The sequence below is a fragment of the Cryptomeria japonica genome, chromosome 11 (assembly GCF_030272615.1).
Source record: "Cryptomeria japonica chromosome 11, Sugi_1.0, whole genome shotgun sequence".
NCBI lineage: Eukaryota > Viridiplantae > Streptophyta > Pinopsida > Cupressales > Cupressaceae > Cryptomeria > Cryptomeria japonica.
The window spans coordinates 516269726-516341814 of record NC_081415.1 but is presented as its reverse complement, the minus strand read 5'-3'; positions in this window follow the sequence as shown (position 1 = coordinate 516341814).

Sequence of the window (72089 nt, the reverse complement as noted above, 5' to 3'; positions counted from 1 at the left end):
AGCATAGAACACCCATTCCTTTCCATTGTCGGATCCACTAGTAGAGTCTGATGCTGGTTCATCCTCAGAGTCATCACTTACTCCTTCCTCATCCACTGTGTAGCATTGTTTTGTTTTCTTGAATCTATATCTATTCTGATTAGGCTTAAATGATTTCTTAACTCTTTCTTCAAATTTTGCATTCCTTTCATGACATCTAGATGCAAAATGACCAATCTTATTACATGCAAAACATTTAAAAGGTGCTTTTCCTTCATACTTACTTCATGTTGGTCCTTTAGGCACTCTTCTAGAAAATAAGGCTTCAAGTTGCTCAAATTCTTCATCCTCTTTCCTCATATCTTCCAATTCTTTTGCATATAAGGCTTTCCAATCACTTTTGTCAGTAGATGATGATGCATGAAAAGAAGGTTTAAACTTTGCAACTCCAGAGGGTCCAAATTCTTCATGCTCAAAAGCTGTTAATTTCCCAATCAAAATGTCTTTGTTAACCGAAGTGTTTGCCATTGTTCTTAATTCATTAATTGTAGTAGCCTTAATCTTATAAGCCGGTGGAAGGGCTCTCAAGACTATGGAAACTATTTCATCTTCACTCAGAGATCCTCCACAACATTGAATTCCCATAACAATCTCATTTACTCTTTCCATAAATGTAGCAATTATTTCATTATCTTCCATCTTCAAGTTCTCATATCTTACCTGATAACCATCAAGTTTAGCAATTTTGATAGTAGGATCACCTTCATTCAAAGTTTGCAATTTATCCCACATAACCTTTGTTGATGATTTATCACTCAATCCCATGATTTGTTGATCAGTAAGTGCACACAAGAGGGCTTCTCTAGTTGTGCAATCATTTTCAATATTCTTGTCTAGGTCTGCAGGAGCAGGATTGCTAGATGAGTCTCCAATCGGATTTTCCATATCCCATAATTTGTTCCATCAAGCTTAGGGATTTCTCTTCTGAAAATAGTTGCCGGTGGATTTGAAGTATTAGTTGCCATAGGATCTACCTCAAGCGGTTAAGCTTCTGCAAAAGAGGACCAAAGCTTTGATACCAATTGTTAGGATGACCGGTGGACAACTGAGAGTGGGGGGGTGAATCAGTTGTCAACAAATTATATTAATCAAACCACTTTATAACCTTTAACCGGAGCACATAAATATTGAATACCAAAATAACATAAACAAATACCGGTAAGCAATAAAACTTAAGAATGAAATAGAGAATTAACACAATGCAACCATACCACATAACACCACGATTTGTACGTGGAAAGCCTGGTAAAGGGAAAAACCACGGTGGAAAGCCTACCCACAGTCAAATGATACTTCTGCAGAAAGTATGTGATACAATAAGGGTCCTGCACATGCATGAAGGCATACTACCTGGAGCGTACTGATCATTACAAAGGAGTCTCACTGACTACAAAGAGGTTATAACCACCTCAAGATAATTGGACAACAATCCAGAAGAATGAACTACCAGAGATAGCATCTACCATGCCTAATTACAATCCCAGTTAAGCTCAATACGGAAGGCCTTTGACCTCTTACTTAAACCCAATTCAATCACCTATGATCGACCAAATATCCTTCGCATATGATATTTCATTCCATGACCACGACACACGATCTACAATGAGATCTTACATCAATTTAGACAAACCCTAAGGCCTAAACCAATTAGGTCAGCCACCTAAAAGATATTACAATAAGATCATTACATACATCCATATTATAATGATATGCCATGTCATCTTTAGACCAAAATAACATTAACCAATCCATAAATCATCCTGGTAACGTGTAGAGAACACGTTAACATGATATCGGTCCATAACCTAGATAGGTACCAGACCTAATCTACTTCCACCATGCCAAAGCGATGTCTCCAATCAGTTGAGGCACGATCAAGGATCACCTTCTACATCCTGAATTCCATCTAGAAGCTGCACCAACACCACTTGTGAATTCTGTGAAAGTTTCTCAGTAAAAGCTCTACCATTAAAACCTTAAACCCTTACCGATAACACAAGATCTTCTACCGGTAACCAAAACCTATCTGCCGGTAACCAACCATAACAACTATTATTGTCATCAATGGCAAAACATCAATGCAACACATAATCAATTCCTCCATATTGCCAACAGTAAATGGATATGTCATTTACACCCACATTTCACGGCGTTTCAGAGTCTCTAAAAGTCCCCAAAATTAATTTTAAACCTTTCATCGCACCCTCCAAAAACAAAAAACTTCAATATCTTCAAAACTAGCTATGATCTTGCTACGAAAATTTACCTGCATGCTCATCTAGCCAACCAAAAGCTTCGCGGAGAATTTCACACCATTTCGTGCTCAAATGAAAACTTACTATAAATAGTAACCTCATGTAAATGCAAGGTTGAGACACCATTTTCCCAACAATTCCTCTATGGACCCTCCAAAAACAAAAACTTAAATATCTTTAAAACTAGCTATGATCTTGCGATGAAAATTTACCGGCATGCTCATCTAGCCAACCAGAAGCTTCGAGGAGAATTTTGCACCATTTTGTGGTTAAATGAAAACTTACTATAAATAGTAACCTCATGTAAATGCAAGGTTGAGACACCATTTTCCCAACAAGCCCTACTTGGGCACCTAAAATATCTATTCAAATACGATTCATGACACTTTTCATATGTGTCATAACATGTCACAAAATTCTTTTCCAATGTTGGCTCTTACATGTAATAAAATATGTCATTTGTCACAAGTCACCATAACCTCTTACACATTGCACAAGATGTTGACACATGGTTGTAATAATGTGACCTCAATTGGGATGCCTACTTCCTCATGTGTAGACAAAAGTATCCATGACCTCTTCTCAATAAGATGAAAACTCATTAATACAACTCCCACAAGATTACAAATTAGTATGTACATACAAAATTGCATTATAGGCTAATAAATTAATAGAATTAATTCAAAACAATGCTAGGAAATTGCAAAGTTTGAGACACCTTAACTTCACAACATGCCTTCATGCCTTCAAACGAGCCTCAAAGAGAATTTTTTCCTCCTCATCAAACCATTCTCTTGTTGATGTTATAGCTAGGTCGGATCCCTTCTAGGGTCGGCCTAGCACTTGTGAGTGACTAATTGGCCTATCAGCCTTAGTCACATTATTGTTACAATAATTAAATGTAACTTGTAATTGCAAATAGGGTCGACCCTATAATGGGCGCCAACTTGAGAGCATTATATTATAATTAATTGTTCTTATTGTCAGCTGACTTAAGATGAATAAGGTGGCTAAGTCACATATATATACAAGGTCTCAATCATGCATCATACACATACAATCACTCAACAAATTCCTTCAACAGAGGACACCAAACTATATTCCTAAGAGCAACAAATTATTATCTTAGAGCAGTGAACTATTTCCAAAGGACAACGAACTATTTCCAAAGGACAGGGAACTATTTTGGGGCATCAAAATCTCCTCCATGATCAGCGAATGGTCTTCATGATCAACGAATTGTCTTCCTTGATCAACAAATCCTCTCCATTCAAGTATATTGTAGGTAAGTTCATTATATTGTTGTGTGTGTTCTATTTTGGATTCATAACACTACTATGCATATACTATTTTTCTTAGTGCTTCAAGTGTTAAAGAAGATTTGTAAAGACTCATACTGATTATTGTCTAGTAAAAGCTAAGATTAATTGCTAGGTTTCTCACCTCCAAAAGGGAGGTTTTTCTAGGGTATTCTTGTGTTCTTTGTGTTTATTGTCTTATTTTTGTTAAATGCTATCAATATGATCCTAAAACTAACATGGTATCAGAGTGAGTTTGAATCGATTGTGATCAGACTGTGTGATAGCAGCGAAGCACTCTTTCCTACTTCGCCTTCTTCACGCCATTTCCAACTTTCAAGATGTTGTACAGTCTGAAGGTTGAAGACAGACTTGAAGGAGCCTCGAATTTCACCTCTTGGAAATTCAGAATCCTTGTCACCCTGGAAGAAAATGATATTCTGGAGTTTGTACAAGGAAAGGAACAACCTGTGCCTGAAGATAAAGATGGATTACTTCAGTTCAAGAAGAATGTTATCAAAGCCAAGAAGATTCTGATTGACTCCATGAAAGATCATCTTGTTCCTATCATCTCCAAGATCTCTTCAGCTAGAGATATGTCAAAGGCATTGGAAGGGATGTATGAGATCAACAACACAAGTAGAGCACTTGCGTTAAGAAAGTAACTTTATCATGTCAAGATGACGAAACGAGAATCCGTTATCACCTACTTCATGAAAATTTCAGATTTGAGAGATCAACTCAATGCCATTGGAGATGAAGTTGTGGACAAGGATCTTGTCATGCTAGCATTGAATGGTATTCCTTACTCCTGGGAGCCATTTATCCAAGGTATAAGTGGGAGATCCAAATTTCCCAAGTTTGACCGCCTTCATGCTAATTGCATTCAAGAGGAATAAAGACTTGCTGCAAGAGGTATCATCAAGATCTCCCATGGTGAAGACACTCATGTTCTTGCGTCTCAGTCCGTCAAGAAGAAAGGAGGGAATTGGAAGAAAGGCAACTTAAAGAGGCATAGAGATCAAAGATCAGAATCTGCTCCTGATGCAAAGAAGAAGAAGAAGAAAGATCTCTCCTAAATTTAGTGCTTTAGATGTGACAAGTTTGGTCACTTCACAAGAGATTGTTTGTCAAGGCCAAAGCAACAAGGGGCTAACATTAATGAAGTTTCAAATCAGAAAGAAGCAAAAGACAATTCCAATGATTTCCTCTTCATTCCAGCATTGTCAAGCAATGTTCCCACAAATAGTGATGCCTGGCTGATTGATAGTGGTTCCTCTAAACACATCACTGGCTATCGAGGGCATCTTTCAGATTTGGTAGAGAGGGAGACTAATCTCCAAGTGATTATTGGAGATGATGCATGCTATTCAGTGAAGGATTTTGGTGCCACTTCCTTCAACCTTGATTATGGAATCTCTCTTCATCTCAATGATATTTTGTTTGTACTAGGGATTAGGAGGAACCTTATCTCCATTTCAGCCTTGGAGGATAAAGGTTATCAAGTGGCATTCTCTGAAGGAAGATTTCTTGCATGGCCAAAGAAATACAACATCAAATCTTCTCATATGATTAGGAATCGGTATGACAACCTGTACAAGCTTTCCATTTGTCCGGTTCAAGCTCTTCTACATAACATTTCCATCTCAAGCGAACTGTGGCATAGAAGAATTGGTCACCGACACTTCTGGTCTCTTCCAACCTTGGAAAAGATGGTTAAAGGTATGCCTAAACTTAGTCATGTTCATGATGATACATGTAAGGGTTGTGTTATGGGTAAAAATACTAAGAGTCCATTTCATAAAAGTGAAAGTAGGTCAAAGGAAAAATGAGCTCTTGTACATTCTGATTTATGTGGACCTATGTCTATTGCATCTCCAAGTGGTTTCTTGTGTTATGTAATCTTCATAGATGACTAATCTAGGAAGACTTGGATTTATTTCTTAAAATCTAAAGAATCCGATGAAGTCATAGGTAGATTCAAAGAATTTAAGGCTTTAGCTGAAAACTTATATGGGAATAGAATTAAAGTTTTAAGGTCTGGCAATGGAGGTGAATACATCTGGGGCAACTTTCATGATTTCTATGTTGAGACAAGGATCAAGAGGGAGTTTTGTGTTCTCTAAAACCCACAACAAAATGGGGTTGTAGAAAGAAATAATAGATTATTGTTGAAGCTGCAAAAGCCATGATTCATGATCAAGACCTTTAGATTTTTCTATGGTAGAAGCCTCTAGAACAACCGTGTACATTCATAATATATGCCTTCATTGGATTTTGCATGACATGACCCTAGAAGAAGCTTTTTCAGGGATCAAGCCTAATATCAATCACTTGAGGATCTTTGGGTGTCCAATATATGTACATGTGCCCAAAGATAAGAGAACCAAGTTGGAACCTTATGGCAAAAAAGGAATATTTGTGGGCTATAACGAAACCTCCAAAGCCTATAGAATCTACATTCCAAGATAGAAGTCTATAGAGGTTAGAAGAGATGTTACATTTGAGGAAGATGTTGCATTCAACAAATCCAAAGGTTCACACATGGAGATAGATGATGAAGTTCCTCAAGACATGGACACTGATCATGCCCTTGAGATTTAGATGGAGTCTACTGAACCTTTAGTAGAAGATGATCCAATTGAACCTTTGGATCCTACTGATGGGCCTAGAGATATTATTGTGAATCAGAAGAGACCTCTTTGGGGAAAGGAATACTCTACAGGAGGCAAAATAGTTTACAGCTCCTAGAGGTACATTCAAAGAAAGTAAAAAACCTCATAAATTCTCTAGCTATGTTGCATTTATGTGTAATCTTATTGAGACTGAACCCTCCAGTGTTGAGGAAGCCTCAAATTAGAAAGTATGGAAAGATGCTATGGATGAAGAATATCAATCCATCCTTAAGAATGATGTTTGGGACATTGTGCCAAGACCTAAGGGAAAGTCAGTTGTATCTTCCAAGTGGCTTTTCAAGATTAAGCATGCAGCTGATGGAAGCATTGACAAATACAAGGCTAGATTTGTGGCTCATGGTTTCTCTCAGAAAGAAGGGATAGATTATGAAGAAACATTTTCTCCATTCAATCGATATACTTCCATCAGGACCATCATTGCCATTGCAATAGCTAAGGGATGGAAGCTACATTAGATGGATACGAAGACAACTTTTCTCAATGGTGTGATTGAGGAAGAGGGATTGAGCAACTTGAGGGTTTCATGATTCATGGGAAGGAGTCTCATGTATGCAAATTGATGAAAGCCTTATATGGCCTCAAGCAGGCTCCTCATGCATGGTATGAAGGAATTGACAGATACTTAACAGGTTTGGGGTTCTACAAGAATGATGTTGATCTGAATCTCTACTTCAAGGTATTCAATGGTGAAATGTTAATTTCAAATGGTACCATATGTTGATGACTTATTTGTTACCTGGAAAGATCATCTCATCCCGAGATGCAAGAAGGAGTTGACTTTTGAATTTGAGATGAAGGACCTAGGAATCATAGATATCTTTCTAGGCTTGGAAGTATGGAAAAGACCAAAGGAAATTATTTTGAGTCAAGGGAAATGCACCATTGATATATTGAACAGGTTTGGAATGTTAGATTGCAAGTCTATGTCTACACCTATGGAAACTAACTTGAAGAAGTTAAGTGAAGTTGCAGCTAGTTCTGATCTTGTGGATCCTTCTATGTACATATAGTTGATTGGATCCTTAATGTATCTTGTTAACACTAGATCATGTTAGAATTCGTGAAATGTGAATCCTACAAGCTCAGTTATCTTCTACAAGAATACCTGCCACACATAAAGAGAAAATTGAAGATCAAAAAATAATTGAAGACAATTAACAATAATTGAATGTATTGCTTTGAAATTGCTTATTGCTTATTGCTTGAGTTACAATGAAGGATATGACATCCTTACAAATAAATATAACTCTAAAGATAGAAACCCTAAATGGTGGAGTCTACAAGATAGATTGAGAGTTAAAACACAATGCATGAATCGGTCATATATGCACAAAAAGCATAATATACTAATTAATGCATGAGAATCTCCAAATCTAAACATAGCTTGCTTTTCCTAGTTTGCATTATGCATGGAGATAAATATTAATTAATTGTTCATAATTAATTAATAAATTAACTAATAAATGCCAATAATTAATTACTAAATAAGGCATCGATTATTGAGTGAATTAATGCAATTAAGTGAATAATTAATATATAAATTATTTATTCCAATGCCCCCCCTAAATGCACAACTGGGAGAGAGGCGAAGATATAAGAAAAAGCATGCAAAGATGAATGCAAGATGAAACCCGGCCTAAAGCCTGATGAGGTACCCATGAACAAACATGCAAGTTTCTCGGAAACAGAGCAAAGGAGAAAACCCATAATGGGAACAAAACTCTCCAAAAGAGAAACAAAAGACAAGAATGAAGAAGTTGCAAACGTTGTCCTAGAATGACTGCTATGATGCTGAAAATCTAACCTCCGGAAATAGGAATGAAAGAGTGTCAACATGGTAAGTATTTTATCTCACTGATAATGCATGGGTAAATGGTCACCGCATCTCATAGTACATAGGAACAAATACATAAGTGCTCCATCTCACGGACAATGCATGGGTAAATGGCCTTCTAGCTCCTAGTACATAGGAACAACTACTGAATACATATAACACTCCAACACGAAACCAAGGAAGCATTAGCACCAACATTAGATGCCCTCCCCCCCCATAATGTTGACAAGGGAGAGGTATGACAGGTACTCAGAATCTGAATGCTATTCTCCATGATGCTAAAAAAAATAGAGATTTGTGCCAAAAGGATGGAGTTCGGATCACAGGAAGGCAAAATAGGGCCAGGAAGTCACTGATTACTTTAGAAGGAAGAGCTAGTGGGTTGGAAAGCTATTTGCAAAAATGGACCTGAGATCTGGATAGAGCTCTGAATCACCTTTTCGGTCCAATATCTCGTTTGTGAAAACTGGAGTCCAAATACACAAGATATGCCCCTGGGAGTGCAAACTGCAATTGGTAAAAAAACTTGCAAAATGAAAAAATCAGAAAAAAAAAAATCTCCATATCTAGATAGGGCTTGGAAAGAGCTTTCCAATGATATATGGTCTACGTGATTTTGATTTCGTATGCTCAAGTTATGAGCAAAATATCAACCCCCTCTTTTAGGACATAAAGAGGGTCCAAAGAGGCCATGCATGGTGGTCCGTATAGTTGACATCAACATGATGTCATGTTGATTTCAGTGACTAGAAAAACTGTTGAAGGTACTTTGACTTCTTTTAATTGATTTAAAAATTAATCTTTTTGAAATAGCATGCACCCACTTGATTTTTCTTCTTTTTAAAAAAAATTAAAAACCCAACAATGATTTTTTTATTTTTTTTACCAGCCAGTTGATTTTTTTTTGGAAAATATTTCTGACGCAGGTGCATGTACGACCATAATATTTTTCGTGTCTCATAAAGCATGTCAATAAAAAATCGTGCCCCAGATGCCCCTTTCACTGAAAATGGGCAAATTATATATCAAAATTCATGGAATCAACCTTTTGAATCCAACCATGAGGTCCTTTTGGACCCAAAACGCTTCAAATTTTTAGGTACCCTCTGGAATAGAGAAAAAATCTCGAACTTCAAATGCTTGCAAAATGGGCTTTGTATATCGGATTTCAACGAAACAAAAGGCGATCATGACTTTCTCGAGCCTTCTGGAACTAATTGTGCAATCCAAAGTAACCCAAGATGAACAATTTTCTATGCATGCAAATAATCTCCAAAAAAATGAACAAGAATATTTAGATTTGGAGCTCTGATACCATGTTAGAATTATCATGTCTGTGAAGTGTGATACCTGCATCTACAACAAAAATACGCAATAGATCATTACAATCATGGTTTGAAAATAAGAAGAAAATGAAAGATGAACCATGACAAAGTGACCTATCACCTCCTAAGAGATGCGAGTATGGATTTGCTCTCATATCTGGATAAGCAATCCCAGTGAGTTGAGTACACCTAGATGGAAGATTTGAAATGATAATGATATGCAAAGATGACATTCTCACCTGCTACTAGTAGTCATGATGTGTTTTGATGAAATGAAGCTTTGACAAACGTAGTCTTCAACAATCATCCTGCAAAAACCAGTTAGGCTGCCGAAAAACTCACAAACAGACCAGGGTTAGCATTAGTAATAATCAAATTGAAGCATGAAAACCCTAAAATGCAATCTGTTTTGAAAATACACAAGCATAATTTTGTATGACAATTCTCACTTGATCATACGATGATTCTGACATGCTCGTACGAGGGCACAAAGTATCTCGTATGAGATAGAAAGGGAACTCGTACAAAATTATGAATCAGATTTGGCCAGAAACCTGCTAGATTGAAAATTTGATGATGTTAAGAGGCCAAAAATGAGATTTCTAGCCCCATGATGGGCGCCAAAATGTCATGCCTGTGAAGTGTGATACCTACAGCTGCAACACAAACACTCAATAGATCATTACAATCATGGTTAGCAAATAAGAAGCAAATGAAAGATGAACCATGACAAAGCGACCTATCACCTCCTAAGAGATGCGAGTATGGATTTTCTCTCAGATCTGGACAAGGAATCCCAGTGACTTGACTACACCTAGATGGAGGATTTGAAATGATAATGATATGCAAAGATGAGATTGATTAAGCTAGATTGATCCAAGAGATTAATTAAGCTAAAGATATGCATGATTAAACTATGATGATGATGCAATTAAGTTAGAAAAGAGATTGATTAAGCTACATGATTCAACAATTATGCTAGAAAATGATCAAATTAAGCTAAATATAAGATGCAATTGCCTATAGTAACAATGCCTAAATTGATAATGAGATGGGATCCTTTGTGCTCCAAAATGGGGGATATTTATAGGATTTCCAAGGCCAGGGATGAGCTAGCAGGAATCAACAATCAAGATTGAGTTTGAAGATATCAAGGGTGAAATTGGAGGATGGAGAAGAGGTTAGAGGAAGGGACACTTTTCATCTCTGTGGTGACAAGTGTCAAGGAGCCTTGCTCATGAGAGGGCAGCTGTCCAAGGGAGGAGACATGTGGCCAAAGTGCCTTGTGTCTCAAGGGAAGAATATCCACACCATAAGAGGTTAGGATAAGGAGGTTAGCATGTGCAAGATAGGATAGGGTTAGGCAAACCCAAGGTTAGGTGGAATAGGTTAGGTTAGAGGGATGGTTAAGTTAGGTGGTTAGAAGTTAGGAGGCATGTGGGTAATTTGAATTTAAAAATTCAAATAATAGGAAAAGACTCATTAATTTTCAACAACTCATAAATTGATTTGTTTTAATTAATTAGAGGATTAGAAGAATTGATTGAAATGGGGGTAGGATTAATTAATTTGAATTAATTAATCAAAGGAGACCATGGAATGAACTTAATGAATAAATCCTTAGATTTATTAATAAGTAGATGAAAGGGATAATTTAATCAAATTGTTAAGGAATTCAATTAAATTTGGGAGGGAGATTAATTAAATAATTGTCTATTTAATTAATTATCTTTAGACCATTTTTAGGTGTATACATTTTGCCCCTCTTTGAAGCAAGATGTGATGACACGTTGATTCAAAGAATAATCTCATTTTGATGATAATTTGGTTCGATAGGATGCCCCAGACATTGATTGATAAATTGCGGTACGATGATGCCCCCTCAGGAGATCAATTGAGATAATTAATTTTTGGAGTGTATGAATTTTTGCGAAATTGATATCCCGATTATAAATGATTTGATTTCTGCAACTATGGTTGATGAAAATGCGAGTTCTACGATCACGGTGATGTGGTTCTTGATTATTGATAAAGCTTGATTGATTAGATTGATAAGATCGAGATTCAGTCTGGTTTCAGGAATGACACCTCCTATATAAGACAAAGGTGATCAAAGTGTCTGGTTTCAGGAACGATATATCCTATATAAGACATGATCAAAACGTCTGGTTCCAGGAAAGATACATCCTGTATAAGACATGATAGAATCAATTTAGATGCGATCAATTGATAAAATTGATAAGGTTGATTGAGCAAAGAACTGACAAATTTGTTGATATCAAGTTGCAAGAAGATTCAGATATGCTGATGTTAGTTCAGATGAGGGAGTAACATTAAATTTGTGCTGGGTCGATAATATCTAGAGAGAGATGAGTCATCAGTCTGATTGTGTACACACTTATGATGATACCTTGATGATTCCTATGATAGATTTAACCTTGGATAAAATGAGCATGCAAGATCCCATGCAAAAATGAGATGCAAGCTAAATGCAAATGAAAATACAAATGAAATGCAAAGCTACGACCGGACCAGTCAATGGGTTATTGCGTTTTGTCATCATTGAGATTTTTTAAAATGTGGGAAGTGAGTGCAAACATTGATGGTATAATTAAACCATGATGACCTGAGCACAACTTTCTTGGATTTTGATATGGCAAGTTAGCACAAGCATCGAGGTATAATTGAACCAAGATGACCTAAGTGTTGCTTGATGGTATGATGAAAGAATAAGTATCTGGTAGAATACTGAGAGGGGGGTGAATTAGTATATTGAAAAACTAATACAAAGTACCCAAACACAAACTCAGTCAAACAAAGTAAACATATCTCAGTCAAGATCAATATTCATAAGAATGCTTGACATCAACCGGTTTAACTGTTATAACAAATTTAACAATAAACAACTTCAATCTTGTGAATTGAATATCAACAATGCTTAATCATAACTCAACATATTCATCTCTCAATGCTTCTACATAATATGCCTTATCAGAAATTAACCACATCAACAAATAAGATCACAACCATAAAAGCATTCACCAGTTGACACAAATGTTTATATGAGGAAAACCCAAATAGGTAAAAACCACGGTGAGATGAGACTCACAAGGATAGCTATCTGAACTCTTTCGAAGTTCACCCTATTAGGAGCCAAGCCTATTAAATCTTTACAATAAGTCTTGTTAAGAACTAATTCCGGTTAGGAATCACCCGATTAAGGGATTTACAAATATGCCTTGATTAAAAGCACAATACCCTGTTAGGAGTAACCTCGTGGGAGGATTTAAGAATCCAAGCTAATGGACCACCTTGTTAGAGGATTTAATGAGTAACCAAGCTTGTTAGAGCTTACCCGGTTAAGGGATTTTACTTCTACTGTAATTGTTAGAAAACAACAGGTTTTCTTGATCTGTTTGAGTAGCACTATATTTGCTTGATCAGATCCTTCTAAGTTTCAATCTGCCTTCACTCAAAGTGCAGATCCATTCACTGGTTGGGCAACTGCACACGCAACAGGTTTTCTACCAATCTTGCCAACAACACTTACAAACAACTTCATCGACCTTAAATAGAAATCAATTAGGTCGGTAACACAGCAAAAACCTAATTCTCATCATCGAGATTACAAACAAGTTGGTTCAATCTTGACCGTTAGAAATCATGACAATCTCTTCACATTCTTCAAGAAAATTTTAACCGCTCCATGATCACCGCTCCATTGGGCTTTGTAACTTATCACACGTTGTGTATTAAATGCAATCCACTTTGCTCCTTCCCTAGACAAGAACAAACATGCCAAAACAATTTGAACATATCCTCATTCAATGATCACACGTGTCTTCATCATTACCGCTCATCAGATAATAAACCAACAAACTTGATCGGTTAGGGTTTAACAGCTGATAGGGTTTACCATTTACAATGCATAGAAAGGTTTAACCCTTTACACCGGTTCACCGGTTTATCTCATAAACTTAACATACAGGTTTACAACATCTTCTTACCGGTTACTAGCCAATATAAAAAACAACAATATCAACAATAACATGCAATAACATGAATACCATTACTGGTTCAATTGACATCAATGACAACATATCATTAATGCAATCTCTATGCAAAATACCAACAAAATCAAAATACCAACAATCTCCCCCTTTGGCATTGATGGCAATATAAATATCAACGCCTCTGATTATTGCTGAGATTGGTGATTAGGATTCCTGGTTTACATTACCAAGTATTCACCTCGCTCTGTTTGTCTTCAGCCTACCACTCGTTCACCTAATCAGACACATAATTCTTCTCCTCAATCACATAATTCTTCTCCCCCTTTGACAATAATGCCAAAGTGAAGGTAAAACATTTAATTCTTCTCTCACTGTGATGTTGATGCTCCCCCTGTGGAATACATCCACTTCTTCATCAATCCATGTAAAATTCTGCAAGTGGTTCAGGGGCTGATGCAATCATCATCATTCTCAACTAACTTCATGAAGAGGGACAACCCCCAATTGACTTCTAAGATACTCGAAAGTGGTTCTTAGGAAGAGGTTTGGTAAAGATATCTGCAAGCTGCTCCTTGGTAGAAATATACTCCAAGATAACATCTTTACTTTGAACTTTTTCCCTCAAGAATTTATATTTCAATTCAATGTGCTTAGTCCTTGCGTGCAAAACAAGATTTATTGAAATGTTTATTGCACTTGTATTATCACACAAAATATTTATTGGTTCTAATATTTCCATCTTCAAACCTTCGAAAATGTGCCTCATCCACATAGCTTGTGTTCAATTCATATAAGCTACTACATACTCAGCTTCAACAGTAGATTGTTAAGTGCAACTCTACTTTTTACTACTCCAAGAGACTAGCCTTCCTCCTAGAAAGAATGCTCCACTGGTAGTACTCTTCCAGTCATCAATATTTCCTTCCCAATCAGCATTTGTGTATGCTTTCAAGTCAAAATTTCTACCATATGGATACCATAACCTATAGTCAACAGTGGCTTTCAGATATCTAAAAATTCTCTTGGTTGCCATCAGATGTGCCTCCTTTGGATTCTTCTGATATCTAGCAACAATACCAACTGCATGGGCAATATCCGGTCAACTGTGAACAACATAGTGTAATTTGCCAATCATTGACCTATATTCCTTTTCATCTATAAACTTAGATGTATCTTCCTTGGATAATTTACAACCTGTAACCATTGGGGTTCCAACCGGTTTACAGTCACTCATACCGAAAGTCTTCAGAACCTCTTTCACATACTTGGATTGAGTAATGAAAATACCATTCTTCATCTATTGTATCTATAAGCCTATGAAATTTTTTATTTCCCCTACTAATGACATCTCAAATTCACTCTTCATTTCTTCAACAAAACAATTACTCATGTCATCATTACCTCCAAATATAATGTCATCTACAAATACTTCATTGACTAGTATTTCATCTCCTTCAAATTTGAGATAAATGTTGTTGTCATCACTGGTTCTAGTAAATCCTATCTTCATCAGATGAGTATTAAGTCATGCATACCATGCTCTAGGTGCCTTCTTTAATCCATACAAAGCTTTATGCAATTTGCATACCATGTCTTCCTTATCTGTCAATGCATAACCACCAGGCTGCTCTATATAAACCTCTTCTTCCATTATCCCATTCAAGAATGCAAACTTAACATCCATCTAGTATACCTTGAACTTCTTATGAGCTACAAATGCAAGTAGTGTTTTGACACCTTCCAGTCTTGCTACTGGTGCAAAATTTTCTCCATAATCCTCTCCTTCTTCTTGCGCATATCCTTTTCATACTAATCTTGCCTTATTGCGAACTACAACACCATCTTCATTTAACTTGCATTTAGTACCTATAACATTCTTTTTTACCGGTCGAGGTACCAAGGTCCAAGTGTTATTCTTCTCAATTTGATCTAACTCCTCCTCCATAGCTTTCACCCAATGATCATCACCAAATGCCTCCTTAGCACTTCTAGATTCAAAGGTGGATATCATGCAAGAGTTTTCTCTTATTCTCCTTCTAGTTAGTACTCCATCATCCTTATCCTCAATTTCTAGTTCAGGACTGTGATTCAGTATCACATACCTAGGAATAACATGACCATTCTCTTTAGGTTCAGCTTCTTCATTATCATCTTCCTTTAAATTTATTTGTTCCAGTTGAACAAGTACATTAGGATTTTCTTTACCGGATTCTAATTTAACAGTTTTAGGTTCCAAAAGTAAAATGCAAGTATCTTCATCCTTTTTCTCAGAACTGGTTTCTTCTGAAATTTCAAGACATTCATCTACACGAACATCAATACTCCAAACAATTTTATGTATCTGGTTGTTCAAGCATTTATAGGCCTTACTCTTGGTGGAATAGCCCATAAATATGCCTTCATCACTCTTAGCTTCAAACTTTCTTATGTAATCACCTCTTTTAATAAAACATTTGCTTCCAAATATCTTAAAATAGCTAACATCAGGTGATCTCCCGTACCAGTACTCATATGGGGTCTTGTCCTTACCTCTTTTCACCAGAACTCGGTTCATTGTGTACACAGTTGTACTTACAGCTTCTTTCCAAAAATTTTTTGATACACCTCCTTGTATCAACATAGTTCTAGTTGCTTCAACCACTGACCGGTTGTTTCTCTCTGCTATACCATTCTATTGTGGTGTCCTTGGTGTAGAAAGTTGCCACTTGATACCATTATCATCACAATATTTAGTGAAATTTGAAGAAGTGAATTCACTGCCTTGATCTGTTCTTAGACATTTTATCTTTTTGCCACTCTCTTTATCAGCTAAGGCTTTGAATGCCTTGAATTTACCAAAAGCTTCATTCTTATCCTTCAAGAATGTGACCCACATCATCCTTGAACAATCATCAGTGAAGATCATGAAGTATCTGTCACCTTGAATTCTTCTTGTCCTTATTGGTCCACATAGATCTATATGAACCAAATCTAACAAGTGCTATGCTAAGAAGGACTTGCTCTTAAAAGTTGAAGAATTCATCTTTCCTAGTTGACATTCTTTACAAAGGGCATTAATCGGTTTGTCTAGCTGAGGCAGACCTCTTATTGTCTTAGACTTGCTTACTTTAATAATTTTGTCAAAATTTATATGACAAAATCTCCTATGCCAAAGCCAGCTATCATCTATTTTTCCAATCAAACAGTTTCTAACTTTAGGATTGAGATGAAATAAATTACCTCTGGTCTGTTTCTCGGTTGCAATCAATTCACCTTTGTTGTCAAATATTTTTCACATTCCATTTCTAAACTCCAGTGGGTATCCTCTGTCATTAAGTTGTGCCACACTTAATAGATTGTGCTTTAGGCATTCAACCCAATAAACATCATCAGCACTGCTCTTCCCATTAAGAGAAATAACTCCCTTACCTTTAACCATACAGGGTGAGTCGTTGCCAAATCTGACAACACTGCCATCAAATTTCTTCAAGGAAAGAAATTTTCTCTGATCACTGGTCATATGATGTGAACAACCACTATCAATGATCTAATCATCAGAGTTATCCATTTTGGATACTAGTGCCTTCTGACCTGATATTTCTTCCTTAATAGCTACAAACACAATATCTTCACTAGCATCATCATCAGATTCTTCATCAGTAATACCATTCTCAATAGCTACAAGACAATCTCTCTTGCCTTTAACCTTATATTTCTTAAATTTTCCTCTCTTGTATTCATTTTCACCATTAGGGAAGTTTCCTTCTATATGACCAATCTTGTTGCATGCAAAACATTTTAAAGGTAGCTTACCTCTATATTTACCAGTGCCTCTAGGCAGTCGTCTTGCCAACAATGCTTTAAGTTTCACTAAGGTGTCTTCATCTTCAACATCTTTGTTTTATCTAGATTCATGGTTATGGCCGGTATGTCTACTTATTCTCATAGATGGGTTAGAGACAGAAGCTCTAAATGCATATTCTGATTTCTGTACACTACCATCATAGTCATTTAGTTCAAAAGCAGTAAGTTTGCCATTAATAGAGTCAAGAGTTACCTTTGTCTTGTCAATGGAATTCAGCTTCTGAATAGCTACAACTCAGATAGCATAGGCCAGTAGCAGGGTTCTCAGTACCTTACTGATTACTGTGGCATATTCCACTTTCCCTCCTGCACTCTTTATCTCACCATCTCTTTAATCCTTTGACCATACTGCTAGATATTCTCACCTTCAGACATCCTCATGTCAAACTTTCCTCTTAAACTCTCCTCTTTGGAAATCTTAACATGTTCATCACCACTATAAATTTCTTCTAATTTCTTCCATACTTCATATGCAGTTTCAAGACCATGAACATCTACATATTCAGCATCAGACAAGGAACTGATAATAGCTTCTAATGCCTGGTGATTTTCTTGCTCTTCTTTCTTCTGATCATCAGTCAGGGGTAGGTGTAGTATACTTATTTTCTATATGATCCCAATACTGACTACCAAGACTCTTAATGTAAATCTTCATTCTGTCACTCCATATTCTATAGTTATCTTTGTTGAACTTTGGATTTTCTTTCTTCATCATGATCTACAAGATCTTTTCCTCAAGTTGTTAGTATTTTAGATTAAGAGGACCTGAGACGCTTTGATACCAATTGATGGTATGATGAAAGAATAAGTATCTAGTAGAATACTAAGAGGGGGGGTGAATCAGTATATTGAAAAACTAATACAAAGTTTGTGTAAAGCAGAAAATCGAACCCTAGGTGTTCCCCCACTCCAAGGAGAGAGAAAGGAGGTCACTAGGATTGACGGTTTTCACTTAGGAGAGACTTTACATTCAAAAGAGGGGTTGAAACTCACAAGATCCAATCCCACACAATGCAAGATTGAATTCTAAATGAGTTTCAAGGGTTGAGACAGCAAGGATACCCTCTTTTGTAAAGAATGTAGATAGAAGGATTGAACTAGGAGTGTATGTAAAAGTAAGAAAGATTCGCTTGTAGACAGAGATAGGGACACGGGATGAAGCTACAGACCTGAAATTAGCAGTAAAATGTCGAGACAATGTTGTCCTGCAAGTTTGAGCAAAAGTTGACGGGACGATGGCACTCGGAGTGCACACGGTCCTCTGAAAAATCCGTGAAACGAAGGGGGATCTGTTCGTCTCTGCACAAGGATTCCAAATCTTCAATTACAGCTGCGTACCTGCAACCTACACACAGAAAAGAGAGGACGATTGGGGGGTTAGGGATTAGGGGTTTGCCTTCAGGTCAAACCTTGGTTTTTGGAATTAACCAAGAAATGAGAATGTTGTAAATGTAAGTGTTTGTAATGTAATCAAGTATTGATACCTTGTTGTAAGAATGTTTGTATTCTTACATGCGAAGGTGTAATGATGTTGTATGTTGTAGGTGATCTCCTCTTCAATGGTTGAATCCTTGTCTTGAATGCAACACCTAGCCTTGAATGGAGACTTAGAATGCTCAATTACTTGAAGGAATGCTTGAATGCTTGAATGTTTGAATGTTTGCCTATCGCTTCCGCCTCTTGCATACATATGTTTTTTCGCCCTTTTTCTGGGAGGGGAAATGTAGTTTATATACTTGTCAATTAGGGTTAGGAGACTGATTTTTCTGACCTTAGGCCGACCTAGGAGCATTATTTTCCAAATCGCAAACTTGAAGACCTGATGCCCAACAAGAGACCAGGCCCAAAATAGGGCCAGAGACCAGGGCGTTGGGCGCCATGGTCCTAAGGGACCAGGGCATTGGGCGCCATGGTCCCACCTCCCGGGATAGCAGGGTGCAAGGAGGATCAGGCCAAGGTGCAAAAAGATGCAGTTTTTGATGTCATAAACAGGTTTCGGGGTCTCCATTCAGGTTCAATGTTGCGCCGCCATCGTGAAGACCCAAATGCAGTTGAAATTGCAAGTGTCACAATTTTACGACGCTACATTTAGCCCCCACTTTAGCGGGAGTATAATCATAAGCCCATACTTCCGGTAAAGTACAAGGAAACAACATTGAAATACTTTCACCACATCAAGGAGGCAAGATACACCAAGCCCCCAGTGGACTAAGGATCTTACGACTTCGATTGACAAAGTAAAAGGGAAGATCACGAGGGAGAACCATGACTATCAGTAGTAAGGTTCCCTCGCTATGAGTCATGCAGGAATAATACCAAAAAATTTCAAGGCAAAGCTAAGTTCACCAAGAAATTTTTAAGAATCTTGAAGAGATATGAACAGAGTGTATGCCCCCTACGTTAAAGCAATCGCACACGCCTCATCGGGGGTGATTGCTTTAAGGTAGTGATACACATAAGAAATGAGAAGGGAAAGGAGCATGTTATCACAAAGATTTAGCCCCCAAGTGTGAGATAAACCCAAGGATAATAGACACAAAACACAAAGCACGAGGTGACTTCGCTTTCCTTGGGGTCAGTATGTTGTATGATAATTCATGTATATCATATGTATGTATGCATAATTGTTCTTCATTCCCTAATCAAGGAAGGTCACCTAGAAGGAGGGAACACATGTGTCTTTTGAGTCAACATGACAGAGATCAAAAGAGATCTCAATGCTTTGCATCATCCTCAAGTAGACAACACTAAGGACAACAAATAGAAGAATGAGAATAACACATAGAAGAAGTAACAAAAGAGATCAAGAGAGGAGGAGAGAGTCTACTATGCTAGTGAACTAGTCTAGCACGTCATCCACCCCCCGATCTTGCTGATCAATATTTCGGGAAGGCAGGAAACACGCTAGAGGAGGAACATCCAACACAGCAGATGGAGCTATCACAAGATCCAAACAAGGGCTATGTTCATGTTCCAAGCCACGTTGTTCTTGTCTAGGAGCTAGGATAAGTGCTTTAGAAAATTCGTTAGATAAATGGTTATCAATATCAACATATTCATATTCACTATCAGAAGAAAGAGGAGTAACATTTTCATCATGAATAACATTTTCATCTATATCATCATCAAGATTTATAAAAATAGGATCTTTAACTCACACAGGATCAAAACCATCATGCATCTTATGTTTAGGAGATTTTGGCTCAATTTTTGGCTGAGGAGAAAATGGAATAATACTAGCTGAAGGTGTTTTTGGGGATTTCAAAGTTTGGGAAATAGCTGCACGAGCTCTAAGACGACGCTTTCGTCGGTGTTCACGCGCAGAACGATTTCGTCTAGTCTTAGTAGGAAGTTGAGAAGATTGAGGAGGAGGAATGTTCTCATCCTTATCACTTGGTTGTTTAGGTTGTGGTCTCTCAGGTTGGACAATAGGAGAAGAGGAAGGTCTCTTCTCTTTGTAAGAGGAAGGAGGAGGAACTGCTCCATATAAAGGAGGAATATCTGGTTTAGGAAGGAGACCAAGTCCATCATGATGAGGAGGTATAGGTCTACCTTTAGAAAGTTTATTAGTCATAGACATAGTCACATCCATAGGGATGGGTTGGGAATCTTCTTGAGGAAAGACATTAGTTTTATCTTTCAAAGGAAGAACTTCCTTCTCAAGAATGATAGGAATATCAAGTTTGGGTGTTCTAGGTTCACTTAGAGATAGTATCATATCTTTTTTCCACTTTTGATAAGATTTGAAAAGATGATCACTTCGCGGTGGAAGAGATTGAAATTGTTTAGGCCAAAAATAATCAATAGGAACGCTAGAAGTTCTTTCAGCTGGTTTAAAGAGACTATGATTGACAGTAACAACTTCACCATTATGGGGAAATTTCAAACACTTGTGAATAGGAGAAGCAATAGCTTTCATGGAAGATAGCCAAGGATAGCCTAGCTTCACACAAAATTGTTCGGATGATGGAATAATAGCAAATCTCACATCAAGGGATTTGTTATGGACCTCAATAGGTAATGTAATAGAACCAATTGCAGGAGAAGAAAATGCATCAAATAATTTCACAACCACATTTGCTTTGTCATAGATCACTTGATTCAATTGCAAAGTAAAAAGAAATTCTTCAGTAATGACATTAACCATACAAGAAGGATCAATAAGCACTCCACGGCAAGGTGTATTCTTGACTTTTGCAACTATATATAAAGGACCATCAGGTGCCCTGATAGTTTCACTGGAATCAAATGTGATGGAAGGTTCTTTAGGGATTTTTTGCTGCTCTACAAAGTTAATCACATTCGGAGTCATAGACACAAGACCATCAGGTGAGAAAGAGGAATCATTAGTCTCAATCACATTAGAGGTATGAGAAGGTAATGGATCAGTAAAAATCTTAAGATTTTGGTTAGGAAGAGCTACAGATGTGTTGCCTTTATCATTCACACCTGAAACAAAGATAGTATTATTATCAATCAAATCTTGAATTTTACCCTTTAAAGCAAAACATTTTTCAGTATCATGCCCAGGTTGACAATGAAATTGACAAAAAGATTTGTTATCAAAATAGGGTGAATTAATCTTTGCAGGATCTATATTGCTTTATAGGAGGGAGGGTAAGCACATTTCATTCCAATAACTTATTCATAATACTATGCAATGATTCATTCAAAGGAGTAAACTCTCTTTCTTTCTTGAAAAACTTAGAAATAGGAGGCACACCTGATGCTGCATTCACATTGTTGTTGGTGATGTTTTCATTGAACTTAATGAACCCTCTGTTTGGTTTAAACTTCCCAAATGGTTGTTGACTACTATCACCCTTATCACTCGGAGCCATAGGATTTGCTTGTTCCATTTGACTCACAGTCAGTTGATAATTGTGAAGAGTTGCACACAACTGTTGGAAAGAAGTAAACTCAGAAAACAAAAGTTTTTCTCTAATATCTTTTTGTAAATTAGAAATAAATATTCTTTGAATATCATTGTCAGGTACTGGAAAAGAAATTTGAGCACATAAATGCTTATATCTACCAATGAAATCAGTCACTTTTTCTTTAATACCTTGTTTACAATGCATTAAATCAATCAAAGTAACTTTAGGACTTATATTGTTTTGAAATTGTTGAATAAAAGCATTTGCAAGTTGTTGGAAAGAAGTAATAGAATAGGAAGGCAAAGAGCAATACCATTGTAGAGCCTTATCTCTTAATGTTCTAGTAAACAGTTTTGCAAGCAACCTTTGGTCATGAGCAAAATCGGTACATATTGTTTGAAAGGTCTTAACATGTGTTAGAGGATCACCTTTACCATTATAAAGCTAGCTCCAACTGCGGGATTTCAACATGCTTAGGGGGGATAGCTCGAACAATGTCAAGAGAAAGTGGGCTCGCAACATCAAATGTGGGCACACTAAACTTAGATTGATTCATAGAGGCAATTTGTTGCTGTAAAGAAGAGACAGTTTGTGCAAGATTGTTAATGGTCACTTCAGTCGAAGAGTTCATATTAGATATGTTAGATTGTGATGGAGGTATTATGTTATTGAAAGGTATTGATTGAGAGTAAGGTGGCGGGACACTATGATGGTTAGTCATAGGAGATGATTGGAAAGAAGGAACACTACAAGGAGGAATGGAATGGTTAAATGAATTACCCCCTTGCATCATGTTCATTTGTGGAGATGTAATAGGGACACTCATTGAAGGAATGAATGAGGAAGTCAGATTGAATGAAGGGAGAGGGTTGATTGAAGAAGAAGGATTGCCCCCATGACTGGTGATCATAGGTGGAATGTTTTGTATTGAAGTAGTCATTATGTTTGATGTAAAAGTAGGTATACTAGCAATAGAAGTTGTCAAAGGGGTAGAATGATTGACTTGAGTAGGAGGTTGTGTATAACCTAAAGTTTCGGCACAACTCTTCATAGGCATCACATTCGAATCCACAATGTGTGCAATACTACGCAAAATATCAATTCCATTCTTATCACTTTGAACCATATGTTTTAGACCCTCAATTAATGAAAGAGCTTGACTATCGGGGTATTCTTGAGACATCCATTGCTGAAAATCATCAAATTGGTTATCCAATTTCGAAAGTTGTTCCACAGAAACCTCATGGAGAGCTTCTTCATCATTAAGAGGATTAGAGGAATTACCCATGTCCTCGTTAAAAAGGCCATTCAAATTAGGTTCCATCTCCTCAGTAATTAAACCTTGGAAAGACTTAATTCTAAGGCTTCGTCTAACGGGAATAGTGTAAGTAGGGCTTATTGTTGTAAAACTCATGCACTAGAGAGAGAGAGAAGATTTTGAATTTTGAAAATAAAGCTGACAAAATTGAACAATGAGATAATGATTATCCAATTTGAACTTTGTGAAAGAAGAGGGAAACACAACTTCCAAGAAAGGTAGGCACAATTGAAAATTAGGGCCAAGGGGGTAGCACTTAATTTTAATTGTTATCTTGAAAATTGAGATCTTGAATTTTGAATTTATTTTCGAATTTAGAGGTAGCAAATTTCAATAAAATCAGCCAATCTCCTAGATTTAAGCTGTTAAATGCAATCATGACAATCTCCCGAAGTTTCAGAAAAAATGTCGGGGACCGTGGCGAACGGAGTGCACACGGTCCTCGCAACTTTTTTCGAAATTTTCAGGGATGAAAGTTATGATGATTTTAAAGCTAATCTGAAAAAATTGAGTGATTTTATGATCTGTAGATAGGCCAAATTAAAGTTGCAATCTCAAAATTGAACCCTACCAAGATTGTTGAAAAATGTAAAATTTGAATCTTGAAAAAGAGAGGGAAACTAAAATTTTGAATTTTAAGATTTTAGAGGGAATACTAAAAGCAATGCAAGCTTTGAAATTTAAAAGTTGACTCAATTTCACGCAAAATTCAATTTTGAAAGCAGAAATCAAAGTTGTTGCAATTAAACACTTAATTTCAAAAGTCACAAATTGCAAAAAATTTGAATAAAGCACTGAAACTTCAAATGAATGCCAACACACTTTTTAGATTTAGGACTGTGAGAAACAAAATTTTAACACAAAATTTCAATTTCAACAATTTTTGAATGATTAAAAGCCTTAATCCAAGCAATCACTAGACCAACTTTGACTTTAATTTTGAAAGTGTTAGAATTGATGAAATCAGCCAAGATTCTGGATTCTAGCAGAAAAATACAGTAAGATCTAGCTCCCGACATTTCAGAAAAAATGTCGGGGATGATGGCGCTTGGGGTGCACACGGTCCTCGCAACTTTTTTCAAAATTTTCAGGATGAGAGATATTATGATTTTGTTGCGGAATCCAAAGTTACAGCCGATTTGGAGGTGTTTTGATCAGTGAAATCATCGGTCAAAGGTTGAATCAAGAGGGTTTTAAAAATTAGGGTTTTGACACTTAACCACTTAATTTTTAGAATTAAAGCACAAATATGATTTGACAATTTGCAATAGAAGGGTAGATCTGAAACAAGCATTAACAATTAAACATTTCACAAGCTCAATTACTAAAAAGAAAATTTAGGGTTTTTATGCAATTAACCTCTAAAATTTGCAAAAGATCAAACATGGAAATGTAATTAAGGAAGCAAAATTTTTTCAGATCTAACCATGAATAATCAGAATTAGGATGTTCACGTCGGGTTCACCAAAATGTAAAGCGGAAAATCGAACCCTAGGTGTTCCCCCACTCCAAGGAGAGAGAAAGGAGGTCACTAGGATTGACGGTTTTCACTTAGGAGAGACTTTACATTCAAAAGAGGGGTTGAAACTCACAAGATCCAATCCCACACAATGCAAGATTGAATTCTAAATGAGTTTCAAGGGTTGAGACAACAAGGATACCCTCTTTTGTAAAGAATGTAGATAGAAGGATTGAACTAGGAGTGTATGTAAAAGTAAGAAAGATTCGCTTGTAGACGGAGATAGGGACACGGGATGAAGCTACGAACCTGAAATTAGCAGTAAAATGTCGAGACGATGTTGTCCTGCAAGTTTGAACGAAAGTTGACAGGACGATGGCGCCCGGAGTGCACACGGTCCTCCAAAAAATCCGTGAAACGAAGGGGGATTTGTTTTTCTCTGCACAAGGATTCCAGATCTTCAATTACAGTTGCGTACCTGCAACCTACACACAGAAAAGAGAGGACGATTGGGGGGTTAGGGATTAGGGGTTTGCCTTCAGGTCAAACCCCGGTTTTTGGAATTAACCAAGAAATGAGAATGCTGTAAATGTAAGTGTTTGTAATGTAATCAAGTATTGATACCTTGTTGTAAGAATGTTTGTATTCTTACATGTGAAGGTGTAATGATGTTGTATGTTGTAGGTGATCTCCTCTTCAATGGTTGAATCCTTGTCTTGAATGCAACACCTAGCCTTGAATGGAGACTTAGAATGCTCAATTGCTTGAAGGAATGCTTGAATGTTTGAATGTTTGCCTATCGCTTCTGCCTCTTGCATACATATGTTTTTTCGCCCTTTTTCTGGGAGGGGAAATGTAGTTTATATACTTGTCAATTAGGGTTAGGAGACTGATTTTTCCGACCTTAGGCCAACCTAGGAGCATTATTTTCCAAATTGCAAACTTGAAGACCCGATGCCCAACAAGAGACCGGGCCCAAAATAGGGCCAGGGACCAGGGCGCTGGGCGCCATGGTCCTGAGGGACCAGGGCGTTGGGCGCCATGGTCCCACCTCCTGGGACAGCAAGGTGCAAGGAGGATCAGGCCAAGGTGCAGAAAGATGCAGTTTTTGATGTCGTAAACAGGTTTCGGGGTCTCCATTCAGGTTCAACGTTGCGCCGCCATCGTGAAGACCCAAATGTAGTCGAAATTGCAAGTGTCGCAATTTTACGACGCTACAGTTTCCAAACTCAAACTCAGTCAAACAAAGTAAACATATCTCGGTCAAGATCAATATTCATAAGAATGCTTGACATCAACCAGTTTAACTATTATAACAACTTTAATAGTAAACAACTTCAATCTTGTGAATATCAACAATTCTTAATCATAACTCAACATATTCATCTCTCAATGCTTCTACATAACATGCCTTATCAGTAATTAACATACAAGTTTACAACATCTTCTTACCGGTTACTAACCAATATCAAAAACAACAATATCAACAATAACATGCAATAACATGAATACCATTACCGGTTCAATTGACATCAATGACAACATATCATTAATGCAATCTCTATGCAAAATACCAACATTATTTGCATAAAACAGGCAGTATTAACCATTTCTATACGCAAATTGGAAAAGTCTTTGATGATATTCTGATGATCATTTCCTCAGACAAATTTGCACATATTATTGATTAATTTACAGACAACAGACAAGAAAAATATCATGTTCCTTCCTTGTTCCTCTAGTCAGAGACATCCAGGAGTCACTCAGAAATCATGATAGTGAAATTCAAGATAGAAAAGTTGAACAATCATGTTAAAATCATTATCCAAAAGATATCATCTATTGAAAGGTGTGTGAATGTGCTTAGACTGATGCTTAGACTGATATATGATAGTTTGATGGTTGACAATTTGATCTTATGTTCAACATTGGATGTGTCTCAGTTTTTGCTTGATAAGAGTTGCCTGACTATTGTTCTTCCTATTTGATTAAGCTAAAAAATGATCGATAATTTTGCCTCCGGCTAGGTGCAGGATTTTGCCCCAAGCCTAGAAACAAATTAATTATGATATACCCAATGATCCAAACCATGGCGAGAAGCCACCCAGGATGCCTACGTATGTATAAAGGCTTTATTATGGGTATGAACAGTGCTGATGGAAAAGAATGCAAGCGGAAGGATGCATGAACCAATAGATGGAAGAGCTAGCTGACAAATAGTGCATGTTTGCCATGTTTTCACCATCTGTTTTTATTGCACTTTTTCTCATATTTGATTTTTTTTTCATTGTTTTTGTATTTTTTTCTTTTTCACTGTTTGGGGATTTTTCTGCTTTTTCACTGTTTTTGGATTTTTTTGTTTTTTCAGACATAAAACTTCTTCAGATGCATGCTATTGATGGGTTCCTCGAGCTAATCCCCGCCCTATGTTGATAGCTGATATGCTCCTGACCCAAATATTGTTGTGACCACAAACGGACCTAACCAGTTTGGTTCAAACTTCCCTTTCTTTTCTCGATCTGACTAGTTGCGTAGATTTTCTTTGAGTGCTAGTTCCCCAACTTGAAATATTCTCGGTTTGACCTTATGATTATAACTACGACACATTCTTTGCCGATATACCTTTAAATGATCAAAGGCATTTTGTCTTCATTCATGGATCAATTCTAACTCCTGCAATCTAGATACTCGTTGTTCTTCATCTAGGATAAGACCTTTTAATGATACTCGTAGAGAAGGTATCTCTACTTCTATTGGTAGTATTACTTATGATCCATAAAAAAGAGAGAAAGGTGTGGCACCTGTTGGTGTGCGGATACTAGTAGGGTAGGCCCATAGAGCAGGGTTCAATTGAATATGCCAATCTCTGCTAGCATCATTCGCTGCCTTTTTAAGGATTTTCAAAATAGTTTTGTTTGATGCTTTTGCTTGCCCATTCCCTTGTGGATAGTAGGGTGTGGAAAACTTGTGTTGGATCTTGAATTTCTCACATAGTTCTTGGACATCCTGATTCTTGAATGGTCGCCCATTATCAGTGATAATGGTCATGGGTATTTCATACCAACGGATGATGCAGTTCAAGATAAATGCAACAATTTGTTTTCCTGTGATATTGATGAGAGGTACTACCTCAATCCATTTTGTGAAATATTCTATAGCTACAAGGATGAATTTGTGACCATTAGATGAAGCAGGATTTATCTTTCCTACTAGATCAAGACCCTATTGGCAGAGAGGACAAGATGTTTCCAAAGCATGAAGTTCTTGTGCGGGAGCATGAATCAAATTCCCATGGATCTGACATTGTTTGCATGTTCTAGCTATCTGAAAAAGAATCGCGTTCCATAGTTGGCTAATAATATCGCAAGCGTATGAGTTTTTTCGAAAGGGTAAGACCACTTGAATGAGTGTCACAAATGTTTTTATTGACTTCATGTAAGGCCTTCTCAGATTCTTCTTGTTCGAGACATCTTAAAAGAGTATCATCCAGACCTTGTTTAAACAGGGTATCCGCGATGAGAGTATAATGGGAGGATTGTCGAATAAAGTTTCTCTTTTGATTTTTTGATAAGTCAAGAGGGAGGATATTATCTTTCAGGTATGTGTAAGTTTGGCCATAGCGGGAGGAATCATGCCCAAAAGGTGACAAATAGTTTGGGAATCAGGACAATTATGAGCAGGGTAAAACAACTCTTCCACCAGAAATTCATAACGCTCTTAATTTTCCTGTGTCTGAAGTAGAGAAGCAAGTGTTGCCATGGCATCTGCTACTTTGTTGTCATTCCTTGGAATCTACTGAAAAGTTATTTCTACAAAGTATTTCTTGATATCATCGACCATCTTTTTATAAGGCATTAACTTTTCATCCTTTGTTTGATAATCATCATTGATTTGATTGATGATGAGATGAGAGTCTCCAAAGACTTGAAGTTGTGTAATGTTCCATTCTATAGCCATTTTAATACCTGTAACCAAAGCTTCATATTTTGTCGTATTGTTGGTACATGAAAAGCTTAATTTGTATGCTTTTGAAATTGTATGACTTTGTGGTGTGATGAATAGAATACCTATTCCTGATCCATGTTGTGTATATGAACCATCAAAGTATAATTTCCATGTTTTTGTGGTGACCATTAGGATATCAGCATCGGGAAACTCAATCTGTAAAGGATGATCATTTTGAAGTGGTGCCTCTGCTAGTTGGTTTGCAATGACTTGCCTCTTGATAGATTTTATGTCTACATACTCAATATCAAACTCACTTAGAATCATGATCCATTTTGGTGATCTTCCTGTTAATGTTGCCTTGTTGAGAAAATACTTCAATGGATCGATTTTAGATATCAACTTGATGGAGTGAGATAGTAGATAGTGTCTTAATTTTTTAGAAGCAAAAACTACCACCAAGCACGCTTTTTCTGTTGGTGAATAGTTGATCTCATATCTCACTAATGTTCTGCTGATGTAGTAGATGGCTCGTTATTTTTCTTCATTATCCTGTTGTGCAAGCAGAACTCCTAATGATACTTTGGTGGTTGATACATAGAGTAATAATGGCTTTCCTAGAATTGGCAACATTAGGACGAGTGGTTACATGAGATAGGCCTTGATTTTGTTGAACGCATCCTCACATTGATGGTCCCACTTGAAATGAATATTTTTGTGCAATAGATGAGTAAATGGTTGACATTTATCTGCCAGTTGAGCAACAAATCTTTTGATTGACTGTAGTCTTCCTTGAAGTGATATGAGTTGACTGATATTCTTGGGAGATGCCATTTTCATGATTTCTTTGACCTTAGTTGGATCTACTTCGATACCTCTAGCTAAAACAATGTATCCCAATAGCTTGCCTGAAGTGACACCAAAGGCACATTTCTTAGGATTTAGCCGTAGCTTATACTGTTCTAACATGTCAAAGATCTTTTCTAGTATTCCTATATGGTCTTCTTTGTTGTATGATTTGGCCAAGATGTCATCCACATAATCTTCCATGAATGTATGCATCATGTCATGGAATATTGTTGTCATAGCTCTCTGATATGTAGCACCTGTGTTCTTTAGTCCAAAAGGCATGACATTCCAGCAGAAAGTACCTCATGGACATGTGAAAGCTATCTTTTCTTGATATTCAGGTGCTATTTTAATCTGATTGTATCCAGAGAAACCATCTATTAGAGAAAACTTGGAGTGTCCAGTTGTTAACCTACAATGATGTTAATGTTAGGGAAAGGAAAGTCATCCTTTGGACATGCATTATTAAGATCTCTTAAGTTTGTGCATATTCTGATACTTTTATCTAGTTTAGAAATAGGAATGATGTTGGATACCCATTGAGGATAAGCTACAGGTCTGATGAATCCTACATCTAGTAATTTCTTTAGTTCTGCTTTGACCAAGAGATCGATATGTGGATGCATCTTCCTTAATTTCTGTTTAACTGGTTTGGCTCCTGGACTGACATTTAAGTGGTGCATAATAAGCTCTGGATCCAATCCTGGCATGTCTGCATATGACCAGGCTAAATTGATTTGTCATCATTTGAAGAATTCCATATATTGTTGCATTTCTTCTTCTGACAGAGAAGTTGTTGGATGTAGGATCTTTGGTTGCTCTATTGTCCCGATATTAACTGTCTATTGGTTCGATCAAAATTGATGACCTTTCTTGATAGTACTTAGGTAAAGTGTCAAATCTCCCATCTTTCAGCGCCTCAAGGAGGTTTTCACCATTAGATGTGTCCTTTCTTTTTACTTTTTCCTGATCTAATGTTGCCAAGAAATGGTTTTCAGCATTAGACCTGATATTGTTTTCTTTATTTTTTATTTTTGCGACTAGGAGATTTGGCACCCACTTGATTGGAAGATGCATTTCTGAAATTCTTGGTGAAATTTGTTTTGGGTTCGATTGCATTAAGATATATGGATATGGCATGGTCATTCGAAAAGGTATCAATGGCAGTATGTCCTTCATTTTCCCACTCAATAAGTTTGGGGTGGATTAGAGGTAAGGGGTCCTCAAGTTGAGATGTTTTGAGGGTATCAAGGGTCATGATAGATATGTGAAATTTTTTGATATGTATGTCAATGTCTAGAATGGCACTCTCATCAGAATGACCTCGCACAAGGAGTTCTTGATTGTCCTCAATTAAGTCCAAGTCAGCCGAATGTGATTCTAATTCAAGTGAGCCAGTTCCTAACGTTTGCCCTACATACGTGTGAACTACATTGACTCCTACATCTTCTTCAAAGAAATTTTCTTCAGCTGATTCCTCATTGTGATAGGAATCCCATTCCCACTCATCAGAATCTATATCACTTGTAGCTTGTAATCTACAGATTTGTTCATATAGCTTTTGATTTGTTTCTTCTGCTTTTGTTGCTATATATTTTCTTCTTTCATATTCAACTTCTTCTGGACTAAGATTGAGTTCTGTCAACCTTGTTATAAGTTCTCCTTGAGTAATACTAGTTTCATGCTTGTTTTGATTGAGATTTAATGTTGCTTGGGAGGTGTTTTTAGTTTGTTTTCCTATTGATTTGAGGCTTGCTTCTTTTGCCATTTCATGTTTGTTTGTGCTTGTTGCTTAGCTGATGTTTCTTCTCTTTCATTTGCCAGTTGTTCTTGTTTGTTTTCATATTCCTCTTGTTGTTGGCTAAAAGATGTGTCTTCTGGTAGAGTAACTTGTCCCTACTCTAAGCCTGTTGAGTGTATGGTTGGATAGGTTCTGATATACATTATTTTCTTTTTCCTATAGGACCTGTTCCAGTGTATCCCATTTTACTAAGAATGTTAAATCATTTTCCATACTTTTCTGTAGGTATGCTAACATTGTTGATCTTTTGTTGGACTTCTTCATCCTTGTATAGCCACTGTAGTACATCTTTGTCTTCTGTTTCTTGTGATAAGGTCCCAGCACTAACAAATGCTCCATCAAATATTGGAAGATGTTTCACAATTAGTTGTTGTTTAAAGTTTGATGGTTTTCCAAAAGATTTAGGAGAAAGTGGTAATTGTGATATTGAATATTCTCCATTCCCTCGATCTTTTAGTTGCATTTGTTTTTCCATACTTGAGAAAATTTATGCAAATGATTGTTCCTTAGATTGTGTGTTTGAAGATGATGCCTCCCTATTATGAGGAACAATGACCTCTTGAACTGGTTTGAGAGTACTGAAATGGATTTGAATCTGTTAAGCTCGTGAATTCCTGCCCATTGTAGGGAAACTTTAGGCACTGATGATATGTTGATGGAACATCTTGTATGTCATGTATCTGGGGTCTTCCCAAGAGTATGTTGTATGATAAGTCCAAGTCTATAACTTCTCATGTTGTGTCTTTCTATAAAGGTCCTACTCTAATGGGTAGCATCACAATTCCTTTAGAGGAACTCTCTTCTTCATCATAGGCTTTGATGGTGATCTTTTTTGGGGGATCAACTGCATCTTCTGAATAACCTAGAGCATAGACTAGACTCAAAGAGCAAATATTTAAGCCAGCTCCTCCATCTATTAGGACACGTTTAAATTGCGTCTTATGAATGATGACTTCGATGTGCAAGGGGGCATTATGCGGATGTTGCAAGGACGTGTTGTCTTCTTCGGTGAAAGATAAGCAGTGAGGGGTTGTGGGGTGTCCTACCATGGTTTGGAATTGATCTATATCAAGATCTTTGGACATTGTTGTATCTACTAATGCTCTTTCAAGAATTTCTTTATGTGCAGGTGAAAGCTTTAAAAGTTCTAAAATGGATATTTGTGCGGGCATTTTCTACAATTGCTCGACTAGATTATATTCTTTTGCAGTGGATGGCATGTTAGTGGTAGGACCCGACAAAACAACTTTAGCTTTGCTTCTTGTCATAGCATGAGCAAGTTCTTGATTTTGCTTTTCTTTAACTACAATCACATTTACCACATTATCATATGTATGAGCGTAGTTTACCTTTGCTTTACCCTTACCATTATTTGTTGTTGATGATTCATCCTTCTCATAGTTTGGAAGTGGAGTTTTAAAAGTTGTATGAGATTCATTTGTCGTATGTTCATCCACAATTATTACTCCATTATCAATCAAATCTTGGATGGCATGTTTCAATTGCTGGCAATTATATGTGTGATGTCCCTTGTTTTGATGGAAATCGCAATAATGGTTATCATTCCACCAAGGGGGTTTTACTTGAGGTTCGTAGTTCCTTCCTTCTGGCAAAGTAATCAATTTGTTTGCGAGAAGTGTCTTTAGTGCTGACCCAAGGGGTTCACCAATGTTTGTAAATTGCCTTCAAAAAAAAAAAATTATAGTTGTTTTTTGGTGATTGTTGTTTTGTTGAGTCGTTGCTGAGTGATTGGATAAATTAAAAACCGGTTGTTTTGGTTTCACATTGTTGTTATCCACTATCCCATCGTTGACGATATTATGATTTCTATTCCAAAACTTTGGCTTATCATTGTTGTTGTTGTTAGTGTTGTTATGAGGGTGAACTCCTTCTTTGTATATTTTCAACTCACCCTTCTTTATCATGGCTTCCTCCATTCTGATTCCATTATCAATCATCTTTCCAAAACTTTGATGTCATTTCATTTTTAGATGATAACTCATTTGATCATTAGGTTGTCGATGAATATGTCCATTTTTTCATACTCTGGCACTGTACGAGGATATCATGAAGCTAACCATCTCCATCTCTGTAAAAATGTAATGAAAGGTTCTCCACTCTTTTGTTTGGCATTACCTAGGTCTAGCATTGTTACTTCATGTTGTATGTTATAAGAGTATTGTGAAACAAACTTATCCACCAATTTTGAGAATGATCTGATTCCAGGTGGAAGTTTGGAGAACCATTCCATAGCTAGTCCAGTTAAGCTTTTTGGAAATAATCTCATCAAGTAGGTATCCTCATGTGCAAACTCCATACTCATTGTGCAGAATTCTCGTATATGATCTTGGGGGTCAGTGCTTCCATCATATTTTTTTGTATCTAGAAGTTTCACAACCTATAAGAAATGATATCTTGTTTAGATTTATGTCGAATGGATAAGGACAGATTTCTTGAAGTGAGTATCTTCTAACATTTCCTCTCTACATATCTTGAATTTGTGTTTGCAGTGTTTGTATTTGTTGTGTGAGAGTTGTGATAGGATTATCAACATTATTTGTTCTTGTATAACCATGATTTTGCATTCTAGGAGGATCTTGATCTCTTCTTGTATCCTCATTGGATTGAAAGTTATTTAAAATTTCTACATCATCCCTTTTGGGAATGTAAGTTTCCTCATTGGTTCTGGTGTTACTAGGAATTGACATGTCATTAATTTTGAGACCAAAAATATCCTCATATTGTTCATTATTAAGGGGGGTGGGGTCACTTCTCTTTTGTGTCAATTTGTTCACATCAAAATCTTGGGGGAGTGTAGCATTAAATTTTGCTAACACTAGGAAATATTTTTCTTTGTCTCCCTCCAATATTTTCTCCATAAATTTATCGAATTGAGGATCTTTTTTGATGTCTCTGACATGTTGTTTTGTTATTTCCTTTTCAACTTGTATTTCATCTTCGTGTTCCATGTTTCTATAATCTTCAGTTATTTCAAATGTTTCTATTTCTATTTCTGTAATATTTCGTCTCTGAGCCCTGGTTAAAATGGGTATACACGTGTGTTAGATATTGTGCTAGGATTCGATTGTCCAAAAGTTATTTCGATAAGTGATCAATTGTCAATGTAAATGTGATAAAATGATATGACACGAAAAGATGATTCAAGTGTTTTTAAAAGTTTGCAAGTTTTTCAATCTTCGGTTTTGGAGTGCAATGATGATGATTTTAATAAAAACCAAGTCCAATAGGAACGATATATCCTACAATGTGGGACAAGGTTATCCTGACCAAACGTTGTAGTTTCGTGATAGAGGATGATAGATCCTGATGAGAAACTATGTTTTGAGTGATCAATTTATCAAAGAGGGTGATAATGCACTTTGAGATGTTAGATCTTGAACTTGTTGAATGCGAATACTTGAAAATCTCGAGGTGTCTATTTCTAGAATCTGACTTGATAGATGATAACTTGACCAAGTGAACCAAGGAGATAATCTAAGCACAAAATGACAGATATCAGGTGTTTATGCTCACTATAAACTGGCCAAGCAAATATGTCAGATCTGAAAAAGACATGCAAGAAGATAGTTATGGATAGAGAAAGACATAAATTCGTACAACACCTTATACAACCCCGAATGACAATTTAGACAGGCTCATACGACAAACCAGAAATTTCACATGACAAAAGACATAAATGTGTACGAGCTTTCTCACAAAACCAGATGACAAAAGATGACACAAAATTCTCTGCTAAAAAGACTCGTATGACAATTCCCACTGGGCCAGACGATAAAAGATAACACAAAGTTTTCTGCTAAGATGACTCACACGACAATTCTCACTAGACCGGATGATAAACTAGATGCCTCGTACGACAAACTAACAAACTCGTACGACAGAGGACAAAACAGAGACAAAAAATTTATTTGGATAGATTTTTTATTAATGAAGTTTGATGTTTTGCTTTTGTTTTCTAGTTTTTTTAGATGTCTTATTTTTTTTGTTTTAGGGACGAAGACACAACAAACACGTGATATGATAAGTGACCTCAAGCACAACATGCTAAACACTAAGGAAGTTGGCTGAGAGAGAAAACCTTTGGTTGCAAACTTAGGTACACACCCAATAGCTATAGAATACGGTCGCTAAGTCTCACGCAATGGATTCTCAACGCCGTATTATCGGACTCCAAACGCTAATGGGGTCACGATATGGCAAGTGTCTTGGGAGAGTTGCTATCTCTCTTGCAAAAAGAATATCCCTCTTTCGGAGGTGAATAAGGTAGCTTCTAATTTTAATCAGAACTAGTAAGGGATCCATTCAGTGCATTGGGGTATAAACTCAATTAAGAAGTCATCCCAGCCTTGAAAACCAAGGTTTGATATACCTGAAGGTATGGAGGAGAGCTATTCCCGAGCACTGTCGTTGAATTGATTTTCATCAAATCACGTTTATTTTATAGTGGGTTGGAGTACTTGGCGTTAGTCGTTCCCACTTGGGTCATTCCCCTCTCACCGACCTTAATGGCTTTGGCCTTATAGGCTCCTCAAGAGGGCAGGCCCGCTAAAGATATGCACTATTGAAAGCAAAGGATGAGTCTGGCTTTTTGATCACCTAAGAAAGGTGAGAGAATACTCAATCATCAAAACACATAAGACATGTTTGTTCATTTCCATTAGCCAAAACAAGTGTGCCTAGAAAATTTAAAGAAGACAAAACGTTTGGTTGCGTCCTCCTAGGCAATATGCAAAATAGATACGTTAGTAGTCATGATATGTTTTGATGAAATGAAGCTTTGACAAGCATAGTCTTCGACAATCGTCCTGCAAAAACTAGTTAGGTTGCCAAAAAACTCACAAACAGACCAGGGTTAGCATTAGTAATAATCAATCTGAAGCATGAAAACCCTAAAATGCAATCTATTTTGAAAACACAGAAGCAGAATTTTGTACGACAATTCTCACGTGATCATGAGACGATTCTCACCTGCTCGTACGAGGGCACAAAGTATCTCGTACGAGACAGAAAGGGAACTCATACAAAATTATGAATCAGATTCGGCTAGAAACCCGCTAGATTGAAAATTTGATGATGTTAAGAGGCCAAAAATGAGATTTCCAGCCCCACGATGGGTGCCAAAATGTCATGCCTGTGAAGTGTGATACCTACAGTTGCAACACAAACACTCAATATATCATTACAAGGATGGTTAGCAAATAAGAAGCAAATGAAAGATGAACCATGACAAAGTGGCCTATCACCTCCTAAGAGATGTGAGTATGGATTTGCTCTCAGATTTGGATAAGGAATCCTAGTGACTTGACTACACCTAGATGGAGGATTTGAAATGATAATGATATGCAAAGATGAGATTGATTAAACTAGATTGATCGAAGAGATTAATTAAGCTAAAGATATGCATGATTAAACTATGACGATGATGCAATTAAGCTAGAAAAGAGATTGATTAAGCTACACGATTCAACAATTATGCTAGAAAATGACCAAATTAAGCTAAATATAAGATGCAATTGCCTATAGTAACAATGCCTAAATTGATAATGAGATGGGATCCTTTGTGATCCAAAATGGGCGATATTTATAGGGTTTCCAAGGCCAATGATGAGGTGGTAGGAATCAATAGTCAAGATTGAGTCTGAAGCTATCAAGGGTGAAATTGGAGGAGGTTGGAGAAGAGGTTGGAGGAAGGGACACTTGTCATCTCTGTGGTGACAAGTGTCAAGGAGCCTTGCTCATGAGAGGGCAACTGTCCAAGGGAGGAGACATGTGGCCAAAGTGCCATGTGTCTCAAGGGAAGAATATCCACACCATAAGAGGTTAGGATAAGGAGGTTAGAATGTGCAAGATAGGATAGGGTTAGGCAAACCCAGGGTTAGGTGGAATGGGTTAGGTTAGAGGGATGGTTAGGTCAGTTGGTTAGAAGTTAGGAGGCATGTGGGTAATTTGAATTTAAAAATTCAAATAATAGGATAAGACTAATTAATTTTCAACAACTCATAAATTTATTTGTTTTAATTAATTAGAGGATTAGAATAATTGATTGAAATGGGGGGAGGATTAATTAATTTGAATTAATTAATCAAAGGAGACCATGGAATGAACTTAATGAATTAATCCTTAGATTTATTAATAAGTAGATGAAAGGGAGAATTTAATCAAATTGCTAATGAATTCAATTAAATTAGGGAGGGGGATTAATTAAATAATTGCTTATTTAATTAATTATCTTCGGACCATTTTTAGGTGTATACAAGAATTCGTGAAATGTGAATCTCACAAGCTCAGTTATCTTCTGCAAGAATACCTGCCACACATAAAGAGAAAATTAAACAACAAAGAATAATTGAAGACAATTAACAATAATTGAATGTATTGCTTTGAAATTTCTTATTGCTTATTGCTTGAGTTACAATGAAGGATATGACATCCTTATAAATAAATCTAACCCTAAAGATAGAAACCCTAAATGGTGGAGTCTACAAGATAGACTAATAGTTGAAACACAATGCATGAATCAATCATAAATGCATAAAAAGCATAATAGACTAATTAATGCATGATACTCTCCAAATCTAAACATAGCTTGTTTTTCCTAGTTTGCATTATGCATGGAGATAAATATTAATTAATTATTCATAATTAATTTGGAAGGCTATTCTGATTCTAATTGGGCAAGGAGTGTTACTGAGCAGAAGAGCACCTCTGGTTGTTGTTTCAGTTTGGGATCTGCTATGATTTCCTAGTATAGCAGGAAGCAGTCTTCAGTGGCACTGAGCACCGCAGAGGCAGAATACATTGCAACATGTGTGGAAACTCACGAAGCAGTGTCGCTTCATAAGCTCCTTGCAGGATTGTTTGGACAATAATTGGAGCCTATAGTTATTCATTGTGATAACCAAAGTTGTGTGAAGCTTTCTGTCAATATTATGTTTCATGACAGATCAAAGCATGTGGAGATTAAGTATCACTATGTTAAAGATATGGTGCAACATAATGTGATTTAGTTGAGGTACATCAGTACTGATGATCAAACGACCAATATTCTCACCAAGCCTCTTGCCCGAGTAAATTTTGTGCACTTTCAAGACAAGCTTGGAGTTGTGGAGAATGAAGCCCTAGCTGAGAGGGAGCCTCAACATTAGTGATTTCTTGAGATGTACTTTAATGCATTCTTCTCTATGAGATAAGTTTGAGGTGCAAGCCCTTGATAGTGCATTCTTCTCCACGAGAGAAGTTTGAGGTGCAAGCCCTTGTTCCACCCTCTATGAGTAGGTATGGTGGATCCACCCTCTGGGAGTAGCCATGGTGGATGTCATGGGAAAAATTCCATGACCTAACACTTAAGTTTATTCACCCTCTAGGAGTAGCTATGCTGAATGTCATGTTGAGATGACGACATCATGATTCCGTGATGGGCACTTGTGTTTATTTGTTTTCCATACATGGGAGTAGCCTAGATGGACCCACCCTCTGGGAGTAGCCATGGTGGTTGTCACTATGTGACTCAGATTTTGAGAAGGTCTCCTCCCTAGCTAAGAGGGAGTGTTGATGTTTGTAGCTAGGTCAGATCCCTTCTAGGGCTAACCTAGCACTTGTGAGTGACTAATTGGCCTATCGGCCTTAAACACATTATTGTTACAATAATTAAATGTAACTTGTAATTGCTAATAGGGATGATCCTATCATGGGCGCCAACTTGAGAGCATTATATTATAATTAATTTTTCTTATTATGAGGCGACCTAAGATGAATAATGTGGCCAAGTCACATATATATACAAGGTATCAATCATGCATCATATGCATTCATTCACTTAGTGAATTCCTTAAGCAGAGGACAACGAACTATATTCCTAAGAGTAGTGAATTATTGTCTTAGGGCGGTGAACTATTTCCAAAGGACAACGAACTATTTCCGAAGGACAACGAACTATTTTCGGGCAACAAAATCTCCTCCATGATCAGCGAATGGTCTTCATGATCAACAAACTATCTTCCTTGATCACCAAATCATCTCCATTCAAGTATATTGTAGATAAGTTCATTATATTGCTATGTGTGCCCTATTTTGGATTCATTACACTATTGTGCATATACTGTTGTTCTTAGTGCTTCAAGTGTTGAAGAAGATTTGTAGAGACTCATACTGATTATTGTCTAATAAAAGCTAAGATTAATTGTTGGGTTTTTCACCTCCAAGAGGGAGGTTTTTCCAGGGTATTCTGGTGTTCTCTATGTTTATTGTGTTATTTTTGTTAAATGCTATCAATATGATCCTAAAACTAACATCTCTCGCCCAAACATCCTACTCAACATCAAAACTCTCATTCTCAACAAAGCCCAAGTCAAATTTTTCATATGTAAGTGCAAAGTAAACATCATCCTCCTCAACCCAATAATGTGCCCAAATGTCTTTATTAGAGAAGACAATGTCAAGGGCACCAACACTAGAGTAGCCAAGAACATTGTCATCATCAAGATCATCGTCATTTGCATATGAGATGCATTCGCCTTCGCTACATAACCTACCTCACCTGAAGTAGATTTCTCCTTCATCGTCACAAGGGTTTGGTGCATCGCCATTTATTTCTTGTTTTCTTCTATTTTGTGTTCATTATTTCCTTCATAAAATAATTTGTCTTGAAAGAGTCTAAAGATAAAGGGATAGCCAAGAACATTGTTAATTAAAAGAGTTAAAATATAAAAGAGGATAAGTATGATTGATAACATTCAAAAATTGTCTTCTGACGTGTAGTGTCACGGTTAAAATACTTCGTTGGTGAAGCGGCCACCAAGGTTCAAACCTCTACTAGGTCATTTTGCTCGCAGGCCTTGTGTCTTCGCTAGGCCATTGTGCTCGCGGGTTTGAACAAGTGTGGGGATAAGGTCCCCCGTTTGTGGCCTCACCGGTTCATAGCTCTGGGTCAAAAGTGTTTCACGTGGAGCCGAAGGGCATGTCATGCCAGCATCATCACGTTAAAAAGTTTACCAGGCATTAATTTAAAAAAAAATTAAATTTTGTGGTAAGGATTTAAACAAAATGTAGGTTCTATTCGTTTGGATAGGTATTAAAAACTAAACTAGCCTAAAGGAAAAATTTAAACTTGTCATGATATAAATATAGGTTTCCATACCTTAATTTCATTATCTTTTCATAAATTCATGTTCTAGAGGTCCTTCAAATAAATTATATCACAATCTTAATTAACGGATAGGAAATGGACCAATAGACTTCATAGTCAAGAGTGTTAATGCATGGTAGCTTCGGTAAGATAAATGATTGAATGAGAGATAAATGAAGTCTCTCATTCAATCATTTATCCTATCGATAAACCATTCAGAAAACTTCAAGCTATTTCATTTGATAATTATTCCTCATTCATATATCAAATCTACTCAGTCGATCAATATCAATAGTCATATTATAGCATGGCATATCAGTGATCATCGATGGTTATCGAGTTAACCATGTATCCCGATTTATATCGAATGTGTTCCCAACAATAAACTAATAATGTAATCGAGTTTCTATCAGGTGGCAAAGTATGCACCGCTTGACATATATAACCATTAGTTAGTCAGTTAACTTAGACACCGATTTACATCGGTTAATATGTCACGCAAACACCGTTTGGCATACATCGTGAATACCAATTAGGATGTACACTAAGTTATGTGGACCCCGATTAGTATCGGGATGGTAATTAAATAAACATCGATTGATAGTATATAGCAAAGGGTGCGATCAAGTGGTGTCTTGATCGATCATGTCCATAAGACATGACCGGTCAAGGCACTGCTTGATCCCCCCCTCTTGCATATATATATCAATTGATATTTGTGAAGAGGTATTGAAATCGATAAATACTCCTCTCACCTGCCAAACAAAGAAGATAGTCAGATTTATAATAGAGATAGATAATACATAAATATAGAGAATATAAATTAGAATACATCTTGCATATTGAATTGTAAATTGAACAACATTTACAAAGAGTTCATTAAAAACATTAACTTAAGGGGCTAATAATTGTCAAGAGAGACATTGCTTGGTGTATGAAATTTTGTTTGAGAAAATTAAAAAATAATGATTAATTTTTTAGCAAAATCTATTGTCTATTTATTTTGACAAGTCTTACAAAGTAATATTATCTAAAGGATAATATAAATCTTGTTATCATCATCAAAATAAAATGATATTTTAATTTTATTATTTCTAAAAAGTAAATATTCTAATATTACTTTAAATAAATTATTCAAACAAAAATCAAGGGGTATGAAAATGGAATAGTGGGATTCATATTCAATACTTCTTTGCAAACATTAATATTAAGGGTTAATACCTTCTATATGAAATCTTTCTTGTAAGAAAACCCAAATAAAAAATAAATATTACATGACTAACTTGTACCTGGGAGAGGATTCATAATCATTAGGACTAAATTTGTACTATTCATTTATACTTATATCATAAGTCAAATAAACCTTAAATTTCCGTACTACCTTACTTAGAAAATTAAGTACTTAAATCAATTTTTTTGGTCTAGGTCATAAGAAATATGACCACGCCAAAAATATTTTTGTTGATTGAAATAAAATATAAAAAAATGGTAATCCAAGAGTTATGCATCAAATCATGTATTTTTGCACACCTACCCGTCATCACGTTATTTATTTCTTGATGTGATTTGTTCTAAGTATTTTTGTCTATTTAATAAGTATAAACTTAAGAACTATTAGTTATTGTAGAGACAAAAAAAAGTGCACACCTCATACTTTTCGATCTCATTTTGCACTTAGTTTAATTTCTACTCATTTAAACACGACTCAATCATTTAAAGGCATTTGACCCCAATTTTACACCGCTTCGACATCCTCTCATATAATGTTGTGGGATACATACTTACCTCAAACACTAACAGTGTGGTAATGTCTTACATTTTCTACAAACATTTTTCTTTGATGTGACCATAACCTTACTGTTAGAGCAATCTTTTATTAGCTAATAATTATTGATTTAATCATTAGTCTATTATACTCTATGCTTAAGCTAAACTTAGGAATCTTATAATTCTTTAGGGTTTTCACCTTTAAGGTTTCAAGTATCCTTTTATAAGGATTCTCTCTTTGTATTTTCATAACAACTGTAATTATTGAATTGCATTCTTGTTGCACAATCAATATGACTCCTCTTCTTTGGATCTCTGAATTCTGGCCTCCATAGTTGTTTTGCTTCTCTCCTTTAGTGACAGGTTTGCATGCAGGTGATCTTTGGGAGATGTAGAGTTGATTTTTTCACAACTCCAATATGGTATTAGAGCTCCAGATCTGCATACCCCTATTTTCGTCATGAGAGTTTTTGGGCCTTGTTCTTCAGATCTGTGTTTTCAGAGGTTTGTGCAGTTGTTGTTTTTTTTCATTTATGAGGGTAGCTGATTTTTTGGTACATTTTGGTGCCAAAAGGACCTCACGGTTGGATTCAGAAACCCGTTTCCATAAATTTTGATATAAAATTTGATATATTTTGGTGTCAGGTGTTTTGGAAGCAAAAAAAATTAAGCCCTAGACCGTACGACCTCGTGCACGCAGATCGATAAAAAATAATTTTTTTGGGCAGTTTAACGGCTTACCTAGGCCGGATTTCCAATGTTTTTTTTTTTTTGAGACACCATAATCACAAAGGTTTCCTTTTTTATTTTTTTTAAAACAAAAAAAAAAAGCCTTTTGGGGGGGCTAGCGACCTTTGCAGGTCCGTACGACCTGCAACAGGTCGTGGTCCCTCCACTACTTGCATGCTGGCCCACCCCGCCCGCCGCCCGCCGCTACCCTTGCACCACTCTCACGCTGCCCAGGAGTCGTCAGCTTGTTTCCGACCCCCTCCTTTGTTTTCCAGCGATCGGGATTTTTTGTCGGGCACCGGATTTTTTTCGAATGAGTTTTTCTAGGTAGATTGTTTTTTTGGTGGTGACAGCCAAAAGACCATCAACTTTATGCTCGCAGTCAGATGACATCAGCACTGTGTAAGCAACCATCAGGCCTCTTTTGGGGCCATCCGGAGCACCTTCAGTCTTTTGGCCATATCTTGGGCATACAGAGGCATTTTTTGACAAATCTTATATCGTCGAAAAACTCTTTCTAAGCTCTATCCAAATTTGGAGGTTTGAATTTTTTATGGTGTTTTTTGTTGTCAAAGCCAGAGGTTCATTTTTGCACTCTGGAAGACATAACATGAGCATCCGAACTCCGTTTTTCTAAAACTTTATATCGTTGGAAAGCTTGTTTTGTGTTCTTTCCATTCATTTGATTTTTCTTTCCAGATTCTGCTCCAGGTATATTTTATTCAGTTTTTTTCTTTCCAGCACTGGTGAATATCTTGGATGTTTTAGGTCCTGGGATCTCTTTCTTTGAGTAGGATGTCTCGTCTTTGGTTGTTCTTTCTGTTTCTAGTATTCTGTCTCTTCTGATCATTATAGCATTTTATTTATGCAAACACACTGAGATAAAGTGCCACCATGCATTGTATACTTAGGATCTTGCACATTTTGTGCCTTATTGTACATGCACTACTTATAAAGTGCCATGGGGGGTTGATGTTTGCCTTTGTTTGCCATCTACCTTTGTCAAGTGAGTGTTCCTTTCACGACATTAGCTTCATGATGTGTGTCAAGTGAGTGTTCCTTCCATGACACTGTAGCATCGTAAATTGTACGCACTTGCTAGGGTGGTACAATTTCACACCTAGTTTAGCACCCGCCTTGGCGCATTTTGCATTTTGCATTGCATTTCCCCTTTAGCACTTAATTAATCAAATTAATTAGGTCTAAGGTTCTATTTTATCATCTCCCATATCATAAAGTTGGGCCCTTTCATTAAAGTGTGCCCTTTTCATTTTATTCCTCCTATACATCATTTAATCAAAAACCCTAATTAGGTCTTATTTTGAACTTGGGGGCTTGATTTCGGGGGTCAAAACATCTCGAAATCACCTGTAACTTCGGGATTCTCTCTAAAATCATCATATCTGACGGCCCTGAAAATTTGGTGAAAAGTTGTCAAGACCATGGCGCCCGGAGTGCAACATGGTCCCGGACATTTTTCCCGAAATTTTAGGAGCGTAATCCAATCATAAAATAAAGCTTAACCCCAAGAAATTGGCGGGACATTCAATCTCTAGGTCGGCCAAAATACGAATTTACAACCTAGGGTTTCATACATAAAATCTCTCTTTCCTCATTGGAAAGGATCCGATTTTTTATTTTAAAGACCTCATATGCAGCGAAAGAGCAGATCTTTGAAGACTTCAACAACATTCAACATCCATCTATCAAGTATTCATCAATTTCATTCATTCATTTAGGGCTTGGAAGACATTGAAGAACAATAGGAGATTACCGACTGAAGATTGGCTTGTACTCCTCCCTTGAGGGTTGGGTATGATTTCATGTTGTTTTCATGTCTTTGCATAAGCTTCAATATATCATTTATTCATACTTTAGATCACTTTGTATCTTGATTTAGAGCATTTACATTATCATTTACAAGCAATTAGGGTTTACTTTCTAGGTTGCTCTAGTTTGCTTTCTTGCATTTAAGGACCTTGCACACACACTAGGTCTGCACACACAATACATTTTACAATACAACTTGGCTATTCGTGGAGGTGGAAATCACCGAAGCGGGGGTTTGACTAAGGCAAAACCCTATATAGCCGCCCAAACACCTTTTCAGATATAAGTGCAGGTTTCGGGACTCGGACGACGCCGCAGGTTGCAGATCCGGGAGAAGCAGACTGAGACCGACCTTCCCACCAAATTTCAGAGAAAAAGACCAGGACAGGGGCGTGGGGCGCCCTGGTCCTGCCAGGATAGGGGCGATGGGCGCCCTGGTCCCTTCTAAGCGCCCTGGTCCCTACTGGGCGCCCTGGTCCCTACTGGGCGCCCTGGTCCCTACTGGGCGCCCTGGTCCCTAGGACAGGGGCACTGGGCGCCCTGGTCCGACAGCATTTTCAGCATTTTTGACAGCTTTTTCCAAAGTGCAAAAATAGCAGTTTCCGGAGAAGTTTCAGGGGCAGAATCAGGACAGTGGCGCCCGCGCCCCCGTCCCGAACATTTTCAGTCAGATTTTAACTCCGGGTACGCATTTTCATTCTTGTCTTATCCTTGTGTTTACAGCTTTCCATCATTTAAGTTCAATTCTGCAATCTTGTCATTAGTTCCTACTTGCATTTTGAGGTTAGGGATTGAACTTGCATCATTTTATCTTTCAATTTCAACAAGGGAATAGAAATCTTAATAGATATCCTGTGGCTCTCTCTTTCACAAAAAGAAGTAGCCAATTGTGCGATATCTCTAGGCTCTTTCGTATTCCGTAATGTGTGTCAAAAGGTAGGATTAGGGCATGTTAACCTAGTCTCGCTTTTTCCCCTACACATTTTGGTGAACCCGACGTGAATCTATCATTGCTTCCTCTTGCATTGCATTTGTTAGATCTAGATCTAGATTTAGTGTGTTTTTATTTCATTTTCATTAAAAAGAAAAAAAAAAAAGTGTGTTTCTTTGCATTGTGTGTTTAAATTTTATGCAATTTCAAAATGTTAGATTTTTATTTGCAAGATGATCATATTTGTGATGATTATGAGTTAGATGAAGCTTTAGATGAATTTTTGAAACCTAAATATACCAAACCTTCATTTTACCAAAAACTCATAAACCTTGTTACTATGCCATTTAGATGTGATGAGAAAGATAAGTCAAATGGTTCCTCTCAAGGGTACATTCCTATCAACTCTTCCACTGAATCTAGTAACATGGTTGTGTTCAATAATCCCCTCTATGAGGAAATATCTCCTTTTGAATCAAAAGATAAACCTTTTAATAGATATGATCATGCTTTGTGGGATGATGCCCTTGATGCCTTTGTGTCTCCTAAAAAATGCTCCCTTCATGAGGATCCTTGTGTGCAAGAAGATGACATTATCCCTACATTTCCTAGTGATGGCCTCTCCTTTTCCAACAAAATTCCCACTAGAGATGATGAATTAATGATAAATGCTTACCCTTCTCCTAAAGTTTGTCTTACCCATAAGCATCCCTTAGGGAAAGAAGATGAAATAATAAGCAATTTCCTTAATTCTCTCTCCCCTAAAGATCATATTGAACATATTTTGAGGAAAGAGGATGAGTTTAACACATCTATTGATGCTCTCCCTTCTAAGGATGAGGAATTAATAAGCAATGTTATCTCCTCTCCCGAAATTGACAATACTTTAAACATTCCTTTCAACAACCTCACTATTTGGGATGAACCATTAGAAGAAGGTATAGATTATTCTCTACCCCTAGCCAAAGGGGATGAAATCAAGATTGGAAACTCCCTTGATAGTTTCTCCCCTTCCTTGAATCTCAATTATTCTCCCTTTCCTCAACTTGGTTCTACTCATAAGGAAACCCTAGTTCAAAGCAAGATGGTTAACATTTCTTTCAAAGATCTCCCTCTCAAAAGTGAGACTTTAGAGAGTAGTGTTGATCCTTCTCCTAGAGAGTTTATTCCCCATGTAGATCCTTTGATGATAGAGGATGATATGACCTTTCCTCTTCCTACTAGAACATCAATGCTTACCCCTTGTCTCTCTCCTAAAATTGATTTAATCCGTGATAAGATTTTAGTGCAAGAGAAGACTATCAATAATTCTTCCAACACTTTTGTTCATTCCTCTAAACCATCCTCAATCAATTTGATACATGTGAATGAGACACCTAACAAACCTCTCTTCACTGTCCAAGGTGCTTGTCCTTCTCAAAGTTCTCAACCTTTAAATAAGCCTATCTTAGTGGTTCAAGGTGGTTATGCTAATGATTCTTTTTGCACTCCTAAGAAACCCATTATTAATGTGCAAGGAGGTTATTCTTCTAAGAGCCCTTATGAGTATGCTAAGCAACTGACTAGAGAGAGTTATCATGCGGTTGCTCATACCTATAACACAAGAAACAATACGCAACCTAATCCTCCTTCAGTTATCCCCACTTCACTTCCTCCTTCTCAACCTATTCTTCCTCAAGCGCCTCGTATTTCACAAATGCTTAGTAAGGACTATGATCTCATAGAACAACTTAAAGCTACCCCTGCTAAGATATCCCTTTGGGATTTGATCCAAACTTCTTCCGTTCATCATGGAATGTTACAAGATGCCTTGAAAGATTTGAATGTTCCTCCACCTAATACATCTAGTAATATAGTGTCTTTGGTTAACTCTGTGATGAATCCTAAAGCTCAAATTGTGTTTACTCAAGATGAATTGCCTACTAGTGAAATTCAACATCAATATGATCCCTTGATGATTGTGGTTATCATAAATGACACTGCTATAAGACGAACACTGGTAGATAATGGCTCTGGCCTTAATGTGTGTAGCATTAATCTATTGCATAAGATGAATGTGGATACATCCCTTATTGAGCCTGACTCTCATCCCATTCGAGGCTTTGATAATGTGGCTAAGTCTTCATTAGGTATTATCACCTTACCCATCACAGTGGGACCTGTTACTTTGCCTACTCCTATCCATGTTATGTCTGGAAATCTAACATACAACTTGTTATTAGGGAGACCTTGGATTCACAGTATGCAAGCTGTCCCCTCTACATTGCATAGACAAGTTAAATTCATTTATAACAATAAGACATATACCTTGATAGGTGATACTAAACTTCAGGCTTGTTTGCAAACATCTACTTCCAAAGGGAGTTCTTCTAAGCCTTCCTCTTCTAGTGATGACTCGTTAAACAAGATACCTATGGATGAATCATCACCCTCTGATAATCAAAATTCTTTGGATGAGTCTAAAGCTCCTAAAGAAGATCCTTCTTGACTTGAGTCTACACATGAAAAGGCTTTTGATCCTGAGAAGGTTCTCGCGGAAGACGATTGGGGATCTCTTGATTTTAATCCCACCTTTGTAGGTGAATATAGGGTTCCTCCTAGAGATCTTAAAGGTAAAAAGAAGGAAGAAACTAGAGATCAATCAGTCTTACCTGAATCTATGAGCAATAATTTTGTGGCCGCTTCTCAAACTTCTTCTCCTCACACCTCTAATTATGAAGAGTTTGATTCTTTGTCTTATGAAAAACCACCTTCTCTTCCTGAAATGGCTGATCGTTATGGTCGTGGTTTTCGCATTTTTGCTAAGCATGGGTATCATGGAAATGGTTGTGGTGCTCATGAACAAGGGATAAAAGTTCCTCTAGAGACTAATTTTCACAATTATGCCTTTGGACTCGGCTATAATCCTTGCAAACGTACCAAAGCATCTAAAAGACCATCTCTCAATGTAAATGCTATATTTAGTAGTGATGATGATCTCACTTCAACTAAATCATCTTCTACTTCTATCAACTCTCATTCCCCTCATAAGGAAATCTTGGCAATGAACAAATCTCTTTATGAATCCCCTCAAATTTCTAAATCCACTTATGAATCTTTATCTCCTATTCATCATAAAGTCCTTTCCTCCAGGGATAAGGCTCTAATAAATTACACTCATCCCTCTTCTAAGAGTTCTTGTGACTTTTCTTCTTCAATTTTATACATGTTTTTGATCTCACTTATAGTTGAGCATTTAGCATGTCATATTCAAATACCTCATTCAATCTATCATGTCTTTAAATAACATTAATGGCTATTATGTTGCTCATCATTATGTGACATTGGTAGCTCATTTACTGGGGGCTCATTGTCATTCATGATGGTACAATGTCAAGTGCAATCATTTTTTTTTTTGAAGCAACATAATAGCCTAATTTTCTTGTTCCTATGGGGACAAGAGTGATTTCATATATCTCTTCTTTTGCTTATGTCCAAATCTCTCCCTAGAAGATTATGTAAGTCCTTCTCATTGAGGCAATGATCTTTCCTTATTTTTATCTAAGGATCCACTTTTTTTCCTATTTCGTGGATGGTGTGAACTCTATTACTTGATGTTATTCCTTGTAGGCATTTGTTGTTTGTTCAAGGATTCTCTCTTACAAGAGGTGTAAGTCCTTGACTACAACCTCTTTTGCACTTGGTAAAATACATCTATAATGAATTCACTCTCCTAATTGCGTTAAAAGGAGCGTCATCCTTCATTAAGAATCACTTTCAACTCGCAAAAGAAGAAAGTATTGCATTCTTATTCTCTTCTTTGTCTTATTCTAGAAGATGTTATATTTGTCTAAGACAATTCCTCTTGGGGATAGGTGTCTTTTGTACAAAGATCTCTTCTCCTCTAAGGATCTCCTTTACACATACTACAAGATATCCCTTTTCAACTATCTCATCCTTGCTTAAAGAGTGCAAAACTCTCTTGCTTGGATCTATGACATTGTTGCATTTTTGGGGTATCTTCTTTTGTAATGAAGGTAGGTATCCTTGTTCTACTTTGCTTATGACATAAACATTACACTTTTTGAGCAATGGGTCATTCTCGAAACCAGAGCACAGACTCTTAGAGCGAGATGTCACCTTTTTGTACTATACATATACAGGTTGTAGCATACTCGGGCATAGACTCCTATGAGGTGCTTCTAACCTCCCTTACACACACATGCACGAGGTTGAGTGGAACTAGCGGCATAGGGCTAGACTTTCTCACTCTCCTCCCTTACATGGATCACCTAGACAGACTCTAGGGGCTAGTTTTCCATGTCCTTTCTCCCATGGATCACCTAGACAAGATCTAGGGGCGAGAAGTCCATGTTTTCTCTCTCACTATTCTTCTTATGGATCACCAATGTGTGTATTCATGCTTTTTTCCTTTCTTTTCTTCTCTTTGCATTTTGTTTCCATTTACATCCTTCATCTTGTGTTAGAGAACTCTCAAATCCTCACACTCTTTGTTGTGTTGAAATTGAGATTTAGTCCTCTTTCTTACCAAATGATTCTCCATTAGTTTTTGATCTCATATCAAATCTTCTTGTGAGCATTTGTCATCAATATTCTCTAACAATTCGAAGTGGTAAACATGATACCCTGTTTCAACTCACTAAAATTAGCAAGCCGAAACAGGGGGGGCATATAGCTACCCTCGAATTTTCATCACCTTCCTTAGTAAGCATTAGGTGATTTTGTGATCTAACGTGTGTTTTATAGGGTGCGGTTCCTAACTATGTACTGCAGATACCGCTGGGGGCTTCGTTCGACAGACTTATGGATATATCCTTTTTCAAATAATGTTTACTTTTCTGTACTTTAGCTTGCATATGCACGTAGTGTTCATATGACCGCTAAAGTGGGGGCTAAATGTAGCGTCGTAAATTGTACGCACTTGCTAGGGTGGTACAATTTCACACCTAGTTTAGCACCCACCTTGGCGCATTTTGCATTTTGCATTGCATTTCCCCTTTAGCACTTAATTAATCAAATTAATTAGGTCTAAGGTTCTATTTTATCATCTCCCATATCATAAAGTTGGGCCCTTTCATTAAAGTGTGCCCTTTTCATTTTATTCCTCCTATACATCATTTAATCAAAAACCCTAATTAGGTCCTATTTTGAACTTGGGGGCTTGATTTCGGAGGTCAAAACATCTCGAAATCACCTGTAACTTCGGGATTCTCTCTAAAATCATCATATCTGACGGCCCTGAAAATTTGGTGAAAAGTTGTCGAGACCATGGCGCCCGGAGTGCAACATGGTCCCGGACATTTTTCCCGAAATTTTAGGAGCGTAATCCAATCATAAAATAAAGCTTAACCCCAAGAAATTGGCGGGACATTCAATCTCTAGGTCGGCCAAAATACGAATTTACAACCTAGGGTTTCATACATAAAAGCTCTCTTTCCTCATTGGAAAGGATCCGATTTTTTATTTTAAAGACCTCATATGCAGCGAAAGAGCAGATCTTTGAAGACTTCAACAACATTCAACATCCATCTATCAAGTATTCATCAATTTCATTCATTCATTTAGGGCTTGGAAGACATTGAAGAACAATAGGAGATTACCGACTGAAGATTGGCTTGTACTCCTCCCTTGAGGGTTGGGTATGATTTCATGTTGTTTTCATGTCTTTGCATAAGCTTCAATATATCATTTATTCATACTTTAGATCACTTTGCATCTTGATTTAGAGCATTTACATTATCATTTACAAGCAATTAGGGTTTACTTTCTAGGTTGCTCTAGTTTGCTTTCTTGCATTTAAGGACCTTGCACACACACTAGGTCTGCACACACAATACATTTTACAATACAACTTGGCTATTCGTGGAGGTGGAAATCACCGAAGCGGGGGTTTGACTAAGGCAAAACCCTATATAGCCGCCCAAACACCTTTTCAGATATAAGTGCAGGTTTCGGGACTCGGATGACGCCGCAGGTTGCAGATCCGGGAGAAGCAGACTGAGACCGACCTTCCCACCAAATTTCAGAGAAAAAGACCAGGACAAGGGCGTGGGGCGCCCTGGTCCTGCCAGGATAGGGGCGCTGGGCGCCCTGGTCCCTTCTGAGCGCCCTGGTCCCTACTGGGCGCCCTGGTCCCTACTGGGCGCCCTGGTCCCTGGGACAGGGGCGCTGGGCGCCCTGGTCCGACAGCATTTTCAGCATTTTTGACAGCTTTTTCCAAAGTGCAAAAACAGCAGTTTCAGGGGCAGACTCAGGACAGTGGCGCCCGCGCCCCCGTCCTGAACATTTTCAGTCAGATTTTAACTCCGGGTACGCATTTTCATTCTTGTCTTATCCTTGTGTTTACAGCTTTCCATCATTTAAGTTCAATTCTGCAATCTTGTCATTAGTTCCTACTTGCATTTTGAGGTTAGGGATTGAACTTGCATCATTTTATCTTTCAATTTCAACAAGGGAATAGAAATCCTAATAGATATCCCGTGGCTCTCTCTTTCACAAAAAGAAGTAGCCAATTGTGCGATATCTCTAGGCTCTTTCGTATTCCGTAATGTGTGTCAAAAGGTAGGATTAGGGCATGTTAACCTAGTCTCGCTTTTTCCCCTACACAGACACTATGTACTTTCTCTGCATCTTTGATGTTCTTGGTTCTTCGTCCTGCAGTTCTTGTTGGTTGTTCTTTTCAGTGTACATGTCCCTCTCTTTTTTCAGCATTATGGGGGTTTCTCCTGTTGGTTCTAATGCTTCCTTGGTTCGATTGATAAGCTCTTCAGGCTTTGGTGTTTCATGTCATCTGTATCTTTGAGTTCAGTTGTTTGCTTTTGTTTGCCATCTGATTCGAGTAGTATCATTTGAGGGCACTCATGCAGATTATAGTCTTCTCTACCTGGTCATGTTCTATTTCGGTGGAGGCTCTTCTAATCAGCAGTTACTCTTCGACAGTGTTTCTAACTTCTTCATACTTCAGTGATTCTTCATGCTCATCTTTTATTCCTATCTTCTGGAACACTCTTGTTTGGAGGCTTCTTAGTCCTTCACTTGAGCTTTCATCTCTTCTTGGAGAGGAGTTTTGTCCCCATAGGGTTTTCTCATTTTTCTCCACTTTTTAGAGATTTTATTGTACTTGGGTTCCTCATCAGGCCTAGTTGCAGGAACCCATTGTTGCTTTCCTGCATTTTTTTACATGATTTTTTAGTCTTTAGTTGTTTTTTAGCTACTCCCTAAGTTCATCTTAAGGGGGGGTGTTAGAGTAATCTTTTATTAGCTAATAATTAATTATTTAATTATTAATCTATTATGCTCTATGCTTAAGATAAACTTAGGAATCTTATAATTCTTCAGGTTTTTCACCTTTAGGGTTTCGAGTATCCTTTTATAAGGATTCTCTCTTTGTATTTTCATAGCAACTATAATTATTGAATTGTATTCTTGTTGCACAATCAATTTGACTCCTCTTTTCTGGATCTCTGAATTCTGGCCTACGTAGCTTTTTTGTTTCTCTCCTTCTGTGACAGGTTTGCATGCAGGTGATCTTTGGGAGCTGTAGAGTTGATTTTTCCTCAACTCCAATACTTACTTTAAACTCCAATTGCTAAAAATAGGAGGAAATGTTTGAAAGAGAACTTAATGAAATGAATAAGTGACCAAGGAGGATTAAGGCATCAATGAAGAAGAACAAGCACAACATAGTACACACTGTATATGGTGAAAATGGAAACAACAATGATGAAAGACTAAATAGATTCAACCACAAAACCCTAGCCTAACAACAACAAAGATCCACCATAACATATGAAGATTACCTAAGACAATGCAAATCAAATCAAATCACAAAGATTATACCATCACATGTCCAATAGGGTTTGGATCTACATTCTTCCTATTTCCATTGATCCTGCTTGATATATTTGCTCTCAGATTTTATGTGCATAAGAGCTCAACAAAGAACGAAAATGTGGTTGCAAGTAGGATTGCATGTAAAAGGCATAGTGTAGTTGAGTGCACAAATTGAGTTAGTCAGGGTTTGATAATGAAGGAAGCATCTCCTTATATAGAAGACACTATAAGAAATGGAGGGATAAGATTGAGAGGTGTAAAAGATAAATGGTCGGCTATGATTAGAGGGTAGGTAAAAGAAATAATAAAATAATGAGAGGGTAGGTAGTGTATGAATTAAGAGATGAATGACATGTGTCATGGGTAGAAAAAGATAATGAATTAATTAAATAAACAAAGATTTATTTAATTAATAGAGGAAGTAGGATCAATTAAATAAATAAGATATTTATTTAATTTAGAAAAAAGGATAATTTAAATAAATGTATTTATTTAAATGAGAAATAAGGTTAGAAGAGGATAAACGAATTAATTAAATAAATAAAAATTTATTTAATTAATAGAAGAATTAGGTTAAAATAATTAAATAATTAAAGATATTTATTTAATTAGACATGACAATTTTAGGTGTCTACATTTTGCCCCTCTTTGAGACAATGCAACTTGTCGTGTTGTTTCAAAGAAGATAATATGAACTGATACAAAGTTGCCCCAAGATGGGAATGGTATGCCCCCTCGAGAGGTTGGATGAAAATGTCTGGAAAGATCGCAGACAATCTCTCGATAAGAAAGAAAGGTTAGAATGGACTGACCGGATAAGATAGAGTGACAAAGTCACGGAATAAAGAAGACTGACTCGGGAAATGAGGGCTAGGGCAGTCTATAAGATAGACCACAAGGGGAAAACATCCTTATTGTCATCCACACATCCAAGAGATCAGAGTGTAGAGCGAGAAGAGAGCAACAACAGTCAGTAGCGATGGCATTGGTTCACAGATTTGATCGTGTCCGCCGATATCAGAGGCCAGCAGATGTAGGAGATTCGGTAAGTACCACAAAACCTCGTTGTACTTTGTCACATTAATTGTTGTCATTAATACATGCTAGGTAGTGCAATAAATGTGCTTTAAGATAATGTCAAAAAATGTCAAAAATGTGTAGGTGTGTCTGCGTTGGTGCTAGGCGCGTCTGCGTTTGTGCCAGGCACGTCTATGAATTCAGCAGCGTCTATGTCAAATGCGAATGCGTCTATGTTGTGCAGGCGCGTTTGTGCAATGTGGGCACGTCTGTGTAGGACAGGTGCGTCTATGCAGAACAGAGGCACATCTGTGTATTTCAAGCGCGTCTATGCAGAGAAGGCGCGTTTGTGCAGTCTGTAAGCGTGTTTATGTCATAAAGGTGTGTTTATGTCTTCAAGGGCAAATTAGCAGTTCTGTGATGAACATACGCTGTCGATTGGATAAGTTGCTGAGAGGATACACTCAAGCAGGTCCTCTAGGGAAGACTAGGATAGATCAAGGCACTTTGTGATGAACAGTGAGTACCAAGACATAGTACTTTGTGATGAACAAGGAGTACTAAGATGAGCAACACTTTATGATGAACAGGGAGTGCAAATATGAGAAGCACTTTGTGATGAACAGGGAGTGCTAAAACGTAGTACTTTGTGATGAACAGTGAGTACCACTAGGATAAATAGCAACACTTTGTGATGAATAGTGAGTGTCACTAGGATAGATAACAACACTTTGTGATGAACAGTGAGTGTCACTAGGATAGATAGCAACAGTTTGTGATGAACAATGAGTGTCACTTTGACTGACATGATTGATTTGCTTGACTGCAGGAGTATTTGCCTATGCTGGAGTCACGAGAGAGATTCCCATCGACGCAAAGATTACAACCAGAGCTGACATTTGAGGACCGAGTTGCTATTGAGGGTATGGGTCTATGATACATTCTATATGTGCTTGAGTTTCAGGTGAACATGGGTTTGTTGACTGCACTTGTTGAGAGATGGCACTCTGAGACATACACATTTCATTTGTCGATGGGTGAGATGACAGTCACCTTGGAGGATGTTTACAAGATTTTGAGGATACCGATCAATGGGGAGCTGATACCCTACGATCGAGACGAAGATAGGGAGGCCCTGAGACGAGTGTTCCTGGATCCAGGACTGGAGATGAGGGCTAGACACGTGGCATGGGACACAATGACAGTGACAGGACTAGCACTACCAGCAGTGTTAGAAGGAGTGATCAGTGGGTTCCTGTGTCCAGACAGGGCGACACGAGGGTTGGCTGTAGGCTAGGGGAGCACCTTGGAGACACTAGTTACATAGCATACCAAATATGTTTGGGGATCGTGCATGCTGGCACACTTATACTATGAGCTGCATCAGTTTGTTTATCATGGATCTGTAGGATTGGGCTGCGGAGTTACATTGCTATAGGTTTGGGCATATGAGCATTTGTCGGTTACCCGACCAATACATTTCAGGGGCAGGGGTCATGGACGTAGCTTTGTTCACTTGTATGATATGATTACATCATAGCCACAGATTGGCAGGTTGGAGCATCGACGTCGAGTCCTGGATGAGATCAACACTGTGATATGGAGGCTATACCGTGAGTGCGAGCAGTGGGAGGATGATGCAGTGGATCTACCCTATACCTTCTGGAGCAGATATCTGATTGGGCGGACACCCTATGTATTGGAGAGACAGCTGGTTGACAGGGTATGCAGGCAATTTGGTCGTATTCAGCGGATGCCACGGGGTTCCGGGATGTATGCTTGTATAGTCAGGGATCAGGCACACTTTGGGTCATTGTTATCATATGATCAGGTTGTGATGCAACTGGTAGAGATGGTGCCTATGCCATGGGATATGTGGCCAGAGATTGAGGATGCAAGTATGGATGCAAAGTACACTGCATATTGGGTTGAGCATCCCTTTCCACGACTGACAGACCCAGGGGAGCCTCTAGATGGAGATGGTGGTGGGGATGGGGATGATGATGGAGATGGTGGGGGGAGAGGTCGATGGAGGAGGCGGGGTGCAATTGGAGAGAGGAGGGTGGCTCCACTGAGAGAGGGTGGGGAGGAGAGACAAACTCAGGTGGTGAGGGGTCGCAGTGGATTGCCACTACAGGTGCCAGCAACATAGGGTCCTAGACAAGTGCAGGGGCAGGGGCAGAGGCAGGTATAGGTACAGGTAGAGGCACAGGCACAGCCACCAGTACAGGGGGAGCCACAGGTAGAGGCACAGAGGGCTGAGGAGGAGGAGGATGAGCTGTTTAAGTTGAGGGAGATCTGCCAGGGACAGGCAGATGAGATCCAAGACCTGGAGAGGGAGATAGCTAGGCTCAGGAGACAGCTGAGGGATACAGAGCAGGAGCTGGATCAAGCCATCTAGCATTATACTGAGGCTGAGATAGCACTAAGGGATGGGAGACAGGTGGTAGAGGACACAGGGGCTGGATAGGCCTATGTTCTATGAGCAGGAGAGGAGATAGGTTATTGGCGAGACCTATACTATGGGGCAGTACCACCAGAACAGTGGGCGAGGAGCTTCCGTAGACCATCACAGACAGCGATGGCCACAAGAGGGAATCAGAGGAGACAAGTGTCCAATGGTGGGGTTATGGGTCCTCCACCACCACCACCAGATAGAGGGGGCAGGATAGATGATCTTGGGGTGAATCCTTCTAGGGCTCAGACTCCGTCGAGGTCAGGCGGCTCCGAGGGAGGGAGGGAGTTCATCATAGCCTTAGAGGGCTCCCTATGTATCAGTTTTGTACCATTTTTGTATGATGATGTAGACACCTTCGGGTGGTTTTGTAGCCATATGTATTTTGACATCATTGTATCATGACACTTATGATTATATATATGAGATGATTCATCTTTGCGGTAGCTATATGCATGTGTACCTATGTGATGAGATGTTTCATGATGTATGTTGCTATGTGATGGTTATGATACGGGTGCAAATATGTACATGAGGAAATGCAATATTTTTGTTCTTTTATGTTTTTGATATGTTATGCAAATGTGAATTATGAAATGCAGATGAATATGATAATGCAAATGACTATTTTCATGATGAGAATGTAAAATGTGCTAACATGTGTTGTGTGCAGGATGTGATGTAATTGTGATATGTGGTAATGCAGGTGCAACTACATGAAATGCGGATATTTTTGGTGTGTCATTATACTCAGTCATGTGATAGCAGGCTACACGGACTTAAGAAGGACGATGGAGGTCAATCAAGAAAGGGGGATGGAAGATAGAAGATATGAAAGCGAAAGAGCTTCTTGTGTGTTATCATCATTGAGCTTTATTATGGCAAAATAGGTTATGACAATCAAGGCATATGTTCGACCCAGAAAGTCATTGTACCTATTTGCATGGAGATAAGACAGTCTCAAACAAGGAATGCCCCAGTTCACACTAGACTCTCAGTGTCCTCATATCCTTGGACAAGTCATAGCATTACTAAGAGACAATCCGCATATAGCAAAAGAAAAATAGGTGATGATACCCCATCCTCGCCTTTCTAGTCAAAGACATCCTGGAGATAGAATCTCTAGTCAAAGACATCCCGAAAAAGATAAAAGACATGTCACCCAAAAGATAAAATCAAAAGAAAACCAAAACTCGACACCAACATCCATTGTAGTCCTCAAGTTTAGTGTCTCTTGTCACTTGTATAAGTCTATTTGATTGTGGTCACAATGTTTACTTTCACAAAAAGGATAGATAGCACTGAACCATAATGTTGTCTGAGTCTATTGAAAGATTTGATTTGTTGAAGTCCATTATTGCTATTGTGTCTCATCTGAAACTGACTGAATCCATGAAACTGATACTTTATTACGGAGAAGACGAAACTTTATTGCAGATCTGTGATGCAAGTGCTACTTTATTGCGAATTGTGCGTGGCTAGACTAAAGAAACTGAAAGAAACTGTACTCCTCGACACATGTGATGCTCTCAGTTCCACACCCATTACTAGACATAGGATTTTCCTTAGCCACAGATAGGAGCTGATTTATTATGGATGGAAAGGGATGAAAAGGAATGTTTATTATGAATGGCTAACCAACCTTGGGTAGATCAATAACAAGCCATGATGGGAATGTGTAAAGTTTATTATGGATGAAGAGGTTGTGAGTGTGTGCAAAGTGAAAGGATGTAAATGGAATCCTGAAGGAGGGAGGAGCAATGTCTCTACACATGGCGTCGGTGACCCGGTTTTCACCATGGTACTTTCCCAGGGCGCCACCGAAGTGGTTTTCACCGTTGGACGAAATGTTTTTCTTTACTTTTTTTATTTTTTGATTTTTTTTTTTGTATTTTTGAATTTTTTGTATTTTTTTGTATTTTTTAAATTGGGATACTCTAAAGAGCTATGTGTAAAACCTGTGAAGGTGCATGTTGTTGATGGGATCCTCCAAGGATTCACCCTCTGTGGTTGAGAGTTGATATGCACCAGATCCATATGTTGCTATGATGATGTAAGGACCAAGCCAGTTTGGTTCAAATTTGCCCTTCTTCTCTCTGTCTTGTTGATTTTTAGGATTTTCTTTGAGAACTAAGTCACCTACCTCAAATGTGTGAGGCTTGACTTTATGATTGTAGCTGCGATTCGTTCATTGTTGATAAGCCTTGAGATGATTAAAAGTAGTTTGTCTTCGTTCACCCAATAGTTCCAGTTCTTGTAAGCGAGAGACCCTGTAGTCTTCATCACTGATAATGTTTTGCAAAGAGACTCGTAAAGAGGGTAACTCAACCTCAATAGGCAAGATAGCTTCAGTGTTGTAGACAAGCGAATAGGGTGTAGCTCCTGTAGGTGTGCGGATGCTTGTGCGGTAAGCCCAAAGTGCGGGGTTAAGTTGGATATGCCAATTACGACCAACATTGTCGACTATCTTTTTCAAGATTTTAAGGATTGTTTTATTAGACGTCTCAGCTTGACCGTTACCTTGGGGGTAATAAGGTGTGGTGAAATGATGGGTAATATGGAAGCGGTCACAGAGTTCATGAACATCCTGATTTTTTAAGGGACGCCCGTTATTAGTGATGATGGAAACAGGAATACCATATCGACAAATGATATAGTTGAGAATGAATATAGAAATTTGTTTTCCAGTGACTTGTGTAAGAGGCACGACTTTGATCCATTTTGTGAAATACTTTGTGGCAGTGATGATGAATTTATGACCGTTGGAAGATGGAGGGTGAATCTTGCCTATGAGATTGAGTCCCCACTGACAAAAGGGCCAAGGAGTCGCAATTGGTTGAAGTTCTTGCGCTGGCGCGTGGATGAGGTCTCCATGAAGTTGACACTACTTACATTTCTTGACAAACTGATATGAATCTTTTTCCATATTGGGCCAGTAATATCCAGTCCTGATGAGTTTCTTGGCTAAGGTAGGACCACTAGAATGTGGACCACATATCCCTTCATGTACTTCACATAACGCAATCTGAGCTTCGTCGCTTTCTAAACATCTAAGAAGAGTGCCATCTAGACCTCGATGGTATAAGATATAGGCTAAAATGACATATCGAGAAGACTGGCAAATGAAAGTGTGACGTTGGTTATTGGATAGGTCAGGAGGTAGGATATTGTCACGAAGGTATGCGAAAATGGAACCATATAACTGGGACTCAGGACCAACAACACATATCATCTCAGTAGGAGTGATTTCATATGAGGGAACCAAAAGGTTATCCACCAAGAACTCATAGCAAGTCTCATTCGGTGGTAGATCAATTAGTGAAGCAATTGTAGCCATGGCATCCGCGGCTCGATTCTGCTCTCTGGGTATCTGCTCAAAGTCTATCTTCATGAAATGTTGTTTCAGGTCATCCACCATTCTTTTGTAAGGCATTAATTTATCTTCCTTTGTTTGGTAGTCATTAGTGGCTTGACGAATTACAAGTTGAGAGTCCCCAAAAATACGAAGTTCTTGGATCTTCCACTGAACTGCAATCCGTAATCCAGTTGTTAATGCCTCATATTCCACTATGTTATTAGTGCAGGGAAATAATAATCGATATGATTTTGGTATAGAATCCCCTTGATGAGTTATGAAGAGGATGTCAGCTCCTGCCCCATGCTGTGTGTATGAGTCGTCAAAGTATAGTTGCCAAGGCTTTGCATGTGACACTGTTAAAATGGATTCATCTGGAAATTCTGAAATTAGAGGAACATCATCTATCATGGGAGCATCTGCTAACTGATCTGTGATAGCTTGTCCTTTTATTGCTTTTCTCTCCACATACTCGATGTCGAATTCACTCAGGATCATCACCCATTTGGCTAGTCGCCTAGTAAGTGTTGCTTTATTGAAAAGGTATTTCAATGGATCAATCCTTGAACCAACTTAGTCTTATGAGTTAGCATGTAATGTCGTAATTTCTGCGAAGCAAAGACCACAGCGAGACATGCATGCTCAATTGGTGTGTAGTTTAGCTCATATCCCACCAATGTGCGACTGATATAGTATACTACCTTTTCTTTGCCCTCGGCAACTTGTTGTGCTAAGAGTGCCCCCAATGCTGTTGAAGTAGCTGATATGTATAGTAATAAAGGTTGGTCCAGAACTGGTGGCATCAAAACTGGTGGATTGAGAAGATAATCTTTGAGTATCTGGAAATCCTATTGACAGTTATCATCCCATTTGAATTTGATGTTTTTATGTAGCAAGTGCTGAAAAGGATTACACTTATCTGCAAGTTGTGTTATGAATCTTTGTATGGACTGGAGTCTCCCTTGCAAAGATCAAAGTTGACTGATATTTCTTGGTGGTTGCATCTCTAGGATGGCCTTGACTTTTGCTGGATCAGCTTCGATTCCTCTTTTTGATACAATGAATCCCAGGAGCTTCCCGGAGGTTACTCCAAAGACACATTTCTTGGGGTTTAATCTTACTTTATACTTTTCCAACCGATCAAAGACGACTGAAAGTATGTCCAAATGTGTATCTCTATCTATTGATCTACCCAAGAGGTCGTCAACATAATCTTCCACAGTTACGTGCATGAGATCATGAAAGATAGTAGTCATGGCTCTTTGATATGTAGTGTTTGCATTTTTTAGCCCAAAGGCCATGACATGCCAACAAAAATTTCTCCAAGGACAAGTGAATGTTGTTTTGTGCTGGTCCTCGGACGCGATTTTTATTTGATTGTAACCAGAGAATCCATCCATCAAAGATAACATCGCATGACCTGTTGTGAGATCGACAATCAAGTCAATATTTGGTAATGGAAAATCATCCTTAGGACAAGCTTTGTTGATGTCTCTGAAATCTATACATATTCTGATACTACGATCTGGTTTACTGACAGGCACTAAGTTGGAGATCCATTCGGGATAATCAATTGGGCATATGAATCCGACATCCAATAATTTCTCAAGCTTCGCTTTGACTAATAATGCCACTTGTGGATGCATCTTTCTTAATTTTTGTTTCACTGGTTTTGCCCTCGGTTTAACTGTCAAATGATGCATTACCAAATCCGGATCCAATCCAAGGATATCAGCGTATGACCATGCAAAGTTGATTTGTCATTATGTGAAGAAACTTATGAATTTTGACCTTTCTAACTTTGTCAAAGATTGAGCCAGGAATATGTTGTGTGGAACTTCTTCTATGCCAATGTTTGTTTTGAGAGTCTCTTCTACCAACATGGATGACTTTTCCTCATATGATGCTGGGAGAATGTCGAGCCTTCCATCTTCAGGTGCCTTAGAGAGGTTTTCGCCCTCAGATACGTCCTTTCTTTTTACTTTTTTGGGGTCAGACAACGCCACAATGTGGTTTTCGCCATAAGACCCTTGATTTGTTTTTATTTTTATATTTTTGCAACTAGAAGGCTCGACACCCTCACCAAAATATGTCACGCTCCTGAGTTCTATAGTGTATCCCGCTTTTTGGTCCCCAGGGGGAAGATCATCTTGTATGCCAAGACAGTCAATAAAAGCTTCATCATTTTGGAATGTGTCAAACTATGCAGGTCCTTCATGGTCCCAGTCAATAAGTTGGTGGTGAACAAGGGGAAGGAATTTGATGTCTTTGAAGTTAGCAGGGCTAAGAGTGAAGATGCAGTTATATTCAGGTATGTCGAGGTAATTATCAAGGTCATCATTGGCACTCTCCTCATCAGTCTCAATCGTGAACAAATCCAAATTATCATCACTAGTAGCACATTCTGGGACAGGTGTTCTCATTCTATGTGATTTCAACCTAGGACCTAGAGGCAAGGACTGTATGGGATCCTCCAGGGTTGTTTCTTGACCAACTTTGAATTTTTCATAAAATTCCTCTTCTTCTGTGGGTTCATCTGGCTCTCTGAATGTCTCGGTGAGCTCGTAGTCACTGGCAGATTTGTCTGAACCCCATTCCCATTCGTTGGAGTCTATGGAATAGCGATTCTCTTGTTGCATTTTGGTAACTTTGATTTGTAATGCTTCCTTTGTTCTTTGAGTGTGGACCTTGGAAGTCACAAAACCAAGTCCCTTCAAGCGTTCCTTTTTGAATGTCAATTCAGGTTGTAAAGGTTCAATGATGCCTTCCTTTCTTAACCCAAGAGGGCTTTTGCCATCATACCCAACTTTTTGTAAAATCTTGAACCCTTTCCCATACTTCTCACATGGTATGTTGATGTGATCTTGTGTATTATTTTCAAGGTCTTTGTAAAGCATTTTGTATAAGTCTTCCTCTTCCAGTTCACCCCATCTTTGAAATATAGTAGGGTCCCATTTGAGTATAATGATAGATACCTGCTTATTAGGATGTGGTCTTCCATATTCTTTTGGTGAACTCATGACTTGTCGTAAGTACATGGTTTGATTCAAAGTGTATTCACCCATGCCCTTGTCCTGGAATTTCCCTTTAAGCTCACCTTGTTTTGATGTCGAAGGTTTTAATGACTCAGGATCAATGTATGCAGAAGAAGGAACAGCTTCCCTATTACTTGGGATGATCGTTTCAGTTTTCAGTCTCAAGTTATTGCAGTATATAAATGGATTAGGATCTCCATTAACTGTTATTTCAACTCCATTGTGAGGAAACTTGATGCATTGGTGATATGTAGATGGGATTTCCCTCATTTCATGAATCCAAGGACGTCCTAGTAATATATTGTATGCGAGATCTAGGTCTAGGACTTGACAAACCACATCCTTTGTAACTGGCCCAACTCTGAGAGGTAAGGTGATTGTGCCTTTGGATGAACGCTCTTCATCATCATATGCCTTGATGGTAATTTTGTTTGTAGAATTCACAACTTTATCAGAATATCCCAATTGTCTAATAGTGCTCAATGTACAAATGTTTAGACCTCCTCCATCTATCAGGACTCGTTTTATTCGATATTTGTGTAGGAAGGCTTCAATGTGTAACGATGCATTATGTGGTTGACTTACGAAGGCGTCATCGGCTTCTATGAATGTAAGGGAGTGTGGAACGGAAAGGTATCCCACCATAGCTTGAAACTAGTCCACGTTCAGATCAGTAGGGATAGCAGTGTCTCTCAAGATTTTGTCAAGAATGGCTTTATGTGCAGACGATATGCGTAAGAGCTCAAGGATTGAGATAAGTGCGGGTGTCTTCCCTAACTATTCTACAAGGTCATACTCAAGCTTGGTTGATGAGGAAGCAGTGTTTTTAGCTGGAACACCTTGCAAAGTGAATTTACCTCAATGAGTTGTAACATGACATTTAGAGGTAGGTTTGGAAGAAGATCCAATGCCTTTTAGGACAATCTTGGATCTTTGGGTAGAATTTTTAGGCGTTTTGTCCTTGATGATAATGGTAGAGACATAATTTTCCATCGAAATGTGATTGATGGTTGAATCATAGTTATAGGATGCTCTGGTATAGTTGGTTTGGTCATCTGTGGCTTTAGCTTTTCCCTTGTCATGTTTTGGGAATGGTTCCTTAAACATCTCATGTTCTTGATTCGATGAATGTCCCTCGATCTCAATGTCACCTCTATATATAAGATCTTGTATGATGTTCTTCAGTCGATGACAATTTCCTATTTTATGTCCTTTGCTTTTATGAAATTCACAATATTCATCATCATTCCACCAATTTGGTTTGACCTTTGGTTCATATGGAGGAAAATCTGGAGCTATGATTACTTTGTTTGCCACTAGCTTTTTGAAAACTGACTCAAGTGGTTCTCCCAATGGGGTGTACTTCCTTTGTGACTTTGAAGTTGTTTGAGTATTCACTTGATTGTTTGTAGAGCTTGATCCCGAAAAATGATTTTGGGTCGCACTGTATTGGCATCCACAACACCATCATTGACTGTGTTCTTGTTTTTGTTCCAAAATCTTGGCTTATCTTTTCCTTTAAAGTCATCTTTGTTTTCCTCGAATATCTTAATGACTCCTTGTTCAATTAGGACCTTTTCTGTTGCTAATCCTTTTTCAATGACGTCCTTGAAGGTGGACAAACAAGCTTTTCTTAGGTCATACCCAATGTCTTTGTTAACATTTTGGGTGAACATTTCTACCATTTGTTTTTGTGGACTTTCACAAGAGCATCTGCCGGCTAGGTTCCTCCATCTTTGTAAGAATGATGAAAAAGACTCTCCATCTTTTTGCTTGGTGTTGCACAAAGTAGTGATTGATATGTCTGTCTCTATGGTGTATGAGAAATGTTGGATAAATGCCTCTGCTAGATCACCCCAAGACTTAATTCCAGGTGGGAGTTGGGAGAACCATTCCATAGCTTGATCACCTAAGCTTTGTGGGAATAATCTCATCGCATATGTCTCTTCTGCTGCTATCTCAATGCAAGCTGTGAAAATTTGTCTTATGTGTGCCTTAGGATCCCCTTTGCCTTTGTACTTATCAAACTTAGGTGTCACAAAGTGTGTAGGAAATGGAGGCATTGGAATGCTTTTGTCAAATGGATAAGGACATATGTCTCTCATTGTGTAAGTTGGCTTCGGTGTATTTATGTCCTCCATTTTCTTTTGTAAGTCCCTGATTTGTTGCTCCAAATTGTTCTTCAGGGAAGACCGACTTCTTGGACCATACCCCATGCTTGAGGCACCAATTGGAGGAGGAGCATGTTGCATATATGGATGATATTGATCATACACATGTTCATATGGAGGAGGTCTATAATGATGTTGCGTATATGGACCACTTGGTATAGAGTCATGTTGAGGAATGACATATTTGCTTTGTCCATGTATACCATACTCTATAGGAATGTCATGAGTTTGTTCTAGTGTGTTGCCCCCAAATTTGACGCGAGGTTTCCTTATGTCCAAATTTTGAGCATGCCTTTGAATATCCAATTGCTTTGGTGGTTGATCCTTAGCATTGGTATGTGATTGAGCATATTTTTCTGCATAAGGCTTCCATAATGGTCTATGAAGGTGAGTATCATATGCTTGACCATGTGTGTATGGGACCTCTGGTTTTTGAAACAAAGATGATGGTGATTCAGGCACAAGATGTGGTCCTCTATTGCCTCCACTATTAGGCCTCATTTGATCCATGTTGGAGTGAGTTTGTTGCAAAGGTCGATTTTCCATTATTTGAGACATGTCGAAATCATGAAGGATCTTGGCTCCACTTTGTGCCATCACTTGTAGAAAGTATTGTCTATCTCTCCTCATTATTTCCTCAACCAATCGATTGAAATGGGGATTCATAATGGTGTCTTCCACTTCTGCTGAATGTACGAAGAAGTTGTCCATGTTGTCATTGTGTATCATTGTTGTTTGTAGTGTCCATGTTCTCAACTTTTGGAACGTTTCTATAAGCATCCATGTCAGGTAATGTAGTATGATCAAAATTGAAAAAGATATCATTGTCATACTCATAGGAACTCATGTTTGCGGACTCTTGAGCCTCTTTAGTTTCTCTCCTAGATTTTTGGGAACGAGTTTCAACCATGAACTAGGTATTGACCAACATGTGTGAGACTAGATGAAAATGGAAAGAGTATGGAAGACCAAGAGTTTGATGGAATGTAAATGAATCTGAAGTTTACTTGCAATGTCCAAAGCGTAAGACCAAGTATGTATGTAGTAGAGTAGGTGTGGCTTCCAAAGAGATGATAGTTTCTCTTGATGAGGTAAGTTGACCTTGACTCTAAGTAAGACCAAATGAGACCCAAAGGTGATAAACCTTGATGAGGGACCACTTAGCAAAATGTTGTTGTATGTAATGTGTTGACAAAGTAAGATAAGGACAAGCAAGTGACCTTTTGACTCAAGTTTAGACAAATGTGAATGTAATGTAAGGTGTAAAGCAATGATGGACTTTGTGAGACCCAAAGATAGGTTGAATGCTAGATGAAAACCCCAGAGAGATAACCTAGGAAGCTCAATAAGTCTGAAACTGACTGTTCTTGTTTGTTGAATTATGAAAGTCTTCAATCCTGAACACAAACGTGCCTGTATACTTCACAGACGCGCTTAAAGGACACAGACGCTATTCTGTCAAACACAGACACGTTTAAATGACACAGACGTGGTTCTGTCAGACACAAACACGTTTATGAGATGTTGTAAATTCAATGTTGCTCTAAAGACACAGACGCGTTTCTGCCCTTCACAGACGTGTTTAGATGACATAGACGCTATTCTGTCAGACATAGACGCATTTCTGTAAACTTTGTGCAATTTTTCCAATCTGTGAAGTTGCTTGTTGTGACCAAATCTGAATGTTTGACTATTTTTCGTGACAAGAGGACACAGTGTTGATGAGGACTCAATGTTTGCAAGTGTTTAGACTCAAAAGACTCCAAGAAAAGTGTGTTGTTTGATGTAAAATTGTTTTACATATACTTGAAAACACAAAAGACACAATGTTTTGATGTTTGGTCTTAAATGTTTGATTGTTCAAAATAAGTAAAGCACAATTCTTATAGCTGGCCAAGACAATAGTTGTTGATCCCACATGGAGGTTCCCCCGAGGCTACACTATTCAGAGCGGATACTTAGATGCTTGACCCCACTAGCTCCACCCTCGGCACTCACTTCTCGGGGCAGCCAAGCATCAGTCCCCATGAAAATTCCTCGTGGCAAACTTTGTATCTCTACTAAGAACCGTATGTGTGTGGGCCGCTACCAAAGGTCCGACCTCCTGCCCCAACAACTAGAAGGATTTTGGCTTCTAAAACAAAAAGGTGCTGGTAAGGGCATCCGCTCGTGTGGCCATACATGCGGCACTTTCAGCTCTGTAAATACAGAAGGCTCCCAACTGGTAGGGGTTACGTCCTACAAATGATCAAATAAATTTGATCAAATGGGTTTATGGGGAGACATAGTGTCGGTATGAACTAATCAGCACACGTTATCCATAGTTTTCACCATGGATACAGTTATTTATAGTGGTTTGGAAGACGATGGCTTTTCTTTTGCTACCACTTGGATCGTTCTCTCCTCACTAGTAGTCCTAATGACCACACGGGGAGACAGGCCCTCCAAAGATTAAACAAAAAGAGTCTATTGCTCAAGACACAAAAGACAATGATTCAATTTTAGTGCAACAAAGATCTATTAGGAGTTTGGATTGTTTGAAATAATCACCCCTTCCTGCAAGCACACAAGTTAGGTAAATTTTAGATCCAAAAGACTTTGTGAAATAGGGGTCTTCAACAAAACGATTTTGCTTCCAAGACAAGCTGCACCACTTTTGTTAGCTAGATCTGAAAATGTTAGCCCAAAATAAACCAGATTTGAAATCTGAATGATGAAAAACTGAATCAATGAAATCAAAAATGCAAACAACCGAACACAAACGCAGTTGTCACAGACACAGACGCTGCTAGAACACACAGACGTGGCTCTGTCAGACACAGACGCGGCTCCCGAACTCAGACGCGTTTTCCTAACGCAGACGTGCCTGAAGACTTCACAGACGCGACTATGGAATACAAACGCATTTCTCGAAATCTGCAAAAAAATAAAATATTGTTGAAGACGCAGACACGGTTCCGGATTTCATAGATGCGGCATAAAATCAAAAACGCGATCCGAAAGTGGGCAAACGCGAAATATCAAAATGTTGTCGGAAATGTCAGATCTGCAACTTCAAAACAAAATCTGCAACACAAGATGTTAAATGCAAAAGGGACAAGAGTCCCACCGGACGTGTCAAAATGTATATGGTGAAAATGGAAACAACAATGATGAAAGACTAAATAGATTCAACCACAAAACCCTAGCCTAACAACAACAAAAATCCACCATAACATATGAAGATTACCTAAGACAATGCAAATCAAATGAAATCACAAAGATTATACCATCACATGTCCAATAGGATTTGGATCTCTATTCTTCCTATCTCCATTGATCTTGCTTGATATATTTGCTCTCAGATTTTATATGTGCACAAGAGCTCAACAAAGAACGGAAATGTGGTTGCAAGTAAGATCGCATGTAAAAGGCGTAGTGTAGTCGAGTGCGCAAATTGAGTTAGTCAAGGTTTGATAATGAAGGAAGCATCTCCTTATATAGAAGACACTATAAAAAATGGAGGGATAAGATTGAGAGGTGTAAGAGATAAATGGTTGGCTATGATTAGAGGGTGGGTAAAAGAAATAATAAAATAATGAGGTCAGGTAAGTGTATGAATTAAGAGATGAATGGCATGTGTCATGGATAGAAAAGGATAATGAATTGATTAAATAAATAAATATTTATTTAATAAATAAAGGAAGTGGGATCAATTAAATAAATAAGATATTTATTTAATTTAGAAAAAAAGATAATTTAAATAAATAGATGTATTTATTTAAATGAAAAATAAAACTAGAAGAGGATAAATGAATTAATTAAATAAATAAAAATTTATTTAATTAATAAAAGAATTAGGTTAAAATAATTAAATAAATAAAGATATTTATTTAATTAGACATGATAATTTTAGGTGTCTACACACACATCTCTTAATATTCTCTAACTACATTAGAACTACAAAACCACCATTAGAGCCATCCTTGAAACCTTCATTGTGAAACACACCACAATCTATCTCACACACCTAAGATGCATACACCCAAAATGACAAATCTTGAACTATTAACTCTACCTTGGATTTGGTTAAGGCAAATACCAACTAGCGTCAAACATCCTTTTTCCTTCATTATAGGTTGCAAATTCAAATTCAAGTTCAAGGTTGTAGAGGACACTTTTAAACCTCAGAAGTCACTTTCATATCTTGGAGGACACTTACACAAGTAGAGGACCACACTATACTAAAACACTAACAAATTACAATAACTACAATTTTTTGCACATTTAGAACTTGAATTCAATCATCCAAAACCTCTTCCTATCATATCAAACATGCTCCCCCTATCTCTACTCTATTTCCAATTTTCTTGGCTTAAGATAAACTTATACAATCTCAACTCCTTGTTTATCTAGATCGATCAAAGATCAAAATTATATTTGATCTATTATTCATTGTTTTATATCAAATTTAAATAAATAAATAAACTATTAATTAAAAACAATTCTTAAAACTAAAGAGCCTATTTTTACAATCATTAATTTCACAAGTAATATGTATAAAGTGAATAAAATATTAGTTGACAGATGACTTTTAACTAATTAATGAAATTAAATTTTTCAAAGTACAACAAGGTAAAGCATGCAACCCAACCCTTTAAAGGTATGTGAGCCTATTAAAGATTAAATCTTATCAAATGCTTGAAAGAAATGAGACTGGAATTATACATATTTTGATTGAATAGATGTCCCTTAATCTTTGACACTTAAACAAAATAATCGATTGTTTATACACTTAACAAAAGATTGAATAGATGTCCCTTAAGCTTTGACACTTAACCAAAATAATCGATTGCTTACACACCCCTCAAGAATTAATTGAATGAATAATTAGCATATTTTGATTGAATAGATGTCCCTTAATCTTTGACACTTAACCAAAATAATCGATTGCTTATACACTTAACAAAAGATTGAATAGATGTCCCTTAAGCTTTGACACTTAACCAAAATAATCGATTGCTTACACACGCCTCAAGAATTAATTGAATGAATAACCCCTAATTATATTAGAATTGTTGTGTAGCAACCATGTACTTCCAATCCATTTTGGGTTTCTTTCACTCCTCCATGGTTTACATTGATGTTTTAATTCTAATTCAGATTGCAACCGTTTCTATTAGGCTTTACACATTCTACTCCACATTTGGAATTCATCAGGCGTGTTTGATAGTAGGGTGTGTATCGCGAATATTTTGCATTGCTTGTTTCCATCAGTCAGTATTAAAGAACTGTATTTTTAATTTATTCTCCATAATCACATATCCTGTAGCTTGGGGAAAAGAGTAAAACTTTCTCCTACTGAGATGAATGGCTAAGGAAGAAACTGGTCTGCTTACCTTCCCTACTTACTGCTAAAAAATGCTAAATGAGTAATATACAACACAAAGCATTACCCATGTTATTAATTTTGAATTAAAATTCAAACCCAAAAGAACCCTGACCAAGAAAGACCATGCCAGACTCTCTCATAAGGCTTTAAACTGTTCATTTTAATAGTTAGATCTACTTTCAGAGAAATGAGAAGTGACCCATCTCATGGGCACGGAATTAATTGATATGATGTGAAATCGGCCTTTGGCTAATGGAAGAAAGACAGTGGTAGCCAGTAGACTAATAAACATACAAAATGCCCTTTTGTAATTTTTGTACCTTTTAACCTTGAGTAATGAGACAGTTACCCATCTCTTGGGTCAGAATTAATTGATAACAAACCAGTCTTCTCGCTGTAATGACTCATCGCTCCTTCAACTCTAGCTTCAAACTGAAATTTGCCAACATATTAACTATTTATTTCGGTAATGATTTTAGAGAATATTAGACAAAGCAATGGATCTTAAAAAAAATGCAATTTTTGTGCCCTTCATACGTATCAACCAAGGCAGTACTCAGTACTCTCAACAGTTCTATCAAGGATCTGAATTCGGATCCATTTGCCAAGGTTGTGTCCTTTCTTCAACCCCAAGAAGCTTCAGTCCTCTGTTTCTGCTCTTCTGATCCAGACATGTTTAAGTTTTTAAATATTTCCTACCAATGTTCAGAATTTCTCTTCAGCTAGATAGGTAAACCCTGCTTTTACCTCCTCAAATTCAGTATCCTTCTGATTCAAGGTGGGCTCAAGCTCAGATTTAAAGTATGTTTGACAACTTCGGCTACATGGAGATTATTATTTTTACCTAGACAAGCTTGACATTACAGTTGATAATTTCCAGTAAAGTAGGTTGCTGCTT